Source organism: Gossypium hirsutum, chromosome A08 (assembly GCF_007990345.1).
Source record: "Gossypium hirsutum isolate 1008001.06 chromosome A08, Gossypium_hirsutum_v2.1, whole genome shotgun sequence".
Classification (NCBI taxonomy): Eukaryota; Viridiplantae; Streptophyta; class Magnoliopsida; order Malvales; family Malvaceae; genus Gossypium; species Gossypium hirsutum.
Window position 1 is genome coordinate 106,324,677 of NC_053431.1, and position 72,089 is coordinate 106,396,765.

Here is a 72,089-nt window from a genome sequence, read left to right on the forward strand (position 1 = left end):
TTCATTTGTTTATTTTCAAAGGGCCACTTGTGTTTTCATCTCCGTTCATTGAACACCCTTAATTGGATTAATAAAATAAAATTAGCCAATGGAAGATCTTGCAATATATATACTTAACAGCAATGAACAGATTGACCAACAGATTGCAAAGCAGCCATAGAAAGTAAACACGTGGGTTGTTTTTATAAAGGAATAGGACATCTGATCTAAAGCAAACTAACACATATGAAGAGTGCTTAACAAATCCCAAATTTTCTTTATTTATTTCTGTAATCTTTAATTAAACTCACTAATCATTATTAGAAGAAGGTATTAAGGGAGAGGGGATATGACAAAAGCAAGAACGGGGGATACGCTTTTTCATTGGTTACTGTTCATCACGATGGAACACATGAGGCCACATGCCTGTGGGGTCCTCATTCTAAGCATGCCCTCTCTCATTCCCAGATTTTCTTTTTAGCTAACTACTCTATTGAAATTTTCCCATTTTCTTTTTTAACTTTCTGTTGCGAGAGAAAAATAACGATCTAGCAGTGAAGATGAAGAAAGGGAGAAAATACAGGGAGAAAGGAGGAAGAGAGAATGAGAAATTTGTTTTCCAATTTCATAACCATATTTCAGCCTTTGCTTCTGCTTTTTAGTGTGAGTAATGGACCCCAAAAACCACCTGGCAACTAACAGTCTAGGTGTCCCCAAAACGAATAGTTTCATTAAATGACTAGTGTGAGTAATGCTTTTTAGTGTGAGTAATGCTTTTTAATGACGTGACCCTGTCTTATTACAATTAAAACAAAGATAAAACACAACATTTTTACATAACAATTAAACTAACTAAAATAATAGAAATTCAAACATTTGCAGTAACTTGCTATTGTCTCAAACACCATTACTTTCTTCTTTCCATAACAAGTAGTTCCTCCGTAGAGTTGATTCTTATCCTCAAGGATCAAAAGTATGGTACTATTGCTGGAAAGTACTCCAAGTTTCCTAGGTAGAGTCTTTTGGATATGTGTCTGCCCATTCCACAAGCACCTCACTAGTAGCTTGATTGCCCCTCTTAGTCATCCTTCTCTCAAAAGTTCTGACTGGCTCCTTCAAAATAGAACCACCTGAACCTACAAGAGGTAAGTTACGATTACTAGTTGCGAAACCAATATGTTTCTTCAATTGGGAAACATGAAAAATTGAGTGAATTTGAGCTCCCACAGGTAACATTAATTTTTAGGCTACCTTTCCAACCTTGGCCTCCACAGGGTAAGGACCAAAATACTTTGGTGAAAGTTTTTGGTTCCTTAATTTTTGTAGAGAATGTTGTCTATAAGGCTAAAGCCTCAAATACACTAGATCTCCCACATTAAATTGTCGATCCGATCTTTTCTTGTCTGCCATCTGCTTCATCCTCTATTGTGCCCTTTTTAAATAAAACTTGAGCAACCTTCTCAATGTCTAAGGCTTCTGTCAATCTTTTCTACCTGCAAAGATCCAGCCAAATAAGGCAAATGAATAGGGGGTACTTGACCATACATGACCTTATATAGCGTGGAACTGATTGCTGAATGAAATGTGGTGTTATACCACCATTCTGCTAAAGGCAACCAGTTGGCCTAGTCAAAAGGTTTCTCTCCTGTCATGCATCTAAGATATCCTTCTAAGCACTTGTTCAGAATTTCTATTTGACCATTTTTCTGTGGATTGTATGCTGTTGACAAGGGTAGTTTAGTACCAAGATGTTTGAAGAGTTGTTGCCAAAAATAACTAACAAAAACCTTGTCTCTATCTGAAACAATAGACTTAGGGGCCCCATACAACTTCTATACCTAATCCAAATAAGCCTGAGCCACGGTGGTAGCAGTGTGGGGATGTGTCAAGGCAATGAAGTGATCATATTTGGTCAATTTGTCCACTATCACCAAGATGGTGGTCTTGCCTTTGGACAAGGGTAAACCCTTCACAAAATTCATGCTGATGGTAGCCCATGCCCTATTAGTAATAGGCAATGGTTGTAGTAAGCCAAGATAAGCAACAATGTCACTTTTGCATTTTTGGCAGATGGAATACGCTTGTACCCATGTTTTCATATCTATAGAAAGAACCTTCCAATAAGCGAACCCTGTTATTCATTGTCTAGTGGCATGTATTCCTGAATGGTCACCAATCGCCTTTTCATAAAAAAAGATGAAAGATGGCCTTTCTCAATTCCAGCTGGTTTCCTACAACTGTTTTCCCCTTCCTTCTAAGAACTTTACCGTCCTAAGAGTACTTAGGGTGTGAGTGAGGTTGGTCTTGTAAGTCCTTACACAATTACTGTAATTTATAGTCTTGCCAACTGACATCTAAGACTTTTTCCAGCAAGTTAGGCCACGATAAGTTACTGTTGCTTGCACACTAAAATAACTAACCCGCATCAGTACAAGGCCTCCTAGATAGAGCATTAACAACAATGTTTTAAGATCCCCTTTGATAAAAAAATGGAGTAGTCATACCCCAACATCTTGGCAACCCACTTTTGCTGAAAATGGGTGATTGCATGATTTTCTTAGAGAAACTTCAGGCTCTGGTGATCTATCTTAATCAGGAAGTGACTTCCCACTAAGTATCAACGACATTTTTTTATAGCTAGGAGAACTGCTAGCATATCCTTTTCATAGATAGATAGGGCCTGATGTTTGATACCTAAAGCCTTACTGAAAATGGCTACTGACTTCCTTTGTTGCTGAAGCACTGCCCCAACTCCCAAGCCACTAGCATCAGTCTTCACATAGAAGGTTTTCTGGAAATCAGGTAAGGTCAGTACTTGTGCTTAACAAATAATTTCCTTAAGCTATTGGAAGGCCCTTTGCATCTTATTAGTCCACTGCCAAACAACATTATTCTTTAGTAAGTTAATGAGTGGCATAGATAAAATTCCACATCCCTTTATGAACCTTCTATAATATCCTGACAACCCTAAAAACCCTCTCAACTCCTCGATATGGTGAGCGCCAGGTAAAAACCCCTTCCATCTTTGTAAGATCCATACTAACTGTTCCAACAGAAATAACATAGCCTAAATGCTTAACTTGGTTGATACTAAATTAACATTTGCTTCTTTTAGCAAATAACTGGTTGCTTCTTAACACTTGCAGCACTTCTCTTAAATGCTTCAAGTGAACTAACCAATCCCGTGAATACACTAATATGTCATGAAAAAACACCAAGACTGATTTTCGAAATAGTGTCTTTAAAACAACATCCATAAAAGACTGAAAACTTGAGGGTGCATTTGTTAACCCAAAAGGTATTACCATAAATTCATAATGCCCTTTGATCGCGAGATTTCATGATAGGTTTTAAATATTTATAATTACTCATTCTTGAACTAACTATTATTGCGATGTAGGCAAGTGTACCTATCGAACAATAGTATAGTTTTAGTAAGACCGAATTGTCGAACCCAAAGGAACTAAAAGTACTAGTGACTGTCTTTTTCTTATCTAGGCTAAGAATAAAGAGGTTTTATTTTAATTAACTAATTATCTAAACTAAGAACTCACAGAGAAAAGAATTGAGGAATTGCTATTGGGAAAATCGATTAAATGAAGACAATACCTAAGGAAAAATCCACCTAGACTTTACTTGTTATTCTGGCTCCGAATCGGGCGATTTATTCATTCAACTTGTTCCGTAGAGATCCCTAAGTTATGTTATTATCCCTATTCAAGACTAATAACATCTAATCCCTAGATTGAATAACTGAGACTTTTCTTTAATTAACACTCTAGGGTTGCATTAACTCGATCTATGGATCCCCTTATTAGGTTTCACCCTAATCTGGCAAAATCTTGTCATCTATTTCTAGGCGCGCAATCAACTCCGTTTAATTATGACAAAAGTACTCTTAGACAGGGTCTATTCCTTCTCTGAATAAGAGCATGTCTTGAATCAGTATCCTGGGATATCAAAACAAGAATTAAGAACACATAATTAAGAACAAGTTAAATATTTATCATACGATTCAGAAAATAATAACAAGATTCGTCTTAGGTTTCATTCCCCTTAGGTATTTAGGGGTTTTAGTTCATAACTAAATAAGACAACATCTTAGAAGAATAAAGAATACAAAACATAAAGAAAATCGAAAACTCCTGAAGGGAAATTGAGGAGAGATCTTCAGTCTTGATGATGAATCCGGCTTCTGAGATAGATCAATCAGCTTCATTGGAGTAATTCCTTACCCACTCTTCTCCGTTTTTTTGTCCTCTTCTAGGGTGTATTTATAGGCTTTGGAATGCCTAGAAGCCCTCGAAAGTGGCCTTTTCCGAATTGGACTTAACTTGGGATTGGCAGGGACACGCCCATGTGCGATTACTTCAGGCCGTGTTCAAGCCTGTTAGAATGGCAGGGGCGTGTACTATACCCGTGTGAGTCGTGCTCCAATTCTACCAGATTGACATAGCCGTGTGGTCTACCCGTATAAGGAGGTCCAGGCCGTGTTCAGTTCGTACTTTGGCCTATTTTCTCTATTTTTGGCCCGTTTCTCATTCCTTTCGCTCTCATATGCTCTCCTAAGTACAAAACATGAAATTAAAGCATTAGGAGCATCGAATTCACCAATTCTAATGAGAAATCATCCATAAAATGCATTAAACATGGGGTAAAAATATGTATAATTTACGGTCTATCAAATACCCCCACACTTAAACATTTGCTTGTCCTCAAACAAAATTCTCAACTCATAATCAAAATAAATTCTTCTCAACTTATAATTTCTATCGATAATATCTCACATTAATCCATAAGTAATCATACATTGAGAATTCAACTAAAAGAACATAAAAGTTTCAAACATTCCAAGTTGAGTATTTAGTCATGCAAACTTAGGTGCTTCCCTTCGTCTAAGTACTTACCTTTGATTCAGAATATCACAGAGTTTCACATCCTCACTAAAGGTTCACTCAAATCACTCGAGGTGTTTAAGGACAATAAATAAAGCACTCAATAGTCAATAATGAAAAGTCATTACCATAGGCTTGCATGAAAATCAAATCTCCACCACTATAATTTAAGATGATACATTAATCAAAAGGTCTTTAGAGGGTTGTAGTGAGGCTTGGTTAAGGAGTGTGGTCACAAGCTGAAAGAAAGGGTTAGAATCGAGATTGAATTAAAAAATTTCCTAACTAGAAAAAGAGTTAATCTTCACTCGCGTACAACAGAGCTTCTCTTAGAATATGAAATTATAGATATGCATACATAGTTTTTTTTTAAGAGCAAGTTACATAACATAGACTAACTATTAGGAACAAGACATAGCTAAACAATTTATTCAATTCAAATCTCGACAAAAATAGGGATTAATTTAGGGGATTTCAACAATAATGGGTTAAAGGTTAATATTAAGGGTAATATAAGAAATGGCTTGTTAGGCTCAATGGGGTTTACTAGGGGTTAATGGTGGAGGTAGGCTTTTCATGGCATGAGTGGGTTAATCCTAAGTGCCTTAATCATTTTGATATATCAAATCAAATGGTGTGGTCTCGACATGCATAATCAAGCAAGTTCTAGAATAACAGTTCAATACCGACGCACTCAAAGCAATAATAAAAGTGAGCATGAAAGGATTAATAGATGCTCAAAACGCTCAAAAATCTCACAAAAATTATGGCTTTTTGATGTTTAGACTCGTGAATTCCAATTCAAAGTAATACCTAGACTTGGGGAAACAACTTATAATTTTAAATTCTTAAAAATCAACTTATCATGCTTGATTTTCTAATGTCTTAAAGTTTAAACAATCAATGCATAAATGCCTATATTTTAATTTAATAAATATCAATCAAAATCATAAGTCAATTAAAATTTATCCTAAACATGATATGAGAGTTTTTCAAGAGAACAAGGTGATTATTCAGGGATTTTTATGAATGAATGCCCCCCCACACTTAAGATGTACATTGCCCTCAATGTTCAAAGATAGATATTATAAAATAAAAATAAGAAAGGGAGAGAAGTGAAACTTCCTGTATTAAGAATGGATGTTGTTCTTGGATTTACGAGATCGAGTATTGGAGATTAACTCTGGATGGCAAGCTTAACTCTGAAGGTAAGCCGTTTTTAAAAAGAAAACAAATGAATCTTAAAAACTTAATGAAAGAAAAATAAAATAAGATAATTATTCTAATTTTTCAAGTGGCACGGCCGGGGCACACGCCCGTGTGCGCCGTGGCTCGGCCATGTTTGTCGCGAATTAAGATGTCGCCACTCGGTCTTGTCGCACGCCCATGTATATAGGTCGTGTCGCTATAAGATCGTGTCGCACGGCCGTGTCTGGCGTGGTTCACTTCTCCCACGGCTGTGTAGGTTCTCCCACTCCCGTGTCATTCTGACAGTGTTGTCCACAGGTGCTAGACACGGATGTGTCGCACGCCCGTGTTTATTTGGCAGATTCGACCACGGCCATGTTGCACGGCCGTGTCATTTTATTACAGCCCGTGTTTGGGGAAATCTTCTACCCTGTTTCTGCACGGCCATATTGCACGGCTGTGTTTCTATCCGTGTTAGTCATACAGCCTTAAGCACGACCATGTGCTAGGCCGTGTGGAGTTGGGCACCTGTGCTTTAAGTACTCTGTTAGTGACCTAAATGTTTAAAACTTGAAATGTAAATAATTTAAAATCGTTAGTATTCGGTTTACCTTCCGAAAAGCGCTTGTTTATAGTCTAAGCTCGACTGTTACCTTGTTGGTTTATTCAGGGCGGTTTGTGGAGTCGTAGCTCTTCTCCATTGACTTTAAAATTCTCACCATTATAAAGTTTGAGACGGTGTCTATTTACTTTGAAAGTACCGTATGATGGGTGACTTACCTCTATTGTGCCATATGGAAGAACAGATTGAATTACGAAGGGTCCTGACCATCGTGATTTTAGTTTCCCGGGAAACAATTTGAGTCTTGAGTTGTATAGTAAGACGAGATCTCCAACTTTAAATTGTTTTCGTTGCTTTAAACGAACGTCATGACGCCGCTTTGTTGCTTCATTGTATAGGCGTGAATTTTTGTATGCATTGGCTCGCCATTCATCAAGCTCGTTCAGCTGCATCAACCTGTTTTTTCCTGCAAGTTCGGGATCAAGGTTTAGAAATTTAATAGCCCAAAAAGCTTTATGCTCTAGTTCGAATGGTAGATGACAACTTTTTCCATAAACAAGTCTGTAAGGTGATGTCCCTATGGTAGTCTTAAAAGCAGTTCTGTAAGCCCATAAGGCATCGTCTACTTTTGTTGCCCAGTCTTTTCTATTTGATTCTACTATTTTTTCAAGGATCCGTTTGAGTTCTCGGTTTGCTACTTCAACTTGTCCATTAGTTTGAGGATGGTATGGGGTGGCTGTTCTATGATGAACTCTGTATTTCTTAAGGGTTTTTTCAAATTGGGTATTACAAAAATGAGTGCCCCTGTCACTGATAATTGCTCTAGGTGTTTCGAATCTCGAGAAGTGTTTTTTAAGGAAACGTACTACCACTCTAGCATCATTAGTAGGTAGAGCTTGGGCTTCTACCCATTTGGACATGTAGTCAACTGTTACTAAGACGTATTTATTCCCAAATGAACTGAGGAATGAGCCCATGAAATCGATGCCCCAAACGTCAAATATTTCACATGGAAGCATATAGTATTGAGGCATTTCATTATGTTTAGATATGCTACCTATCCGTTGGCATTTGTCACATGAAATAACACACCTGATAGCATCTTTGAATAACGAAGGCCAATAAAAACCTGATTCAAGTATTTTGTGTACGGTCTTAGTTCCACTATAGTGTCCTCTGGTTGGCCCTGAGTGGCAATGTTCCAATATTTTTTATATTTTTGATCCTGTAACGCATCTTCTGATGACTTGATCTGCACATCTGTGAAACAGAAATGGATCGTCCCAAAAGTAGTTTTTCATATCATTAAAGAATCGCTTCTTTTGCTAGTGTGTTAAACCTTTTGGGATAATGTTAGCAGCTAAAAAATTTGCGATGTCTGCAAACCAATGTACCTTGGAGTTAGATATAGCGAAAAATTGCTCTTCAGGGAACGAATCATTTATTTCAACTTCATCTAGTTCTCTGGTATTGGATTTCTCAAGCCTAGACAGATGATCAGCCGCGAGATTTTCAACTCCTTTCTTATCCTAAATCTCCAAGTCGAATTCCTGCAATAGAAGAATCCATCGAATGAGTCGAGGTTTTGCATCGGTTTTAGTTAAAAGGTGGCGAAGGGCAGAATGGTCAGTGTAAACAACAACTTTAGACAATCTGAGATATGATCAAAATTTATCAAATGCAAAAACCACAGCTAGCAACTCTTTTTCCATAGTAGTATAGTTTTCTTGTGCAGCCGTTAAGGTTTTGTTGGCGTAATAGATAGGTTGAAAATGCTTGTCTTTTCGCTGTCTCAATACTGCACCTACTGCAAAGTCACTCGCATCACATATTAGTTCAAATGGCAAGTTCCAATCAGGTGTAATTATGATTGGAGCATTAATTAATTTATCCTTTAAAGTATTAAGTGCTTCTAAACATTCCTAATCAAAGTTAAAAGGTATATCTTTTTCTAGCAATTTAGACAAAGGCTTAGCTATTTTAGAAAAATCCTTAATAAATCTTCTATAAAAACCAACATGTCCTAAAAAGCTTCTAATAGCCTTAACCAAACTAGGGGGTGGTAATTTTTCGATTGTTTCTATTTTAGATTTATCCACCTCAATCCCTTTACTAGAAATTTTATGCCCTAATACAATACCTTTTTAAACCATGAAGTGACGTTTCTCCCTGTTAAGCACAAGGTTTGTTTCCTCACATCTTATTAAAACTCGTTTTAAATTTTTAAGGCAGAGATGGAAAGAGTTACCGAATACCAAAAAATCATCCATGAAGACTTCCATGATATCTTCTACGAGTTCGTCGAATATGGCCATCATGTAGTGCTGAAAAGTGGCAGGAGCATTACATAATCCAAAAGGCATTCTACGATAAGCGAACATACCATATGGGCATGTGAATGTCATCTTTTCTTGATCTTCAGGAGCTATTCGGATTTGGAAGTAACTAGAGAGTCTGTCTAGAAAGTAGTAATACATGTGTCCGGATAATCTTTCCAATATTTGGTCAATGAATGGCAAGGGGAAGTGATCTTTTCTTGTGGCGTCATTCAGTTTCCTGTAGTCTATGCAAACTCTCTACCCTATGAATGTTCTTGTTGGGATTAATTCATTCTTCTCGTTGGTCACAACCGTTATGCCTCCTTTCTTGGGGACAACCTGCACTGGACTTACCCAAGAACTGTCAGAAATAGGATAAATAATTCCAGCATCTAGAAGTTTAATTACATTGGCTTTTACAACTTCCTTCATGTTGGGGTTCAGACGTTTTTGAGCTTGCACACACGGTTTGTATTCATCTTCCATCAAAATTTTGTGGGTGCAAAAAAAAGGGCTGATTCCTTTAATGTCAGAAATTTTCCAAGCTATGGCCTTTTTATGTTCTTTGAATACTTGGATTAATTCATCTTTCTCCTTGGGTTGCAAATTAGAAGCAATAATTATTGGTAATGTAGAATTATTTCCAAGGAATGTGTATTCTAAGTGGTTTGGTAATTGTTTAAGTTCCAGTTTGGGAGGCTCCTCAATAGAGGGTTTTTGCTTAAGTTCATCGTTTATCTTAATACCCTCATATTCTACTTGTCTTGATGAATGGTCATTAGGTTCCTCACCTGTCTCATCTTCTTGAGCTGGATACGGTTTCATCGTCTCCTCTTGTATAATTTCCTGAAAAGAGTCTTGAGTAAATGATCAATAGATTCAATGAAATAACATGAATCATCCTGTTCCCTAGAGAATCTCATAGCATCCTAAATTTTAAAGATAATCTTCTCATCACCTACTCTAAGTACCAATTGACCGTCACCCATGTCAATCACAGCTCTAGCAATGGCTAAGAATGGGTGCCCTAAAATTAAGGGTACTTCCACATCTTCATCCATGTCAAGCACAACAAAATCAATAGAGAATATAAATTTATCTACTTTTACGAGTACGTCTTCTATAATACCCCTAGGATATTTAATAGATCTATCGGCTAATTGAATACTCATCCTAGTAGGCTTAGGTTCCCCAAGACCAAGTTGTTTGAACATTTTATATGGCATCAAATTAATGCTAGCGCCTAAATCAGCTAGTGCTTTTTCAACATTCAGACTACCAATTAAGCAAGGGATAGTAAAACTTCCTGGATCTTTCAGTTTGGTTGGCAGCTTGTTTTGGAGTATGGCAGAGCACTCCTCGTTGAGTTCTACTATAGATAAGTCATCAAACTTCCTTTTGTTTGTTAGAAGCTCCTTAAAAAATTTTGCGTAGGTAGGCATCTGCGAGATGGCTTTAAAAAAAGGTAAGTTGATATGTAATTGCTTAAAATTTTCAAGAAACTTACCGAATTGTGCATCAATGTTTTTTTTTTTTAAATTTTACTGGATATGGAACTAGTGGTTTATATTCCACTGGCACTGGTTTGTCACTATTTTTCGGGTTTTTCTTCCCTCCTTTCACTTTCTACGGCTTCTTGTGCTAACTTCTTTTCAGATTCCGCTAACACTTTCCCACTCCTTAGTGTAACTGCTTTGACATGCTCTCTTGGTTTGTTGTTACTAAGTAAATTTCCTAGTGGTCTTTCCGAGATCAGTTTGGATAGCTGGCTTATCTGAGTTTCGAGCTCTTGGATCGATGCTTGTTGATTCTTAAGTGCTGTCTCAGTATTTTGGAAACGAGTTTCTGACACCGAGATGAATTTAGAGAGCATCTCCTCAAGGTTTGGTTTCTTCTCTTGTTGATGAGGTGGGTGTTGAAAACCTTGAGAATTTTGTGGCTTTTGATTCCCTTGACCACCTCAAGAGAAATTTGGGTGGTTCCTCCAACCTGCATTATAAGTATTACTGTATAGGTTATTTTGAGATCGAAAGTTATTGTTACCCATATAGTTGACTTGTTCCTCTTTGGTTGTAGGATTGAAGGATTGATATTCTGTATGCACACCTCCTCCACTTGAGTCACACCTCATTACTGGATGTACCTGCCTAGAACCAAGTAAACCATCAATCTTTTTATTAAAAAGTTCTACCTGATTTGACAGCATAGTAACTGAGTCGACGTTATAAACGCCGGCTGTTTTTGTTGGCTTAGTCCTCATACTTGCCACTGATAATTATTCAGTGACATTTCTTCAATGAATTCATAAGCCTCTTCAGGTGTTTTGTTGTTGATGGTTCCTCCAGCAGCTGCGTCAATCATCTGTCTTGTTGAGGGATTCACACCATTGTAAAACGTTTGAACATGCAGCCATAGAGGTAACCCATGGTGAGGGCACCTTCGCAATAGATCCCTGTATCTCTCCCATGCATCATAAAGTGTTTCTAAGTCCATCTGCACAAAAGAAGAGATATCATTACATAACTTAGCCATTTTAGCTAGCAGAAAATATTTTAGTAGAAATTTTTCGATAATTTGTTCCCAAGTAGTGATGGACCCTCGTGATAACGAGTTCAACCACTGTTTAGCTTTGTTTCTCAATGAAAAAGGGAATAACCAAAGGCGAATGGCATCATCAGAAATGCCATTAATTTTGAAAGTGTCGCAAAACTCCAGAAAATTCGCCAAGTGAGTGTTGGGATCCTCATCTTGCAAACCATCAAACTGAACAAACTGCTGTATCATCTAAATTGTGTTAGGTTTCAGTTCGAAATTATTTGCAGCAATAGCAGGTCTAACTATACTTGACTCAGTTCCTGTTAAAGAAGGTTTAGCATAGTCATACATAGTGCGTGGAGCAGGATTTTGATTAACCGCAATTGCAGGAGGTAGCTGATTGCCTTGGTTTTCAGCCATCTCTTCGATTGGGGGTTGAGTATTGTCTTCTTTCTCGTTCTCAGTGTATCTTAAGCTTTGCCTTATTTCTCATTGGTTTCTACGAATTGTGCGATCGATTTCTTCTTCAAACAGTAATGGTCCCGACGGGTTTCTTCTAGTCATAAACTATGCAAACCTGCCAAGAGAAGGAAAAAGGAAGTTAATAAATAATAATAATATTAAATTAAATTGCAAGAAAAAATAAATTGCTAAAGTAATAAAAATTGAGTGTTCCTCATATTTTAGTTCCCCGACAACGGCGCCAAAAACTTGATTGCAAGGTTTCGTGATAGGTTTTAAATATTTATAATTACTCGTTCTTGAACTAACTATTATCGCGATATAGGCCAGTGTACCTATCAAACAGTAGTATAGTTTTAGCAAGATCAGATTGTCAAACCCAAAGGAACTAAAAGTACTAGTAATGACTGTCTTTTTATTATCTAGCCTAAGAATAAAGAGGTTTTATTTTAATTAACTAATTATCTAAACTAAGAACTCACAGAGAAAAGGATTAGGGAATTACTCTTAGGAAAATCGATTAAATGAAGACAATACCTAAGGAAAAATCCACCTAGACTTTACTTGTTATTCTGGCTCCGAATCAGATGATTTATTCATTCAACTTGTTCTGTAGAGATCCCTAAGTTATGTTATTATCCCTATTCAAGACTAATAACATCTAATCCCTAGATTGAATAACTGAGAATTTTCTCTAATTAACACTCTAGGGTTGCATTAACTCAATCTATGGATCCCCTTATTAGGTTCACCCTAATCTGGCAAAATCTTGTCACCCTATTTCTAGGCGCGCAATCAACTCCACTTAATTATGACAAAAGTACTCTTAGACAGGGTCTATTCCTCCTCTGAATAAAAGCATGTCTTGAATCAGTATCCTGGGATATCAAAACAAGAATTAAGAACACATAATTAAGAACAAGTTAAATATTTATCATACGATTCAGAAAATAATAACAAGATTCGTCTTAGGTTTCATTCCCCTTAGGTATTTAGGGGTTTTAGTTCATAACTAAATAAGACAACATTTCAGAAGAATAAAGAATACAAAACATAAAGAAAACCCAAAACTCCTGAAGGGAAATTGAGGAGAGATTTTCAGTTTTGATGATGAATCCAGCTTCCGAGATGGATCAATCGGCTTTCTTAGAGTAATTCCTTACCCCCTCTTCTCCGTCCTTTTCTCCTCTTCTAGGGTGTATTTATAGGCTTTGGAATGCTTAGAAGCCCTTAAAAGTGGCCTTTTCCGAATTGGACTTAACTTGGGCTTGGTAGGGACATGCCCGTGTGTGATTACTTCAGGCCGTGTTCGAGCCTGTTAGAATGGCACGGGCGTGTGCTATACCCTTGTGAGTCGTGCTCCAATTCTGTCAGATTGACACAGCCGTGTGGTCTGCCCGTGTGAGGAGCTCCAAGCCGTGTTCAGTTCGTACTTTGGCCTATTTTCTCTATTTTTGGCCCGTTTCTCGTTCATTTCACTCTCCTATGCTCTCCTAAGTATAAAACATGAAATTAAAGCATTAGGAGCATTGAATTCACCAATTCTAATGAGAAATCATCCATAAAATGCATTAAACATAGGGTAAAAGTATGTATAATTTACGGTTTATCACCCTTCATGAGTTCTAAAAGTTGTTTTGTGTATGTCTTTGTCTCACATTCAAATTTGATAATAACCTAATCTTAAGTCCAGTTTGGAAAAAAAGGTGTCTGGCCTAGTTCATCTAGAAGCTCATCAATAACGAGTATGGGAAACTTATCTTTGATGATGAGTTGGTTGAGCTGTCTATAGTCAATGCACAACCTCCAACTCCCATATTTCTTTTTTACCATGACTACAGGTGAAGCAAAAGGACTATTGTTATCTTGAATCACCCCACCTTAATTCATTTCTTAGATGAGTTTCTCTACTTCAACCTTTTGGACCACTGGATATATGTAAGGCCCTACCTTCACAACTTTGCCCTCATCAATCAATGGAATCATGTGATCTTGAAGTCGATTATGTGGTAGTCCAGTAGGTGTTTGGAACACATCTTCAAATTCTACCAAGAGTGCCTGTATATCTGGTTGCATCTGAGAATCTGGAATGGTGAGGGATGTGTATTGGCCAGTAGTTAGTAACATTGGACAAGCTTTATATCCAACCATGTTAAAACATTTAGACAACTAACTATTTGACATCAGGTGCATACTCTCCAGAACAATGCATTAAAGAATTTGATGTTGCCTTAAGTACTTGAATTGCATAGTCAAAGAGGAAAAATTCCATATGATGGAACCAAGAGACAACAATAATTGAATTCCTAATACAAGGTCACAAACCTTGACTGGCAGCACCAAAAAATCAATAAGGAAGTAGAAACCTTATGCCTCCCATTGGACAGATCGACATACCACTTGAATGGAAAGTCTGACCCTATTTTCCACCATCACCTTCAATGAAGTGGTCTACTCAACTGATAGATTTAGCCTCTTTATTAGCTTGCATCTAGGAAGCTATGTGTACTTCCAGAGTCCACTAAAATAATCACATCTAATTGGTTAATGTAAGCTAAAATCCTCATGGTATTAAACTCTTAAGAACCATTTAAGGCATGCAAGGACAATACTGGTGGGTTGATCTCAGGTTCTTGGTCCACTGCCTCTAGTTGTTCATTTCAATTTAGGAACTCCTCAGAAGTTACTCTTAGAGTCACCCTCCTGCTTAGGATTGGATTCTATCAAGAGTTGATACAATTAAGACTTAGCCCTTTTTGCTTCTGTCTTCCATTTTAGCTTGAGACAAAGTTTTGACAGGAGTCTTTTGCTGCACACTACTATTGGAATACCCTAAGATTGTTGGTGAGCTACTAGAGGTCAGCAAAGTCTTAGGTCCAGAAAAAAATGAATTAAAGTGATTGACTCCACCTCTTGCAATGAAACTTCTCTTTAAAGGCCCCAATAAGATACCCTTTACTTGCCTAGCCAACAAGTAACCATCTACTAGAGTTTGGGATTTAAATATTCTCAAATACTGACCTTTCTCAGGTTTCAGCTGGTTTAGGAGACTTTGAAAACGATTGTGGTATTGATCAACAAACCATAATTGCTTGAGTGAGACCAATTCTGACATGGGGTCCAGGTATGTGTCAGACTCAAAACGTTCCTTCAATCCCTTGGCATACACCTCCCAAGATAATTGAGGTAACCTTCCCTACCTCTACACAAAGAAGTGATGCCAATGCAATGCCTTGCCATCCAAATACAACATGACCACTCTGACTTTGGCTTGCTAACTCACTCATCCAGCTTCAAAAAATTGGTCCAACTTCGCCCACCAACCCCTGAAGTCTGTTCCATCAACTAGGCATTCTAGTCTGTAAATTTTGTAATTAGGTCCATGAAGGTAACATGAGTTGGCATTTCCATATTCGGTAGATCTCCCTTGAAGGAATCCCAGATAGAAGGCTTCTCAAGATACCCTTTCCCTTGTCTAGACTTGTCCCAACAACTATTAAAGAAGAGTTTTGAGCAAAATATTGCTCGAAAAGAGAATGGAGTTCAGTATGGATCTCACATTTGACAGTCTCATGGAAATTCTTAAGATGTGAGTCAATCTTAAAGTCAATCTTTACATGTAACTGAGACAGTTCTTGCTGCAACATGCTCATTTCCTTTTGTAACTTGGTAGTGACCCCATCGTTGGCCATGAGGATCGAGAGGTTCTGATAACTTTGTTACAAGAGAAAAAGAAACATCTAGTAGAGAAGAGGAAGAAAGGTAGAAAATACAGAGAAAGGAGAAAGAGAAAGAGAAATTTGTTTTCCAATTTAATAACCATCATTTCAACCTTTGGTTTTGCTTTTTAGTGTAACGGCCTTAAAAAACCACCTGACAATTAACAGTCCACGTGTCCCCAAAATGAACCGTTTCATTAAAAGACTAATAACATTAAAGCGTTGTGTTTTAATGTTTCAACCGGCCTTCCCAAATGACCCCATATTATTACAATTAAAACAAAGATAAAGCACAATGTTTTTACATAACAATTAAACTAACTAAAATAACAAAAATTCAAACATTTGCAACAGCTTGCTATTGCCTCGAACACCATTACTTTCTTCTTCCATAACACTTTCCTTCAAATTACAACCAGCTGTATTGAAATAGAAATATAGAGACCAGATGCTTCGAATTCTGCTCGTATTTTTCCCTCTAGTAATAGGCCCTTTTAACTATTTGGCGCTACGTTGCTCTCACACGCAATGGCTGAATTTCTAAAGGAAAAAAATGAATACACTCATGTGGGATGCATACTCATCCGAGTAACATAAGTACAAAAACAGGATGAATCAAGGGATTTAATATTTAAGGCTGTTGCTTTCATCCCTCTCTATTATCTCAAGGCTGTAATTCTTGAAATATTTGAAAAATGATGCAGATAAATTTTGTAGGGGAGCATTCAAGGCTGTTGCTTTCATCCCGTATCAATTATATGCAAGAGCTACCCCTAATTAAAAGGCACACATATGTACAACCTATGAAACGACATTACAAGGACTTGGACGTCATTCAATAATTGCTTGAAGGAGTCCAGAGGCTTACCCCATCAATCTAATTTCATCACTCCTTCAGTCGTGGATATGCCAATTACTGTTTCAGGTTTCATGTTTCCCTTCCCATATATCCCTAATGTATCCATTTCTTGTCTCATTGCACCATCAATAATGAAACAAAATTATACCATTATTTAAAGGAAATTATTCTTTAAAAAATTTTGTAAGCAGATTAAAAGTATCACATGTGTTCTATAAGATATAGTAGAATATATATAAACAAATAAAGCACTTATCATATTTTCAACTATACTTATAGAGTCGAATAAATTTTACTAGTTATGTATCAAATAATTATCCTATATTTGATGTATATGGCATGACATGTTTATATGATTTTGTATGATTTAAACCTTTCACATATTTTGAGTACTATGAAACACCTAACAATTGGGCCAACCTCAAATGTAACCATCCACTGAACTTTCGGCAAAACTTAATTCCTAATTCTGCAAATTAAAGAAGTGGTATTTCTGGAACAAGAGGAGAGATTTGCATGATGTTGCATTAGATTTAAGTAAAAGGACAAATGATGCTTCTATAATTGGAGATTGTGGGTATTATCATATAAGTACCTGCCCATCTTTGTCTAATAAAAAACAACCCTAATTCATTTATTTTTCATATATCATGTATATTAATAAACATGTCAGGTTACTCTTGCTAACATGATCTTACAGTTGATTCTTCTTAGTTTATAATAAACAAATTTCCCCTTTTGTTGCTTTTTCTTCTTTCGGTTACTTGGTAGAAAAGAAATTCACAACTTCTGCAATTAGTTCTTAAAATATTTGATTTAATATAACCTTTTCTTTTTCTTGTTGGTCTTTAAAAAGATATAGTCTCACTCATATTACCAATACAATTATAACTACTCCATTATTCAAAGATAAAATTCTATATAAATCCCTATACTATGAATATTTCGCAGATTTAATCCCTTATTTTTCGAAATGTGAACTTTTAATTTTGAAGGTAACTATTTTCCTTTAATTCTATTAAATAATATGACATGACATAATTTTATTAAATATGTGATTAAAAATAAAAATAAAAATTTATAATAGACTAGGAATGTGAAATTTATGATACTGCAGATGTACCATGAAAAATGAATAGGGGCGGCCCGGGATTATTCAACCTTTCATAATTAAAGAGGGATGCGGAAAGTAAAGCCAAAGTCCAGTGTTGGGATGCATATATAGAATTTTTATAGACACAAAAATGAGGCACCTGACAACAGAAGGAATATATTTCTTTTTTTATCTTTATTTATTTATGTATTTTTCAAATGAAAAGCATGGGAAGTATCAATATAATAAAATTAAAATCTGAATAATGGCTCATTATTAGCAAAATCTTTATAGATAGTTTTGCCTTTACAGATTCCACTCAATATACAATCAATCACGTGTTTCAGAATATGTACATGCATCCGTATATACATGGATACCTTTCGTTGAACTTGGAACAGTAAAAGCTAAAACCCTAAAATGATAGAGTATATAGCTAAGAGATGGACTACAAAAACAGATCTCTGAGTTTGACCAACTTTTTTATTGGAAATATTGTTCATGATAAAAAAAGATTTTGTTCGATGATGTAATTAAACATCTTTAAATGTTAATTCTTAATGATGTAATTAGATATCCATTAACAGCATGTCATAGCTATCCTTTCAATTTTATTTCATCAGTTGACAAAATAAACATCAGACATTTTTAAAATTATTTTACTATTGTTGGAGTGAATTTAGATATGTAAAATCTTAAAATCGTTATATTTTAAAAGTAAAAATAAATCGAAATAATATATAATTGATTTTTCGATAAAATAAAATAAAAAATAAAAGCAATAAAAGAGAAGATTAAGGAGTATCAAATAAACTTAAATTGAGAAGTATGTTGTAGACTTGTAGTATACTAAATTAAAATAAGGATTAAATCGTAAAGATGTAAAAAATTTTGAGGTTTAAGTAAAATTATTCAAAATTTGAGTGGTAAAAGTATAGATATGAGAAAAATTGAAGGATCAAAAAATGGAAATAACCCAATTCTTAAGAAATGAAATTGGGGTGCAAGGACCAAATTGCTAAGTGGAGAAATACGAGGAACTAAATCGTAATTTTACCTAAAGAAAGTAGTAATTCAAGGATTGAAATTTGAAGAAACATGGTAAACTGATCATTTCTTAAATGAGATAATTATGAGAAAATATCATGATTGTTGGCAAAATATAAGCCATTGGATGAGATTGAAAAATAAAATGAAATCCTAGCATTTGATTAAAATGATTAAAGTTAGATTTTTACATATTAAATAATAATATTTTATTATTAAATTGGTTGAGATATTTTGATGGAAAAATGAAAAAACTTCTTCATCTTTTATATAAGTGGCTCATGCCACTTTCACGAGAGGAGGAAAAAATTTTATATTTTATGCAATTTAGTCCTTTGTCATGAAATCTCATTATTTCACCCAAAATTTTTGGAAATTCCTATAGGCACCAAATAAAAAAGATGAAGTAGAGATCCTAGAAAGTATATTCATCAACTTAGAAGCAAGAAATTGGTAGGTTGAAGTGAAGAAAAATAAAAGAAAAGAGATGGATGGTGATGAATTTGAGAAAGAAATAGAAGAAAAGCAAAAGAGGCGAAATTCTTGTAAAAAGAGGTAAGTGTTAATTGTAATTTCATTAATATTCAAAGTATTAAGTTAAAGTATGTAATAACTTGATTGTTAAGTAGTAGTTATGGAAAGTATATTACAAATTGTAATTCAAAGATAGTGGTATAATTTGTGCTATGAGATGTTATTATTAAACTATATGTTAATGATATGTGAACTTTGAGGATTAAATTGAATAATAATCTAAGTATGATGATATACATAATCAAGTGACCTTGTATAGCAATTTAATAGTTGATAAGTAAAATAAAGTTAAATGTTGGTATAAATTATATAAATCTTAATAAGTAAATATATTTGTTAAAACAATTTTGGACAACAGAAATAGTTCAACATTGAAAATTCACTAAAATTGTAAAAATTGATTTAGAGGTTGAATTAGATATGGATTTAAATATTATTGAGTCTAGTTTTACATAAAATAAATGGTGTAACCAATGGAATCATAGTTTATGATATATATGAACGTTTGTGAAACAATGTCAAATTGATTTTGGGCTCCCCGTGTTATGATTTTGAAAAAATATTAAAAATTGTAAAACAAAATATTTAAGAGCTGAAATTTATATTCTTAAAATATTGATGAGTCTAGTTTCAAGGTAAACAAATGGAAACATAATATGAATTTTGTATTGAAAGAAAATTATTTTTTTTGTGGAGAATGGTCAAAGTTTCCTAGCAGCAGAATAGGGGAAATTTTAAATAAAATACTGAATTAATTGGCTTAAGTGAAAATTATGAAATTTTTATGGTAAAAATTTCATTGAGTTTAGTTTTAAAAAAACGGATCTTAATTTGGAACATTGTAGACCAAGATATAAATAATTTAGTAACTACTACTCAAGTGAACAACCTTGCTAAAAATATGTAATTAGTAAAATCATAATTAATGTTACATATAAGCATACTATACTCAAAATCAAAGTGCAACACCCCTATACCCGACCTGATCACCAGATTTGAGTTATGAGATGTCACATACATTATCAAAACTTCTATGATTAAATCACAGACAATTCATAGCAGTCAATAATTAAAATTCAGTGAAAACATTCATTTGACATGAAATAAAGTCAATTTCGAGTCCTACACAAGCTCACGTAAGCTCTAAAGCTAACCTGAGATTGAAATCAGACATAATTGTAAACAATTTAAAATGCAGGATCGGCGTTGTGATGATGACAAATAGTTTGTCACGTCACAACATTAGACCACTCGACGTTGCAACGTCACTTACTGTAATGGCCTCGTCGAGACGACGAGTCTCTCGTTGCACCATGGTTCTATAGGTCATTCCGTGTCACGACGACATTCACATACTATTTTGGCCAAAATGTACCAATTGGAACCTATTTCTAACTCATTTACAGCCTGCTATTCTTTGCACCTAAATGATCTTTCTTTACTTGCATTAAACATACCAAAACATAAACAAATAACCACATTCATCATAACACCAACTTCAACATTTAACCATTCATGTCACACCCGGAAATGTTAAAGGTTAAGTGTCACAACAATTATGGGTACTAAATTAGAAAAACTTTTTGTTTAAGCATAGTTCTAGTATGATTATAAGAATCTTGAAAACTGAATGGTAAATAGTTAGAATTCAAGTTTAGTCTCGTTACATTAGAACCAAGAGTTTTTTTTAGTGGGAAACATTATGATTAAGGGTATTAATAGTACTGACTGACTTGGGATTAAGGGAAATGGTAGTGGAAAGATTATATATGGGAGGATTCTTTCATTTTGGTATTCATTTTCTTCCATCTTCTTCTCTGGTTTGTTATGTAAGAGAGAAAAGTTAAGAAGCAAGTTGCATGAAGGGAGAAAATAATGTATCAACTTAAGTGATTGAGGATTTAGTAAACTGGTATTCTTTCTAAGCTTTTCTGTCTGTTTTGATTGAAGAAAAGGGAAGGAAAATTCAATATTCCAGTTTAATTCATCGAACTTGTATTGAGATGTTTGATGTTGCAACTAACCTTTAAAACCTCTCTGCATGCAAATGAATTATGGTTTTCTTACATATGAATGTCATCATTTTGATCTTGATATGTTTATTATGTTTAGTTAACCGAGAAGGATGAGGTTCAGGTGATAAAGAAAAGCTAAACAGGTGTAATTAGTATCAGCTTTCAGGTATTTTGCTAGTGAGTTTCTAAACTCAAACCCTCTGTGGTTGTTATATATATATCAGTACTATGTTATTGTGTTGTGTTTGACTTCATGTTCTACTGATGATGAGATGAATTATTGTGGATTGTTTATTGTACGATTTTTGTATACAAAGTGATAATTTATAGATGCATCTTTGATTGTATGTTTTAGTTCATTGTTTTCATAAACTTTCATTGGTAAAATAATTACTGAAGAAATTATCACTAAAATGGCCTGATAAGTGATGTGTTTGGTAAGATCTATGTTGTATTATTAATAGTATGATCAATTGAATACTTGTTATATGTCAGTCATAAATATGAACAATATGTGGAGTATTGTGGGATGTTTTGGTGGATGAAAGATGAAGAATGACATGTGTGCATTTTGTGCTACATGATATTGGTTTTACGAAGGTTCGGATGAATTGTATGGGGAATGTATATGCATGATATTTGGCTTTGCGAAGGTTCGGGTGAATTGTATGAAGAATATATGCACATGATATTTGGTTTTGTGGAGGTTTGGTTGGATTGTGTAGAGATATTTTTGCACATGTAAATGATAACCTTAAATGGGTTCTTTCAAGTATGAGACTCTACAGAGTCTAAAGCTTAAAGCCTCATATGTGTAAGCAGGTCCACGACCATGACATATGTTAGTTATGAAAGTTCGTCAGGCTTGTTCTTTAAGTTTTATGTCAAAGTTATATGTGAGATTTTTGTGGGAAAAACAGGTTTGGAAAATACAGCAGAAAATAAGTTTAAGAGAAAAACTAGAGTTCTAATTTTTTTTCCAAAAACAAGAATTTGATTGTGATATCTAAAGTAATAAACACTTAACCAAAATTGTACATTCTCGATTCGTTTAGGATGAATGCTTCGACCGAGTAGTCTTCTCTGCTATCCTCAAGCTCACGTCTGTCAAGTGCAGGCTCGGTTTTAATCAAAAAGTTTTCCACAAAATTACCAGTAGGGTAATTTCACAATTTCTCTAAATTTTTTGGTCAAGTTGTAACTAAGAAAAATATTTCTAGAAACCTTTTGAAATAATTTCTTGAGAGAATTTTCTCTTTATAACTTTCTCTTGAATTCAAGTGTATGAAAAATAATAACCCATAACTCTTTTTATATAGAGAGAGTTTAGAAAGTTCAACTATGATTAAATTTAATCAATTTAATATTAAATTAATATAATACTTATCAAGAAAAATATTAGATTAAATTTAATATTAAATCTATTAAATTAATAAAATATTAAATTAAAATTAAAATAATCATATTAATATTAAATTAATAAAATACTATCAAGATAAGTATCAAATTAAATTTAATATTAAATCTATTAAAATAATATTATATTTGGAATACTTAATTTGAAAACAAATTATTTGGTAAAGCCTCAGTAGGAGTGTGATTCCTCCACTGCTCAACCGTCGAGTAACCATTCATCAGCCACTGGAATGATGTCATTGCTGCCTTCGGCACCGTCGTGTCTAATGATGTCATCTCATGTGCGACACCTTCGCAGCACCTCAAACCGGTCTAATTGTTTCCAATTCAGACCAAGCCAATGACAGCCTGACTTGTTCAGTCTAGTCCAGCCACCTTTTGGACTATTACACCCTATACCCACACTGATCCACGGGTTCATGTACCGAATTTCACAAACCACGTATAACTCAACAAACTCTTTGACAGTCCTATTTACAAATTTTGGTTTCTACAGTTTACAAAATGTAACTTCATTCGTAAACTACTTCAAACAAACATTAAAATTCTTACAAATTTACTATGTTGGTAATTTCTAACATTCGCCATTCTAATTTAAGTGTACTATAGTAATACGTCCAATTTAATTCTCAAGGCGTAGCCTCTAAGGAATACCTCTCAATACACATTGACAACAATCACGCCCCTCCCCCAACTGGCGATGTCTGGCTTGGTCCCACCATTCGATTTTCGAGACAAACTTTATCCTACGAATAAGCAATAAGTTTATAAGTCCCAAGTGAACTTAGTGAGAATCTGCAGGACAACATTATAGTAATAATTCAAAAGCTTTAAGGAATAAATTTTTAAGAGGGGATTTCAACTCCCTGATCATCCTGGGCCTACCACAGAATTCACCGATGAGGTCGATGCCTCCCCCATTTTTCCACAGATAACCGTTGGCGACCTTATTGTCTATTCGAGACACACGCGTGTTATTTTGTGGTAACAATCCTTTGGTGGAACAAGCCCGATTATGTCGTATCCCAAATTCCTTTGCACCTTAACTAGCTTGCCGCGCATAATTGGTTGCAAGTTCATCTGCTTGCCTTTGACTGTCTTCTATCAATAATGTCCTAGGTCTCAAGTTCTTACCTTTATAGTTGGACCTTAAGCTTTTAGTTCATCTCTGCCCATCTTATAGATAACAAAAATTAAGTTCTAGTTTCTTAACGAACTATAACCCGCCACTTTCCGACAAATGATCCGTCTCAAGTAGCCCTTGGTGGACTCTTTCTTCTATTAGCCCAAGTGGTTGAATCTCCAATTAGATCTCGGCGGACTTGACTTCCTATGGCTATCTTTTACCCCCGAACCATTTTAATATTAGGCTCATCTCAGTCATCTATTATAACTTCTTTTTCAGGGTTATTCACTAAAGACATGCAACCTCGTCTATTTTTACTTGCCTTTATTATCTTCTTACTTTAGCGGATCTTGGTCATCCCATTTACTTGTGCTCTCAGACAAATCGTACTTGCCCTGTTACTTTTCATATAGATAATACTTCAATCTCTTTATTCCCTAGCATTATCTTCTTCTTAACCCAATATTTTTGGCAAACTTTGCTTGACGCCATAGCCGAGCTATGATATTACCTAGTCTGAACCCATGTTTAATGTCTTGGTGAACTTCCCCATGTTTACTGTCCTGGTAGACTACCCCATGTTTATTGTCCCAATGGACTAACTCATCTTATTATCGCGACGGACTCTCTATTTGCTATAGTCGAGCTATGGTCTTACTGTAACACCCCTAACCCCTCTTCATCGTCAGATTAGGGTCACAAGCATTAATAACGAATCAAATAATTAATTCAATCATAATCAACATATAAAACTAACTAATAACATTATAATATGCAGAGTAGGTCACAACAATCTAATACTTCCATGCTAGATTCTTATACATTCTAATAATAAATCATGCTATGCATTTTAAAACTTGGTCTTCCACTATCTACACTTTTATCACTATTTATCCCTTCTAGAATGTCTGGATTCGGATACATATTATTAGCATCAGATTATTAGTCTATACTCCATCTACGATTATCTTTTTAATTTATCTTCGATGATGTTAGTGGAATGCACTTAATTTAGGTTTACTAATCCACCCTAATTCAGAGTAAAAGTTACTCTTACAGCCCCTATTACGAGTCTACAGGACCCTAAAAATAGTTTAAAAAAGGCAGGGACTAATTTGAAATAATTTTTGAAGTTTAGGAAATAATTAAAAAAAAATTAACTGCAGGGATCACATGGCCTTGTAGGCATTCGAAGTAGGGACACACGGCCGCGTCCCAGCTTGTGTTCGTGCCCGTGTAACTCACTGACTTAGTTCACACGGCCAAGCCACACGCCCATGTGCCAAGACGTGTACCCTTCAAAATGGCCTCGCATGCCCATGTGCTAGCCGTGTGTCTCACACAGCCAAGTCACACGCCCGTGTGCCTGTCTGTGTGGACCTAAATTGTGCCTTAAACCAATGTACCCTCATTGGTACCACATTTATATCATCAAAACATATTGCTAATGCATCATTCAAATCCAAATTATAAGCATACCAAAATCACTCCATTTAGCCTAATTCATAACCACCTAAGCATCAACTAAAATTCACAAACACCTAATCTGTCTTGGTTCAATTCAACATACCATATTATGGCATCAAACACCAACACATGATTATATATACACCAACCAACATTACACCTATAGCTTTATTTACAATCCATCCACAAAGAAACTATCAACAAAACATCCTAGGTATATGCTGACACAAAAGATCAACATCACCATATTTGAGATCGAGATCGTTGCTAGATGTTGAATCGGCTATCAAAGGTGAAGTACCTAACCTGTGTACAGAAAATAAAATAGTACACTGAGTAAAACTCAGTATGTTTCTATAATCTGAACAATTAAGAATATAATGATACAAAAATGCATAATTTGAATTATATGAACATAATATTATCCAAGCTTATATTTGCCATATACTATTATTTCAATTTCACATGCTATCATATTTGTTTTGTTTAACAAATATCTCAATACACATTTCTAGCTATATAAATAGTTTTTCATATATCAATCCACATTTCATTTAAGCAATAGCATTATTCATTCCATATTCAATTCATGAGTATATAACTCATATATTCCATGTATTTACAACATATTTCACATTCTATTTTCAATTCACTATATCACTTCCATTTCTCCCTACCATGTCATTTCAATATCAATTATAGAACTTTATTATTTATTTACCCTTATTAACACAACTTGGACTTGAATGGATACACGGATCCAACTAACACACTAGTTTGGCACCCAGTGCCTCATTGGATAAATCTAAACCACTAACTGTGCCCAGTGCTATATAAATTGACACACACTGTCTTATCGGTTAAACTAAAGTAAATTGGCAACCGGTGCCTCATCGACTTGAAGTCGAAGAAATCCTTGAACTCTTCATATCCTATGGCATGCCATCTATATCCGACTCAGCCCGATATAGTTAATAGGGTTTAATTTCACATTTCAAATACAACCAATATCCAATTCTCATATTTGTACATATATTCATTTCAATTCAAATAATCAATACATTCATAATGGATGTACCAATTCAATCCATTTCAATCAACTATCAAAATGCAAAATACTCACCTCACACACTTACCAAATACATTAAATCGAATTACAATAATTGACAACTAGGTTCGGATTTATAGAAATACAAACCGTGGATTTCGAGCTATTCGACGTCGATTTTATCCTTCTCTTTTTTAGTCGAGGATTCCAGTACAACGTTAGCTATGAAATTAAAACAATTAAAATACATCAATATAACACAATTCAATATCACATTGACTATTTCAATTTTTACTCAATATTTGCTTAAATTTCAATTTAGTCCCTAAACCAAGACTAATTTTTATTCTTCATATTTAATCTTATATTTTTATACTAATTTCACTTTAAGCTAAATTTAGATCCTTATTTTCAATTGAACCCTTAAATTTCAAAATTTTCACAATTTAGTCCCTATTACTCAAAATTTACAATTTGTTCTACAATTTAATCCTTTTCCATTTCTAGCTTAAAAATCTATCAATTTAATCCCTAATACTAAAACTATTTAATAATAACAACATTTAAAATCTTAATCAATGCCAAAATTACAACATGGGTTAGGTAGTAGCCTTAGGTATCGGGATTCAAAAAACATAGAGATTATAAGAAAATGGACTAAATTGACTAACCAATTGAAGTTTGAACCTTAGAAGCCCCTAGGCCTTACGTGACTTTCTCTTGTTTTCTTTCTTTTTCTTTCTTTCTTTTACATGTCTTTCTCTTCCTTTTTCTACTTACTATGCTATAATTTCATTTATTTTATAATATATATTATATAATATATATACATACTTTTAACTTTTAGTTTATTAATTATAATATAACTTATATATTAACTATTATAATATATATCTTATCATTAATTGTTTTAACCCATTTACTGTCCACTTAAAGAAACAAAGGTAAAATTGCTTCTTTAGCCCCTTTAATAATTTTTAAATCATAATTCAACTTCTACCCTTTTAGTCCTTATACTATATTAACTTTTAATTCATGCAAATTTACTTAACTGAAACCTAATTAACTACACAACTAACTTCATAAATATTTTTAATAAATATTTACGAGTCCGATTTAAAGGAATAGAGTCCCGGGAATGCACTTTCCAACACCCCTGACTATAGGGTCGTTACACTTACACCTTGTAACGCCATATTTAATGTCCTGACAGACTCTATTAGTCACTATAACCGAGTTATGGTCTTACACCTTAAACTTCTTTAGAGGTGTCGCCCCGAAAGACCTTACCACCATCGTGGTAGCGTCCAATAAAGCATGCTAACTGCCGTCGTGGTGTTGCTCTATGAAACCTAATTAACGTCGTCACGGTGTCACCCCAAATGACCAGTCGATATCATTATGTTTCTTATTTAACCTTGATGCTCGAACACTGAAGAGTCCCCTCCACAAGGCCCATAACTTTGCACGTCACGGTTTGCACTCAACAATTCCGTATGGAGGTATCTAACAGGAATTCCATTTTCCTTATTCCTCCGCCTAGTCATCTATTTTGCCATTCCTAACCTTGATGTTTGAACATCGCAATGTCTCATCCATAAGGCCCGGAGCTTCGCACATCACGGTTTGTACTTAATAACTTCGTATGGCGATATCTAATAAAAATTTCTATTCCCCAAATCCTAACTTCATCTAACCCGTCAATAATTTCCCCCGCATTATGCATACATTACTCAAACATATCACACAATTTATCATTAGACATACATCACGCCAGATTATCTATCATCAACTATTTACCATAAAACAACTAGCAGACAACTAGTAAAAGCTCACACAGTATTGTGCATACACATAACTTATGCTTTTTTCAAGCACATACACAATAACTTAGGCACCTCCATACATCAACAACGTGATACATGCAAGTCACATAAAATCATCTATCATCTAGAAGGCAAGACATAGAAATTCACCTAGATTCCTTTATCATTATCTGATTAGCTTGTCCAAACGTCAAAGCCTTCTTTGTCCTAACAGTTAAGCATGACAATCATTTATTGACTAAACTAAAGGTGTTAAACCCTTTAAAAACCCAGAATCCATAATTATGTAATAGCTTTTAAGAGTTACTACTTTACTCATTTCTTCAATCCACAAGTAAAGAGAGGTAATGAAGCTTACCAATTCTTAAATTTCTCTATTATTAAACTTCAATTCTCATGACTACTGCGACATACGGAGCTTCCCTCAACTATATCTTATCCTTTTTCAGTATGATATAAAAAAAAAGAAACTATGGAGAGAATAAGATTTGTAAACAGAATTGAGAAAATTCTGTCTCCACACAAACCTATATATATACTCCGTAGGTACAGTCTTCACCTACCATCCCAACCTTCCATCCTTAATCCTTTTGTCTCCCATTATTGAACCAGCCAGTTCCATCCTAACTGAACCAGAATTGATATCCAACTAAGCAAAATTTGACCACTAAAATTTCTAAATTTATCAGTGGAGACTGAGAATTTGCTAATTCTTTCAATTTAATCCTAACTATCCTTAAAAGTTGGGTAAATAAAGATAAATTGGTGTTACATGGACCATCGACCCAGTTTCACATACTAGGCCTGATTTGACCAATTTTTGGGTCTTGATCTTGGTTTTGGGTTCACAGGACTAGTTTTCGATCTCCAGTCCAATTTTCAAATTCAATTACCTATTGGGCCTATTGTCTGACTTGAAAATTAATTTACAAAAATATCATATTTATTTTAATTAATTTGATAAATTCAATTTTACTTGATCAAAATTAATTTTCTTAAAAATCTCTAAGATTTTCCAAATTCATTTTTCAAAAAAAATTTATTTATTCAAATTTTCTAGTTGACCAATTCTCATGACTACATATCGAATAAATTGACTCAATTAAGTTATTTCCAAATTAGTAGAATTTTCTTTTGATTCAAATGCAATCCAATCGAGCTTTTGTTGAGCTAGCAGAGAGATTAATCAGACATATACAATTAGGCTCGAGTAATTGCAATTATGTTCAGAAGCATCGTTCCTATAATTTGCAATTTACTTAATCATGGAGTTAGTTCACAAGAAGTACCATGATTAAAAACTCATTATTGCGTACTCTTTACGAAATCAATTCATCCAACTGCTTTGTCCAATGACGTCGTCATGTACGTGTTTCCCTCATATGATATCATTGATTCCTTTAAGTCAAATCCGCTCACTCAATGCAATCATGTTTTATCTCAATGTCACCATCATGTCTTCTTAATGATTAATATGATCACTATCAATAAGTTACTTTGATAAATTGCTTGTTAGAGAACAAGCAACCCATGGCCACATTTCATTTTTATTAATCCACACAATGTCAATGAGAAGATATCGTTAACTCTTTAATTAAGTTATGAATTCCATTGTTGCTAGTAAAGCCATGCCATGCACAAGTCATGTACCCAACATACTGGCTATGGGCTCGATTATCTTTAGAGCATAAGCCTCCACTTATATCAAAGCACATGAGTTACATACACATGGTCAGTGACTAACTCAGGATTTAGGTAAATCACACCATGAACGTCACAAGTAAATTATTTCACAAACAGATTCAAAATTAATTCATCTTGGGTCTAGTCCAATATATCATTCTTTCAATGAATATATCTATGTCTGTAACCATGGAGTCAACTGTTCCGGTAGTCAGAACTAGTAATCTCCTCAATTAGAATTCTAGACGATAAAGTAATCCTTCTAAGTATTTAAATAAAATGCTTACGTTGACTCTTTTATGGGATTATGGATGCATTTAGATTATCTACGGAAGTAAGTTGTCTTTCTCAAAATGTAGATGTTCTTACAATGCCACTTATCATCATTTTGAACTTAGATAATCAATGAGCTAATATTTTCTTATCATAATTTTATTATGTATACAAAACATGAAAGACAGAAACATAAAAGATATAACAGTGAAATGTGAAATTAACTTTATTTATTTATTCATCGTTTAAATACATAGAAAATAATTACATGTTTACTACAATATGGACACATGTATATGATAACCTTATATGGTTTCTTTCAATTATAAGACTCTACGGAGTTTAAGGCTTAAAGTCTCTTATGTATAAGCAAGTCTATGCCCATAACATATGTAAGTTATGAAAGTCTGTCGAGCTTTCTTTAAGTTTTACATCAATCTGTGGAAAAAAAATTTGTCTGTATGAATATGCATTTATATGTAAGTATTCGCCTATGGATCCGTACGCATGAGTGCTCCATATATGAGTTTACATCCACGAATCTTCTATATGAATTTATATGTATAACATTCCACTAGATTTATCTTTATAATTCAAGCTACTGCAGTTTGCCGATCTTATATTCATGTTTCAAGTTTAAAATATCAAGGAGACAATCCTTCATAAGAGTTAGCATGGACTATTACCCAAGAAAGAGACCACATGAACTTATTCTTATGTCCAAGGTACAATAGTTGATGAGTGCCAAAACTAACATGTTTTAACCTCAATCTTAATGCATTTTTGGGTGATTATTCGATGTTAATTATGGATTTTATGCTCCTAATCCTTTAAATTCATGTTTTTATGTTTAATAGATCATTTGGGAGCAAAAGGAGTGAAAAATAAGTGAAAACTAGAAAATTAGAGTGAGCTACAGGAGCCACACGGGCTAACCCATTCCAAACGATCATGTGACCCACACAAGCTACCATACGGGCGTGTGGTAAGCTATGTCGATTTCATGGATTTGCACTCTGAACTACAAAAAGTCACGATTTTTAGGTTTTCTAAGCATTCTAAGACATATATATGAAAAAAATAAGAAGATATAAGAGAGCCTTCATAGAATATTCAAGAAAACAACTCAAAAAACACCATTGAAGTCGATTCTAAATCAGATTTCCATCAAGATTGAAGATTCGCATTTGATTTCTTAGAAAGCCATCTTAAGTTTCTTTTTTTTATTTTGGTTATACTGTATTTTAGTTGTTTTTATTTGCAAGGATTAACTAATTTTCTAAATACCTAGGGAGATGAAACCTATGATGAATTTTGTCATTTACTTTTATTTTATGCAATAATTTCTTAGTTTATTATTCTCAATTATGTGTGCTTAATTCTTGGTTTGATGTATCTAAATTATTAATCCATGTTTGAAGTGCTTAAATTAGAGGAGGAATAGACCCTATTTAAGAGTAGATCTTACGTAATTGAGTGGAGTTTCATACAATTTAGAAATTGGAGGACATAAATCTACCGGATAAAAGTAAAATCTAGTAGGGAAATCCATAGCACGAGTTAATACAATAATAGTGGTTTTAATTAGAAAGAAATTTCAATTAATCAACCTAGAGCCAGTTGTTCTTGCCAGTTGCTCTTACTCTCAAAAAAGATATTAGCATAATTTAGGGATTTCTACAGATCAAGGATTTCTATGGATCAAAATACTAAGTAAAGAAGTTGTGTAATTTAGATTGATAATGACAAATGAAATCTAGGTGAATTCTTTTCTGGGTATTGTTTCACTTCTTGGTTATTAATTGGTTATTTTCCTATTTTGTTCTTTGTCGTGTTCGTTAGTTAATTAATTTAAATAATTTTAGTTTTTAATCAATCGCTCAAATTTATTCAGTTAAATAATAGAAAAATAGTAATTACTCATACTTTCAGTCTTCATGGGCATGGCATCTTTACTCACTATAACTATACTATTAATTGATAGGTGTACCTTCCTTAGTCAAATTTTTAGTTGGTTCACGACGCATCAAGTTTTTGGCACCGTTGTTGGGGACTAGAATATTAGGAAAACTTTATTTCTATTAATTTAGTCATTTTTTTAATTTTTATTTTAATATTTTAGTTTTTAGTTTTTAGTTTTATTTTTACATTCTAATTTTTCTTTTGTTTAATTCTTACAAGTTCTTATGGTTTATGACTAGAGGCAACATGTTAGAACCAATAGTTTTTTACAATGAAATTGAAAAGATGGCTAGCAGAAATCGAAGAGAAGTTAGACAAGTAAGGCAAGGTCAATAGTTTCAATAAACGATCAAGAGCAAAAGGACATTACTGCTGAAATGGATGATAATCCTAGTAATCAGCAACCTCCTGCAGCTCTTGCTCCTTGGACTATGTATGACTATGCTAAGCAAACTCTGATTGCGGTTGAATCGAGTATCTTCAGACTGTCTATTGCTACAAACAATTTTAAGACTAAGTCAAACACAATTCAAATAGTGCAGCAATATGTTCATTTTGATGGGTTGCAAGATGAGGATCTGAATGCTCATTTAGCTAACTTTCTGGTGATCTGTGACACATTCAAGATTAATGGCATTACTGATGATGTCGTAGAATGACTTAGTCAATCCTAATCAAATGATAACTAATGGACATGATAATTAGAAGGTGCATGCTTAATTTATATCCTAATCAGAATAAACTAGGGGTTCGTAATAGACTAAGAGAACTTATTACCTTGCATAACTTTAGGTTTATATGATTAAATTGTTTCAAACCTAACTCGTCCTTATTACTCCACATAAATTCTAAGGAATCTTTATTTAAATTATGATTTTGGTTTATGCATATTTTTCTAAGTATAAGATTCGGTTGAACTTAGATTAGATGCCAGTTAATGAACACTCAAGTTGTAACAGCCAAATTTTTTAGTGGTGTCGGAAACAGTGATTCGAGATCACTAAATCCAACGAGTAAGTTTAGAAATTTTAACAAATAATAATTATAGGCCAAGCGCGAACTTAAAAGAATTATTTTTAATTAGTGAATTTTGCGATTTTAAAAGAATTAATCAGGTAAATTTGGTTGAAAATGAGGTATCGAGACCTTGGATTTATAAACCGAGCCATAAATATTTTTACAAATATTTATGGAGTGTTATTAAGTTAGTATTAAAGTTTCGTTAGAAAATTTTAACGTTTGGTTAGTCAATTAATTAAAAAGGACTAAATTGAAAATAGTGCGAAATTTGTTAAATTGAGATTAAATAGTTTAAGTGATTAAAAAGGAGGGATTTAAAAGGAAATTGGACCCAAATTGTATGGGCTGGACGGTTGGGCAAGAAAATCAGCAAAAAAGACAAGGAGAAACAAGGGCAAAATGGGAAATTTTGTAAATTAAACATATAAAACAAGACAAATTTGAAAAATCTAGAGACATCATCATTTTTCTTCAGCAAAAACGCCATGGGAGGTCTGAAAGCTGCTGGTTTTTCATACTTTGACATATGTGAGTTCAATTCTTACCCTTTTCTTTGAGATTTTATGTTTTTGTGACTTTTACAATTAGGTCCAAGTGTTTAATTCATTAGTTTTTGATTTTATGAACAAAATTAAAAGCTATCATTGATAAGTGTTAGCTGTTTATGATGAAATAAAATGAATTTGAAGTTTTGATTTTGTTGTTTGATGATTTTATCAAGTAATTTCAATAGATATTTGATTTTAGGACCTAATTGTGAAAAAGTTGTGAATTAAGGTTTAGTGTTAAAATTCTGAATAGTTTAGAATGATGGAATAAAATGTTACTTGAGAAAAATTAGCTTAATAGATGGGCTAATTGAGCAAGGACTGAATTGTATGACCTTTGAAATTTAGAGGAAAAATGGTAGTAAACATCTTGAACTAAAACAATATTGGACAGCAGAAGTAGACTAACTTTGAAAAATCACCATAAATTGTATAAATCGAATTAGAAGATGAATAAAATATGAAATTAAAGCTTATTGAGTCTAGTTTTTCATAGAAGAAGCATTGTAAGCAATGGATTTTTAAATTATGAGATATAATGAATTTTGTGAGACAATGTTAGAATGAATTCGGGTTCCCCTGTTTTGACTTTGGAAAATCACTAAAAATTGGATAAAATTAATTAGAGTCTCAAATTTATATAATTAGAATCCTTAATGAGTCTATTTTTAATATAAATCAATGAGAGCATTATCCGAGTTTTGTACTGTGATATAATTAATTTTTAGTGAAGAGAGGTCAGAACTATTGGATAGTGAAATAGGGGAAACTTAAATGAATAAACTGTAATAATTGGATAAACAAAAAATTCTTAAAATTTTCTGGTGGAATGATATGTGAGTCTAGTTTTAGGAAAAATTTATGGATCTTAATTTTGAGCTCTGTAGCTTGAATTGCTAATAATTGAGTGACTATGACTCGTATGAACAGATTGATGTGAGCATTAATAAGTAAATTGTGAAATCGTACTTACAAGAATGTTATATACATTAAGGATGTGGAATGGAGAGGAGGAGAAAAAAATATATATGAATATTCAGTTAGCATGGCTAATTTGCATGTTTTAAGCTCATGGACTGAATTGAATAAAAGTAAAACTTTAGGGGGCAATTTTGTAAAAATGTCAAAAATGACTAAATTGAAGGGAATAAATTGTTTTATTATCTAAATTAATAAATTGAATGAAATTATCAATTTAAGATTGGGTGAAATTTCGGAAAATGGTAAATTACCAATATGCCCCTAAATTTTGGTATTTCTGCAATTTAGTCAGGCAGGTTCAGATACCCTGAATGAGCATGTAAATATGAAAATTTAAGTATTGTATCGTATTTTAAATGATATTTTGAATTGAATATATGAAAAGGATGTTACATGAAAATGAATACTAAATAATATATGTTAATTGAAATTATTCTGAAAATTTCGGTAATCCCTCGTATCCTATCCCGGTCTCAGGTACGGGTATGGGGTATTACACAAGTTGCCATGGAATATTTTCCGAACATTGTTAAACATGATGAAAATGAATTGAGTCAAGTGTTGTAATTGTTCTAGCTTATTCATGTTATTGTTGTTAAACTTGTGAAATTGTTGTTAAACCATCACCCTACATTTTATTTCTTCTCATTTGCATTTAGGTTAATTTGCATCTGGTTATTTAATTTAATTTTAATATTTATCACTTCAAAATTATTTTGTTTTCTTTACCAACTAGTAAATTTATAATTTTGCAATTATTTGATTAACATATACAGTCTCAGTGGAGACGATAACTCTTTTACTTACTTATTACTTGATAACGACTGTGTACTCTTGCACAAACCTACACGTTACAATGATGCATGGAAGAGATTTAAGGATCTTTTGAGAAGGAGTCCTCATCATGGACTATCTTTGTGGCTCCAAGTTTAAACTTTTTACAATGGTTTGAACCCTTTGACCATACAAATAATTGATGCAACAGTTAGTGGAACACTGAATAATAAGACACTTGAAGTAGCCCAATAATTTATTGAGGAGATGGCACTGAATAACTATCAGTGACAAGTTATGAGAATAAAGTCTACTAAGGCAGTCGATGATTTTAATATAGATGAAGTTGCTATGTTAACAAGTTAACTGGAAGCATTGAGTAAGAAAATTAATGGTTTGATTATTACTAAGTAGATGAATCCGGTAATGTAGTGTGATGCGACTGGAGCGGGGATGAACAATTTAAAAAATTTACGATTCACTTCTAACATGGAGCATAAGCAAGTCAAATTTTTGGGTAACAATTCTAGATCTTAGAATAACCCCTATAGAAATAACTATAATCCAGGGTGGAGGAATCATTCGAATTTCTCTTGGGATGGTCAAGGAAATCAAATGTCACAACCCCTTTAGGGTTTTTTGCAACCTTATCAGCAAGAAAAAAAGTCGAATATGGAAGAGATGTTAATAAAATGTATTTCAATATCAAAAACTAGATTCCAGAACACTAAGATAGCTTTGAGGAATTAGTAGGCATCTATTCAGGGACTCGAGAATCAGATTAGTCATCTTGCTAAATTGGTTTCGGAAAGAGCCCGTATGAACGAACAATATGGTAAACTTCTTGAAATTTTTTTAAACAATGCATATTAACTTACCTTTTGTTGAAGTTCTTACAAAGATGCCAAAGTATACAAAATTTTTTACAGAGTTGTTAACAAATAAAAAGGAAGTTAGACAACCTGTCCATTGTGGAGCTCAATGAGGAGTGCTCGGCCATTTCCAAAATTCCAGGGAGTTTTACTATCCCTTGTTTTATTGGTAACTTAAATGTTGAAAAAGCTTTGGCTGATTTGGGTGCTAGTATAAATTTGACGCCTTATAAAATGTTTGAACTACTTGGTCTCGGGGAACCAAAACCCACTAGGAAGAGTATTCAATTAGCTGACATATAATTAAGTATCCTTGGGGCAGTATTGAAGATGTACTTGGTAAAGTCGATAAATTTTTATTCCTTGTTGATTTCATTATATTAGACATGGATGAGGATATTGAGGTACTCATAATCTTAGGTCGACCCTTTCTAGCCACTACTAGAACTGTTATTAATATGGGTAATGGTGAACTTGTGTTGAGGGTAGGCGTTGAAGAGGTTACTCTTCAAGCACATGAATTAGTGAGAGTTCCTAACGAGTGAAATGATACTCATTATTCAGATAATGTTAGTAATCACGTGGCACAATTCTTTACAGGAAATCACTCATGAATTAGATGAATAGCAAGCGATATGTGAACCCTACTTGTGTAAGCGATGTCAAACAATAGATCAAACCCATGAATTTTTTACTTATAATTCATAAACGGTATATTATATTGGAAACTTACTAAGTTCATTTGAACTTACTTAGTTTTTCTAATGTTTTCCGGGTATAATGGTTTATATAAGGAGCTAAAGAGGGATCAAGTTAGATTTCATTCAAGTTTAGGCAATGTAACACCCTTAACATGTATCCGTCACCAGAACAGGGTTACAGAGCATTACAAGAGTATACAAAGTGATTTCAAATAATTCACGTCATTTTCTTTTCATATCCAAAATTTATCATATTGTCCCTTGAATGGACCCTCGAGGCCTAATTTAAACATTAGAATCAAGTCGGGACTAATTCGGAAACTCAGAGAATTTTATCGTAAAATTTCAAAAATTTTCTCATATACAGAGGTCACACGCCTTTGGGAGTAGGTCGTGTGGCTCACACGGCCAGATGACATGCCCATGTCTGAGGCTGTATGGGAATTTGATATGAGGCATACGACCGTGTCCCAGCCCGTGTCCTTACCCATGTAACTCCCTAACTTGTGCCACATGGTCAGCCACATGCCTGTGTGCTAGGCCGTGTAGTAAATTTAATTTTAACAAATTAGGTGCAGGTTTCACAGGGCCAAAACACACGCCCGTGTTCTAGGCCTTGTAACACACACGATTGAGACACACGCCCATGTCTCTGCCCGTATGCCAATTCTGAGCATTCTGCTTCTAAATTTTAAGATGCAGGGGACACACGACCAAACCACAAGCCCATATGCCAGGCCGCGTGTCACACATAGTCAAGACACACACCCGTGTGTCTACCCGTGTGGACAAAATAAGGTCATTTCCTAGCCTTATTTCTCACCTAAATTTAACCTTCAGCCTACAACAACATTTGCATATATTTACCAACCAATTCAAGTCATATAAATCAAGCAAACATCAATAACAAGAATGAAATAATATCACATATATTAATATGATCAAACCTACCTTTTAATAACGACTTATATTTTACCCTAATTCATTATAACCAACTGCATACATATATGTTAAACATAACATATATAATCTCATAATATACCAAATCAAACATCACTAGCCATACCAATGGCTAGATTACAAACATCCATTTACAAGCCATCATTTGGCCAAATTAACCTATACATGCCATTATACCAAAATAAGTTTACTGTTTATACCAAAACGAGCTAATGGATAGTGTGATGATGCTCCGACTGATCTCTAACCTTTGCGAGCCTTCGAGCACTATAAAATAAAGAAAATAAAACCTATTAAGCATTTAATGCTTAGTAAGATTGTATAACAGGAATTAACTTACCATATATTTACATTTAAGATACGCATACAATAATGCATCTAAGCAATTTAGCTTATAGCCTAAAACACATCTTTACCAATTATGTTAGTCAAGTAATTCACATAATTAAAAAAACATGGATGATGATCGCGTGATTACGTGATAGGTTTTAAATATTTATAATTAATCGTTCTTGAAGCTAACTATTATCGCGATGTAGGCAAGTGTACCTATCGAATAGTAGTATAGTTTTAGCAAGATCGGATTGTTGAACCCAAAGGAATAAAAGTACTAGTAATGACTGTCTTTTTATTATCTAGCCTAAGAATAAAGAGGTTTTTGTTTTAACTAACTAATTATCTAAACTAAGAATTCATAGAGGATGGAATTGGGGAATTGTTTTTGGGAAAATCGATTGAATGAAGACAATACCTAAGGAAAAATCCACCTAGACTGTACTTGTTATTCTGGCTCTGAATCGGATGATTTATTCATTTAACTTGTTCCGTAGAGATCCCTAAGTTATGTTATTATCCCTATTCAAGACTAATAATGTCTAATCCCTAGATTGAATAATTGAGACTTTTCTCTAATTAACACCCTAAAGTTGCATTAACTCGATCTATGGATCCCCTTATTAAGTTTCACCCTAATTCGGTAAAATCTTGTCACCCTATGTCTAGGCGCGTAATCAACTCCACTTAATTATGAAAAATGTACTCTTAGACAGGGTCTATTCCTCCACTGAATAAAAGCTTATCTTGATTCAGTATCCTGGGATATCAAAACAAGAATTAAGAACACATAATTAAGAACAAGTTAAATATTTATCATACAATTTAGAAAATAATAAAAAGATTCGTCTTAGGTTTCATTCCCCTTAGGTATTTAGGAGATTTAGTTCATAACTAAAACGGAAAACATCTCAGAAGAATAACGAATACAAAACATAAAGAAAACCCAAAACTCCTGAAGGGAAATTGAGGAGAGATCTTCAGTCTTGATGGTGAATCTGGCTTCTGAGATGGATCAATCGGCTTCCTTCGAGTAATTCCTTACTCCCTATTCTGTGCCCCCTTTTCTTCCTCCTCTAGGGTGTATTTATAGGCTTTGGAATGCCTAAGAACCCTCAAGATTAGCCTTTTTCGAATTGGACTCAACTTGGGCTCGGCAGGGACACGCCCGTGTGTGATTACTTCAGGCCGTGCTCGAGCCTGCCAAATTGACACGGCCGTGTGGTCTGCCTGTGTGAGGAGGTTCAGGCTGTGTTGATTTCGTACTTTGGCCCATTTTCTCCGATTTTGGCCCATTTCTCATTCATTTCGTTCTCCTATGCTCTCCTAAGTATAAAACATGAAATTAAAGCATTAGGAGCATCGAATTCACCAATTCTAATAGGAAATCATCCATAAAATGCATTAAACATGGGGTAAAATATGTATAAATTACGGCTTATCAGATGAGCTCATCATTTAATATCTTTCATATACATATGCTTTCCATAACATTATTCCATATTACATATACAATTTGATGACAAATCATTTCAAGTTCAGTTCAGCCATGTCAGAACTTTATCCATTGAATTTATTTGAAATATCGATGGATACACTCATGAAGTACACTTTAATGTACACTACTATAACTTCTCAATTCATATCCGGGAGTACCCAATTAGGGCACATAATCGGGACGCACACTCTCGAGCCTTGTAACAGGAAGCTCACATAGAGCCATTTCGGGAAGCCCATAAAGAGCCTATCGAGAAGCTTATCTGGGCTATATAACAGGAAGCTCATAAGAGCCATAATCGGGAAGTTCACAAAGAACCATAATAGGAAGCTCTGGTTAGCCAATATCGGGAAGCTGAAATGAGCATTATCGGGAAACTCAAAAAGAGCCAATTTAATAGGAAGCTCACGATGAGCCTTTTATCGGGATGCTCTTAAGAGCTAATGTGTGTCCACAACAAATGTAGGATCACAACCTATTGGGAAGCTCTGAAGAGCTATATCAGGAAGCTTGCTGAACCATATAACAGGAAACTCGAGAGGGCTAATAACGGGATGCTCTTTTGAGCTACGGTGTGTTTGCAACATATGCTGGACTATAACCAATACGGGAAATCCTGCATCCATCAACTTTCATTTATTCAAACCGGATTCGACATTTATCAGGCATTATTGAATATTCAATCAATTTCACATACATGAAAATTATAAAATTCACATATAAAAAATTTAATTCAAACATATAAATGTACACAATTTAGTTACACAAACTTACCTCGACACTTGTTTGTGTATGAAAATCTACTACTCCGAAACTTTTTCTTTTCCTCGTTCTAACTTTGAATTTGAGTTGTCCGGATCTATGTGAAAGAATTTAATCATAAATTTATCACATTTCATATTCAATTGTATTCCATTAAATCCTAGGAAAAATTACTATTTTGCCCCTATACTTTTCATAAATTTCAATTTCATCCCTAGGTTCGGAAAATGAAATTCATACAATTTAATACTTATTCCAAGCCTAACCAAAATTTTAATATAACTTTTAGAGCACTATTATTTCAAAAAATTCAAAATTTTTCCATGAGTTTTTACCACTTTTCGATTTAGTCCCTAAATCATGATTTCATCAAATTTTCTTTGTAAAAGTTGTTTATCTATCAACAACCTTCCATTTTCTACCATAAATTTCAAATTTTCAGCATATTCATACCTGGAAAAATTTCTATACTTTGATATCTTTACAAATTAGTCCCGAAAATAGATAGATTAAACTATCCCGATCTCAAAAATATAAAAATTACTAAAAGCGAGACAATAACCCTTACCCAATTGAACCAAATAAGCTTGCTTGAAAACTTTCCTCTTTCCTAGGGTTTCCATGTCTTAATTTTGGGGAAGGTGATCTAAAATAAGATGAAATTTCTATTATCATCTTTTAATTATTTTAGTTTCCAATTTAGTCCTTGCCCTTTTCTAAATTTTTCATGGATGATTCATCAAAAATATCTACTAACTTTTCTTTAATGGTCTAATTACCTTATAAGGACCTCAAGTTTTGAATTCCATAGCTATTTGATCCTATTAGCTACTAGAACTCAATTTTTGTCATTTTTTGTAATTTGGTCCTTTCCCTAATTAAACACATAATCGGTAAAATTTTCTTATCAAATTTTCATATGACATTCCTATCATAATGCAGACCATGCAATAATATTAAAATAAATTTTCTTTTCGGCTCAAATTTGTGGTCCCGAAACCATTTTCCGATTTCACTAAAAATGGGCTGTTACAACTCTCCCCCCTTAAGAATTTTTGTCCTCAAAATTCTTGCGAGTAAAAAGATTTGGGTATAGCTTTCTCATGGTATTCTCTGGTTCCCAGGTAGCTTCTTCAATCGCATGTCATTGTCAAAGAACTTTTACTAATGCTACATTTTTATTTCTTAACTCTTTTGTTTCACGTACCAAAATTTTAATCGGTTCTTCACTGTAAGTCATATCAGGCTGAATCTTAACTTCTATCATAGAAATTACATGTGAAGGATCTGATCTATACTATCGTAACATGGACACATGGAAAACATTATGAATTCTGTCAAGTTCTGGTGGTAATGCCAACCAATAAGTAACAGATCCAATTCTTTCAATTATCTCATATGGTCCAATAAACCGTGGACTTAGTTTTCTTTTACGACCAAATCGGAGAACTTTCTTCCAAGGTGATACTTTTAAGAATACCTTGTGTAACAGCCCGGTTTTAGTTAAATCGAAACAGTAGCTTCAGAATCACAAATCCGAAGTCGTAAAATTATTTTAATATTATTTTTGGTGCTTATAGTATGTGAATTAATATGTGTGAAAGTTTTATGTGAAAATTTTATTGTTTGTGTGCTTAATTTAATAAAAGGACTTAATAGTGTAAAATGCAAAAGTGACTTGCTATTTGTTAAAGTGCTATATTGCTATGGCTTTTATAATGTGGGGTCCTTATTTTGATATTTGACCATGGAATATTAGCATGGACTGTTATGGACATGAGTTATAATGTTTTCATATTATTTTGTAAAGGTTAAAATAGTAATTTATGTGTTATAATGTAATTAAATAAAATAAAATATAAAAACCATGCATGTTGTTCATCTTTTAGCCAAAACTTGAGAAAGAAAAAGAGTTCTTGAGCTTTTGTGTATTCGGCACTCATTTTGCTTGATTAAGGTATGTAATTTGCTTAGTTTTTGATAATTTTTACATTTTTGAGATCGTTGCTTTGAATAATAGCTAGCTCATGCTTGAATTTTTGAATTGGTTGTGGATTTTGTGATTTGTCATTGTTGGTAGCTTGAGATTTTTGTGGTTTGATGATGAAAAATAAATCTTCGTTGATAGATTATTATGTTTAATTAAGTGATTTTTGATAAAAATGTGTATTAAGGATTAAATTGTGAAATTTGTAAATTTAGGGGTCAAAATGTGAAATAAATGAAAGATATAGGCTTGTAACACCCCCTAACCCTTGTCCCTCATCGGAATAGGATTACGGGGCATCACCAGTCAATTTAGTTCAATCACTTTAAATCACATTCAAACCTACTCAAAACATGTCAAATTAGACATTTTATGTGCTTATATGATGAATCTTTTTAAGTATTTCACATGCATTATCAAATAGTTCAAATTCTTACCAAATAAACCAGTTCCTACCATATAAAATGACACACATAGACATTTTAGGTACAAGTCATTACCAATAATTAATATACCTCATCACGTTGAGTTCGGGATCGGCCTAGGATGCTGATTCAACGGTCTGACTTTAACCTATCCTGCGCACGGAAACAAACCATAGGCTGAATATGAACTTAGTGGTATTTCTATAATCCGAACACTTAATAATATGAAAATATAACATTTACTTAAAAATCATATAACAATCAAAATTATATAATTTTTCAATTCATAGATAAATCCTTTATAACTCAATCAATTCTTTCATATACTAACTCGTATAGTTTTCCACAATATGTTCACAATTCACTTGAACAATAATATTATTCACTTATATCCCTTTTAGAGTTACATAATTCATGTGTTTCAATCATGTTTCAGTTCACTGTTTAATATCAATAAATAATATTTAACAAATCACATTTCAATCAGTAATTCCGTTTTATTCCAAGATCAATATCAGTTAATATTTTTCAATATCAATCAGTTTATCAATATCATTCAATAAAATCAATTTTTCAGTAGCAATAAGTTATTCAGTAACAATCAATTATTCAGTAATAGTTAGTCGTTCAGTACCTTTATTCACCCCTATTAACATGACTCGGACATTGACGGATACACGGATCCAACCAACACACCAGTACGGCACTCAGTGCCTCATCGGCTTTGCCAAAGTAAACAGTAACAGTACGGTACTTAGTACCTCATCGGATTAAACTGATGTAATAGTAGCAATACGACACACAAGGTGCCTTATCGACTCGAAGTCGAAGTAATAGTACGACACTTATAGTGCCTCATCAACTCAAGGTCGAAGTATCCCTGAACACTTCCAATCCTATGGCATGCCAATTATATCCGACTAGCTCGATACTGTTAATAGGGTATTCAATTCACTTTCAATTTTTCCAATCAATTTACATTTTAATTAATCACATAAATTCATAAGTCAATACAATTCAATTCACTTTTCAGTAACAAATATTCCAAATTCCACATTAATCACTTATTCATATTTATTTCATCACATTCCCAATCAATTTAATTTTCAATATAACGTACATTTTCCACATCAATCATATATATATCCATATAAATTCAATAAATTTATCACATACCAAATCAATTCATTTCAATTGTAAAACACAATACAAATAATTCTCACCTAAATTACTAACCATAATATTTAATCAAAATACAACAATTAATAATTAAATTCACTTTTCAATTTCAACCAATATTCACTCCAATTCAAATAATCATCTCGATGCACTTACCATAAATATTAAATAATAATTTTAACAATTAAATATTAAGTTCGGATTATAGAAATACAAACCGTAATTTTCGAGCTAACCCTCGTTGACTTTATCTTTTCCTTTCTTAGCCGAGGTTTTCTAGCACAACGTTAACTACGAAAATTAAAACAATTTTCATAATCATTAATAAAATAATAATTTACATTTAATATTTAAATTTCTTATTCAATTTCTATTCAATTTCTACTTTAATTTCAATTTTGATCTTAACTAATTTCACTTATTTTTCTATCTCAATTCATACTTTGTTTCTACTTAATTTTCAGCCAAACTTAGACATAACTATCTAATTTCATCATAAAAGCATAATCTCAAGTTTCTTTCAATTTAGTCCCTCTAACATAAAACTTATAGCTTCTTTTACAATTTAATCCCTTAATCAATTCTAACTTAAAATTCATCCAATTAAACCCTTAATTCATCATTTTGTTCAACATGAACCATACTTATAAACCTATGAACTTCCAAAACCTCAACTTAATTTCAATAAAACTTTATTCTAAAGCTTCTAAAACATCAAAATTAAAAGAAAATGACTTAATTAACTTACCTATTTAAATTCCAAGCTTTAAAATCTCTATTTCTCCCTTTTCTTTCTTTCCCTTTTTCCTTTCTTTCTTTCTCCCTTGGTTTTCGTTTATATTCACTGTTTCTTTTTTTTTTGTTTTGTTTTGCTTCATTTCTTTTATATATATATATAATAATAATAATATTTATAATAAATATCTTTTTATTAACAAATATTTATATTAGATTTGTTACCTTAATTAGTTTGTCATATAAAAAATTTATATAATAATTATTAATATCTTTTACTTAATAACAATAAATAAATAATAAATATCTATTTTAATAAACAATACATATATCACAATTAACACATGTATTTTATCTCCACCCTAGATTTTTCATAATTCAATTTATTTGATAAGAATAATAATAATGATAATAATTTAATAAATATCTATTTAATATACAAATACATATATTACAAATATACACTTACAAATATTTTTACATTTGTGTGTTATCATGACCATCCCCATCCATTTGTCTTTCTTTTATTTATTTATCATAAAAAAATCTTATAATATAATTAATATAAATTATAATTTATTTTAATAACAAGTATAAATGCTACAATTGTACACATATATTTTTGTACATTTGTACAATATCAATACCATACAATTGCCATACTTTCAATTTATTTACTAATAAAAATCTCCTAATAAAATATTATTTAATTAGTAATTATCTTTTACTGAATTTTTAAGTAAATAAATAAATAAAATACAAATGTATATATTCACATTGTTACAAATGTCACTATCTAATTTGTTCATTACACAAAAAATCTAACAATTTAATTATTTTATCTAATAAATATCTTTTACTAATTAAATAAAATATCACAAATATATATATTTCTATTAATACACTTGTATTAAATCACTACCATACATTTGTCTTTATTTAACTTATTTCATAATAATAATAACAATAATAATAATCTAAATTAAATCATAAAAAAACTTTAGATTTTTACATTGCTTTGCCACCTCATTTATGCTAAATGGCCTAATTGCCATTTTAGTCCTTTTTACTTTCTTTTAATCTATAATTAGACTTTTACCATTTATTCAATTTAATCTTTATACCTAATTAACATTTATTCACTTATCCACAATCTAATTAACCTCACAATTAACTTCGTAAATATTTCTAATAAATATTTACGAATCCATTTTTCAGAAATGGAGACCCAAAAATACACTTTTCTGATAACCGTGAAATTCGGGTCATTACAAGGCTTATATGAACTAAGGGAATATTTGGCCAAGCATGTGTATAAGGAAATTATGTATATTTTATGTTTTTGTGAAATAAGGACTAAAATGTTAAAGTGTGATAATAGAAGGGCCAAAGTATAAAAAGGCCTAATTATGTATTTGTGGATTGAATTGATTAAATGTGTGAATAAATTAGTGAAATCTGAATTTATTTAGATCAAGAAAAAAAGAAACAGAATTAGATTTGGGGAAATCGAAAGTGGTCGGATAGTCGTTTTTGTCCGTTCGTGTCCGTACGAGGTAATTTCATAAGTAAATAAATGTTATTAAATTCGAATGTATATGTATTATATGTGCCGAATTGAATTGTAATTAAATATATGTATGTGCCAAATTGAATTAAGCATTGGAGAACTTGTTACGAGCTTGAATTGATTGAATTACGACGTCTGAAAGCCCCATACGAACCATAGGAATAGTATAGGATATGTATGTCATGAAATTAGGACTTCTGATGTGTGAAATATGTAAGACCATGTCTAGGACATTGGCATCGTATATGATTCGTGTAAGACCCTGTCTGGGACAATGGCATCTATATGTGATAGCATGTAAGACCATATCTGGGATATGACATTGTATGAGCTTATATGATTTTTGTGTATCCTTGTCAATTCCGAATGGTTCAACGGGTAATGTCAAGTCAAGATCGAATGTGAAATGGAGCTGAATGGTTCTGGTACGTGTGAAGCTAAATGTTTATGAAAGTAAGGTAAGTGTAGTACTTGAGGTGATAATATGAATTATGTATGATAAAAGGGTGATTATATATATATGAGATTGATCATATTCAGCCAAGTTGAGTTTATAATGCAAATGTTCTTTTGATGATTTATTTGCTTATGGCTTATTAAGCTTTCCAAGCTTATTTTGTGTGTTCATTCGATGTTTTATAGATTTTGAAGGCTAATTACAAGCTCGGGGATCATCAAGGATCATCGTCACACTATCGACTATCATTCGATACTTTTGAAGTTTGAAACTTTGAGAATATGGCATGTATAGGCTAGTTTAAATATGTTTGGTTTTGAATTTGTATATTTATGTAGCCATACGAAAATGGCTTGATTACAATATTATGGCTTCTGTGTATGTGGTTATGACTTATACTTATTTTGGAGGTATGTTTCATGGTTTATATGCTTAAAGTGTTTGGTTTTATGATTCGGCAATAAGTAATAAAAAGTATGATGAACAATCGACTATGAAATTAGCTCATTTAGAAATGTGTTTTATGGTATAATTTGTGTGGTAGATGGATGTGTCTTTGAATTGTGGTGCATGTATCTATAAGCTATGTTATGATTTTGCTATAAATTTTGAAATTGATATTTGGTGTGGCATATTATTGACTTATTTTGGATGTACAAATTGTTTATTGAATTGGTCTGAAGGTGGTAAATGATGTGTATGCATTTTCAGTCTTATAGGTAGTATATTTTTGGAAGTATGATATCTGGTTATTTTGTGTGTTATATGATGACATGATTCAGCATGAATAAATAAGTAAAAAGATTGAAAGATGAGTATATCATTGATGGTGTATTGGTTATTTGGGTACAATTTGAAATGATAATTAATATACATGTTTTAAAATGGTTTGGTTTGATCTTTTGAGACTAAATTTAATGACCGAATATAGGGATAATTGATTTGTTGTGTTTATGTGTTTTGGGGCATGATATTTAGCATGCAAATTGGTGTACTTAAAATTGTTGTTTATGTTCAAAAATTGTTTAACGTGACTATGGTGTAATGCACATAGGTTGGTAATGTTTACAAATTTATTTGGTCATATAACGAAGCTTGATTATGTTTTATATTTGTATGCTTAATAAGGTGTGTGAAAAGCTTAACCTAAGTAAATGTGCTCATATGCATAACATACGAATTGTTATTTTTATAAATTAGTTAATGAATTGGGTTAACCATGATTTGGTATTTGTATTTAGAAATGGCTTTTGTTTTACAGTGTTATGCGCATGTATATATCTTATAAAATGATATGTTTGATATTTAGTTAAAGATATGGATTGATATGACTTACTATGCATATGTGCATAGTTTATAAAATAGTATGGCTAGAAGTTTGCTAGTGAAATAAATATATGCAATGGATGATTTGACATAAGCTTAGTAAATATGATGTATTGTTATAAGCTTGAATATATTATAAATATTCCAATGGTATGAATATGATAGTAAATAGGTTCAAACAATGGGTTTGTAAAGCATTCAATATTTTATTGATGTATGATAGTTTGGTTCTAACTTTTAAATAGGTTAAGAGTATTGATTGATTGAATTTCAAAGTATGATTTGTAACGTGAATCTTGATACATGAAAAGTGATAAATGACTGTGCTAAACTGTGTTTTGTTCGGTAATGCTTCGTAACCCTAATCCAGCGACGGATACGGGTTAGGGGTGTTACACCTTGTCGCCAACTTGAAACTCTAATTCTTTTTGTTTAAGATTAGCATAAGACTTTTGATGATCAGAGGCTGCTTTCAGAATATCTTGAATTACTTTTACTTTTTCTTCAGTTTCAGTCACTAAATCAACTCCGTTTATCTTTTTCTCACTGAGCTCTATCCAATATAATGGAGTTTTACATTTACGATCATACAAAGCCTCATACGGTGTCATTTTAATGTTGGACTGATAGCTATTATTATAAGTAAATTCAACTAAAGGTAGATATTTTTCCCAGTTACTTTCAAATTCAAGTACATAACACAGAAGCATATCTTTTAAAATTTGTATTACACGTTCAGATTGGTCATCAGTCTGAGGATGGAATGCGGTACTGAAATGTAACTTTGTACCCAAAGCTTCTTGTAGCTTATTCCAGAATCGGGATGTAAACCGAGGATCTCTATCAAAAATAATGGAAATCGGAACTCCATGCAATCTGACAATCTCAGAAACACATAATTCAGCCAATCTATCAAAAGAAAAATCCATACGTACCGGAATAAAGTGTGCAGACTTTGTCAATCAATTGCCAAATAACATTTTTCTTCTTCTGAGACATCGGTAATCCCTATACAAATTCCATAGCAATTCTTTCCCATTTCCATTCCGGTATCGTAACTGGCTGTAATAATCCTGAAAGTAATTGATGTTCAGCTTTTACTTGCTGACATATTAAACATTTAGATACGAATTCAAAAATATCTCGTTTCATTCCTAGCTACCAGTACATCTTTTTCAAATCATTGTACATTTTTTTACTTCCCGGATGAACAGACATAGTACCATTACGAGCTTCATTCAAAATCTTTTGTACAAGTTCTGAATTCCTCAGTACACATATTCTACCTCTGAATATTAGACAATCATTGGACCCAATCTAAAATTCTGAATCAGAATTCAACTTACACTGTACCCATTTAGCTCGTAGTTCATCATCATTTTTTTGATCTTCAGAAATCTATTGCAAAAATGTCAATCTAGCTTTTAACTCAGTTAGGATTGAACCATTATCAGATAATGATAATCAGGAATTCATTGCTCATAACGCAAACAGGGATTTTTTGCTCAGAGCATCTGCAACCACATTGGCTTTTCCTGGATGATAATCAATAACCAACTCATAATCTTTTAACAGTTCAAGCCATCTATGCTATCTCAGATTAAAATCCTTTTGCGACATCAAATACTTTAAACATTAATGATCAGGAAATATAAGACATTTTTCATCAAATAGATAGTGTCACCAGATTTTTAGTGCAAACACAATGGTTGCCAATTCAAGATAATGTATCGGGTAATTCTTCTCATGTGGTTTTAATTGTCTTGAAGCATAGGCTATTACTTTACCTTCTTGCATCAACACACTACCTAAACCATTTAACGATGCATCACTGTAAATTACAAATTCTTTACCCAATTCAGGTTGAACCAACACAAGTACTTATGTTAATAAAGCTTTCAATCTGTCAAAACTCTGTTGACATTTATCAGAGAACTCAAATTTCATGTCTTTTTACAATAATCGAGTCATTAGAGAAGCTATCATTGAAAATCCTTTTATAAACCTCCGATAATATCCAACCAATCCTAGAAAACTTCTGACTTTAGACACATCCTTTGGTGGCTTCCAATTAACAATGGCTAAAATTTTATTTGGATCCAATCGAGTACCTTCAGCAGATACAACATATCCAAGAAAACCAACTTCTCATAGCCAAAATTCACATTTACTAAATTTGGCATACAATTGTTTCTCATAAAAAGTTTGCAACACTATTCTCAAATGTTCGGCATGCTCATTTAATCTAGAGAATACCAAAATATCATCAATAAATACTACCACAAACCTGTCTAAATACTGTCTGAAGATTATGTTCATCAGATCCATAAATACCTCAGGTGCATTTGTAAAAACCAAACGGCATCGCAAGAAACTCATAATGAAGATTCCTGGTTCTGAAAGTTGTCTTTGGCACATCAAAATCTTTTATCCGTAGCTGATAGTATCCAGAACGGAAATCAATCTTTGAAAATACAGTGGCTCCTTTCAACTGGTCAAACAGGTTATCAATACGAGACAATGAATACTTATTCTTTATTGTGACTTTATTGAGCTGCCTGTAATCAATACACAACCTCAATGATCCATATTTCTTCTTTACAAATAGAACCGGTGCACCCCAAGGTGAAAAACTGGGTAGAGCAAAGCCTCTGTCAATCAATTCTTGCAACTGTGTTTTCAACTATTTCAATTCAGTAGAAGCCATTCTGTAGGGTGCTATGGATATCGGTGTTGTTCTCGAAACAAGGTCTATAGAGAACTCCACTTCTCTAACTGGTAGTAAACTAGGTAATTCCTCCGGAAATACATCAAGAAATTCACAAACAACCGGCATTGACTGAATTTTTGATTCAGATACTTTAGTATCTAACACATATGCAAGATATGCATCATATCTCTTTCTGATTTATTTTTGTGCCGGTATAGCTGAAATCACATTAGATAACCCATCCAATTTATCAGATTCAACATGGAGTAATTCGCCATTCTGACATTTCAACACAATGTATTTTTGTTTACAATTCACCACTGCATCATGTTGAGTTAACTAGTCCATTCCTAAAATCACATCAAATTAATTAAAAGGCAGTAGCATCAAATCAGCCGAGAAACAATAACCCTTTACCATCAACGAACAGTTTTTACAAACTTTATCAACCATAACATACTGGCCCAAGGGGTTCATAACCTTAACCACAAATTTAGTGAATTCAACAGGTAAATTTTTAATAGACACTAAATTCATGCATACATATGAATGTTTGGAACCAGGATCAATCAAAGAAGTAATATCACTATCAAGTAGAGAAAATGTACCAGTAATAACATAAGGTGTAGAAGCATCCTCTCTTGCACGTATAGCATATGTCCTTATCGGTGCTATGGCTTCAGATTTTTCTATTGAGTCCTTTTTCACACCTTGGCTACCACTAACATTACCGGGGTGTCAAGGTGATCTGAAGGTTACTCGGCCTAAAGGTCTGAACAGTATCTTTTACAGGCTTTTCTAGGTAGTCTCAAGATAGTGGTAAAAAAAACCACATCTAAAACAAACTCCACTTCTTATGCAACATTCATCGAAATGGAATTTATTGCAATGTTTGCATCTTGGTTTAGGACTTCCAACACTCCTTACACTTGTAACGGATGGAGAAAGAGATCTTGGATTAGAGCGTCGGGAGCCTCAATCTTTTCCAGAATACCCCAAAGATGTAGTAAAACGATCATGGTACTTCTTTGATTTCTTTGAAGTAGATGATTGTGACTTGCCCATAAATCTCTTACCAGAAATTCGAGCTTCTTTCTCTGCTTTCTTCTTTTCCTTACTTAATTCATTGAATTTGTGTGTTTGATCAGCCAATACAACAAATTCCATTAATTCTAAAATTCCAATCAGCAGCTTTATATCTTCACTTAAGCCCTCTTCAAAACATTTACACATATCAGCCTCAGTCGGAACCCATATTCTAGCATATTTGCTCAATCTCATGAATTCTCGTTCATAGTTAGATACTGTCATACTTCTCTGTTTAAGCTCTAGAAATTCTTTAATTTTCTAATCTAAAAATCGCTAACTAATGTACTTTTTTTTTAATTTTGTCTGAAAGAATTCCCAAGTAACACTTTCTCTCGGCATAACAGAAGTTATGGTCTTCCACCAATAGTAAGCTGTGTCTTTTAGTAAAGATACTGCACATTTCAAACATTCAGCCGATGTACATGATAATTCATCTAGAACCCTGATGGTATTTACCAACCAAAACTCAGTTCTTTCTGGATCATCATCAACAGTAGCCCTAAATTCTTTTACCCCATATTTAAGGATTTTATCTACTGGAGGCTCACATGTTCTAACAGGTTCAACACCTTGTGGCATCTCAGGAACTGGTTGAAGAGCAAGTGGGGGAGGTTGTTGTACAGCAGGATCTGTTCTTTTAAATTCTGTAAACCACTCATTCATCATTTGGAAGAAGACTTCTTTTGCCTCATCACCTCGGCCCTCAGATTCGGGCCTTTTACTACAAGATGCAGCTCTTTGAACTGAAGCTGGAGCATTACTCTCAAGTTCCTTGGATACAGCTTTAGCTTGGTTGGATGACATTACTATATGAAAAACACATTTAAAATGGTCAAGAGATATCACACTATCATAAATTATATAATGACATGTATAGCTAAACTCATACTTGCTACGTAAGCCTAAGAATTGGCTAAACCGTAGCTCTGATACCAATAAATATAACACCCCTAACTCGTATCTGTAGCTGGAACAGGGTTATAGAGCATTATCGAAGCATACAGAGTAATTTCAAATAATTCATGTCATTTTCTTTTCATATCCAAAATTTATCATATTGTCCCTTAAATGGACCCTCGAGGCCCAATTTAAATATTAGAATCAAGTCGGGACTAATTGGGAAACTTAGAAAATTTTTTCACAAAATTTCAAAATTTTTCTCATATACAAAATTCACACGCCCGTGTAAGTAGGCCGTGTGGCTCACACAGCCAGATAACATGCCCATGTCTCAGGCCGTGTGGGCATTTGATATAAGGTGCACGGTCGTGTCCCAGCCCGCGTCCTTACCCATGTAACTCCCTAGCTTGTGCCACAGGGCCAACCACACGCCCCTGTGCTAGGCCGTGTGGTAAATTTAATTTTCACAAATTAGGTGCAGGTTTCACACGACCAAAACACACGCCCGTGTTCTAGGCCGTGTAGCACACACGATTGAGACAAACGCCCGTGTCTCTGCCCGTGTGCCCAATTTTGAGCATTCTGTTTCTAAATTTTAAGATGAAGGGGATACACGGCCAAACCACATGCCCATATGCCAGGTCATGTGTCACACACAGTCAAGACATATGCCTGTGTCTCTACTTGTATGAACAAAATAAGGTCATTTCCTAGCCTTATTTCTCACCCAAATTTAACATTCAACCTACAACAACATTTGCATATATTTACCAACCAATTCAAGTCAAATAAATCAGGCAAACATCAATAACATGTATGAAATAACATCACATATATTCATATGATCAAACTTACCTTTTAATAAAGACTTATATTTTACCCTAATTCATTCTAACCAACTATATACATATATGTTAAACATGATATAAATAATCTCATAATATATCAAATCAAACATCACTAGCCATACCAATGGCTAGATTACAAACGTCCATTTACAAGCCATCATTTGGCCAAATTAACCTATACATGCCATTATACCAAAATAAATTTATTGTTTATACTAAAACGAGCTAATGGATAGTGTGATGATGCTTCGACTAATCTCCAACCTTTGAAAGCTTTCGAGCACTATAAAATAGAGAAAATAAAACCTAGTAAGCATTTAATGCTTAGTAAGTTTGTATAACAGGAATTTAACTTACCATATATTTACATTTAAGATAAGCATACAATAATGCATCCAAGCAATTTGGCTTATAGTCTAAAACACATCTTCACCGATTATGTTAGTCAAGTAATTCACATAATACCAAAAACATGGATGAACTCATCGTTTAATATCTTTCATATACATATGTTTTCCATAACATTATTCCATATTACATATACAATTTGATGACAAATCATTTCAAGTTCAGTTTTGCCGTGTCAGAACTTTACCCGTTCAATTTATTTGAAATATCGATGGATACACTCATGAAGTACACTTTAATGTACACTACTATAACTCATCAATTCATATACGAGAGTAACCAATTAGGGTACATAATCAGGAAGCACACTCTCGAGCCTTGTAACGAGAAGCTCACACAGAGCCATTTCAGGAAGCTCATAAAGAGCCTATCGGAAAGCTTATCTAGGTTATATAACGGGAAGCCCATAAGAGCCATAGTCGGGAAGTTCAAAAAGAACCATAACAGGAAGCCCCAGATAGCCAATATCGAGAAGCTCAAGAGAGCATTATTGGAAAGCTCAAAAAGAGCTAATTTAACAGGAAAGTTACGACGAGCCTTTTATCGGGATGCTCATAAGAGCTAAGGTGTGTCCACAACAAATGTAGGATCACAACCTATCAGGACACTACGAAGAGCTATATCGGGAAGCTTGTTGAACCATATAACAGGAAACTCGAGAGGGCTAATAACGAGATACTCTTTTGAGCTATAGTGTGTCCACAACATATGCTGGACTACAACCAATACGGGAAATCTTGTATCCATCGACTTTCATTTATTCAAACGGGATTTGACATTTATCAGGCATTATCGAATATTCAGTCAATTTCACATTCATGACAATTATACAATTCACATATACAACATTTAATTCAAACATATAAATGTACACAATTTAGTTACATGAACTGACCTCGACACTTGTTTATGTATGGAAATCTACTAATCCAAAACTTTTTCTTTTCCTCGTTCTAACTTCAAATTTGGGTTGTCCGGATCTATATAAATGAATTTAATCATCAATTTATCACATTTCATATTCAATTGGATTCAATTTACATCCGAGGAAAAATTACCATTTTACCCCAATACTTTTCATAAATTCCAATTTCGTCCCTAGGCTCAGAAAATGAAATTCATACAATTTAGTCCTTATTCCAAGCCTAACTAAAATTTTAATATAACTTTTATAGCACTTTTATTTCACAAAATTAAGAATTTTTCCATGAGTTTTTACCACTTTTGAATTTAGTCCTTAAATCCTGATATCATCAAAATTCTCTTTGTAAAAGTTGTTTATCTATCAACAACCTTTCATTTTCTACCATAAATTTCAAATTTTCAGCATATTCATCCATGGAAAAATTTCTATACTTTGATATCTATACAAATTAGTCCCCCAAATAGATAGATTAGACTATCCCGATTTCAAAAATATAAAAATTACTAAAAATGGGACAAGAATGCTTACCCAATTGAACCAATTAAGCTTGCTTGAAAACGTTTTTCTTTCCTAAGGTTTCCATGTCTTAATTTTGGGGAAGATGATATAAAATAAGATGATATTTCTATTATCATCTTTTAATTATTTTAGTTTCCAATTTAGTCCTTACCCTTTTCTAATTTTTCCATATATGATTCATCAAAAATATCTACTAAATTTTCTTTAATGGTCTAATTACCATATAAGGACCTCAAGTTTTGAATTCCATAGTTATTTGATCCTATTAGCTACTAGAACTCAATTGTTGGTATTTTATGCAATTTGGTCCTTTTCTTAATTAAACACTTAATCCGTAAAATTTTCTTATCAGAATTTTCATATGAAATTCCTATCATAATATAGACCATGCAATATTAAAATAAATTTTCTTTTCGGCTTGGATTTGTGGTCCCGAAACCACTGTTTCGATTTCACTAAAAATGTGCTGTTACAAAACTTGTGTACTAATATGTAACATACATATAGTGGGGCATCCTAGAGGTTGAGCCTCAAGGTCAGAATTCTCTTTTTGTAACTAAGTCTGAACCATAGTATTATAATTACAACGTACAGAAATTGATTCAAAGTATTAAAATTATTATTGTAAGTTTTACATAAGTCTGCCTGTCAAAATTTTTAAACTAGGAATTCGTAATTATAAGTTCATTTAGAAAACCAATTAATTAGACATGTTATGTTGTTACTGATGATATGCGAACTAAGTTATGTATGATTATGAAAGTATATTTGTCTGATTTAATTGTGTTAGTTTTACAATTCAGTTGAAATTTGTTCATAGTTTTGTTTCGAAGCTGAAATGACACTTTGTATCTGGACCCGCCGATTGAGTTTAATTATAAGGTGTTACAATTCATTTAACCAAGTCATTATTTATCAAAACACACATTAAACCTTATTTAGTTATAGATGGTTCTATACCAATTCATAAACCTCATATACATTCTAATAAAAATTAAACATGCCATCTTTAACTATGTATCAACATATCATACCACACTTCTATATCAATTTTGCATTCACACATCATTATATACATTAACATGTAAATTCAATCTAAACCAAAATTCAACTACCAACTACATATATATATACACACAAGGACATGAACATAATTTATACCAAAATGACTCAACCTAGGTATATGTCTTTCTTAACACAAAATAGACTGCTACAAACTTCGTTGAGTCTGGGATTATCGATTGGATGTTGAGCCGATATTCAAGATCACGAACAAAAACTAACCTGCATGTAAAAAACAAAATCGTACACTGAGTAATAGACTCAATGGTATTTCTATAATCAAACATTATAACCAAACTTAAATAAATTAAAATTACATAACCAAAATGCCATTTAATGAAAATGTGAAATAACATGTTATAATGTACCATTTTATCATATAAATCATTTCATTGACATTCATTTAACTAATATAAGAGCATCATATTGTAATTTCAACACGTCCAGAATCGAATCGGTCGATTGTCTTAATTTCATACAATCTTTCGGACTTATAATATGATGTACATAATCATCCATCATCTCAATTCATTTCATGTACTATTATACATTTTACATTTTAACTCCCTATTAACCTAATTCAGACTTGAACAGATACACAAATCCAACTAATCACACCAATTTGGCACCCATTGCCTAATCAAACAATTCCGAATTAAATAATTTTCACCATGTGCTCATTGGTATAACCGAAGTAAAAATGTGCCCAACATTCATTGACTCGTAGTCGAAGTAACCCGTACTCGATCTATCCTATGACATGCCAACTATATCTTACTCTACCCGAACAGTAATAGGATAAGAATTTATCCAATTCTGAATACAACTCAATTTATAATTCATCACTTTCACTTCATCAACCAATTCATCAATACATATATAACATAACATGAATAAATTCAAATCCAATTTTGCATTTTCACCAAATTACAATATTTTCAACTCTATTCAATTTAGTTCTATATATCAATAATCAATCAAAATTGTATCAATTCAACTCGATTTATCAATTTCAAATCACCTCAAAATACTACCATGCAAGACAAAATAAAAATCCAATAGCTGAAGCGGTTTGAATTATAAAAATACAAATCGGGAATTCTAAGCTATTCGTCGACGACTTTAGCTTTTCCTTTCCCTCTCGAGGAACCAGGATCGACGTTAGCTATAGATTAACATAAACATACAATATCATCAATGTTCAACCAAATTCAGAACAATTGTCAATTTATATGAATTTTTCATTTTATTCAATTTAGTCCCTAAAATCGGGACTAACATAACTTTTAATTTAAAACACCTAATTAAACACTATAATTCATTAGGGACCTTCTATTTCTTATTTCTACAATCAATTTTACAATTTATTCAGTTTGGTTCCTAATGTACAAAACTATTAATTAACTTCACAATTTAGTCCTTTTTTCACCTCTTAGCTTAAAATCTATCAATTTAATACCTAGAACTTCAAGAAATCAACAATGGTAACTTTCTAAAACGTTAGCAGTTTTACAAATTAATACATGGGCTAACTGGATTAAGCTCTCATGGTCCCAAAAACATAAAAATTATAAAAAAAAAGACTAAATTGAACTAATTGATTAAAAGCTTAAAATTTAGAACCTTAGGCCGAAAGCACTCAATTTTGGCAATTGTGGTTTCGGTTGTAGGAAGAAGATGAGAAAAATGTTTTCTCTCCCTTTTCATTTGTTTGTTTTAATATACTTTATATTATTATATAATTTTAAATATTATAAAAACATGATACATAAAAAATTTCTCCCACTATCGCCCACTATGATTTCTAAAGTGGCATAATTATCATTTAATCCTTGGATTAATTTCTACTTAAGTCCTCAATTTATTTTCCAATTAAAAACCCGTAACAATTAAACTTTACGATTTAGTCTTTAAACCTTAATTAATAATGAATTCAATAAAAATTACCTATCCAAAAATTTAATTCAATAACATAATAGCTCGATTTACGAAAATGGGGTCTCAAAACTATATTTTGACACCACTGACTTTTAGTTCATTACACAGAGGTTCATATATACATATATACTCACGTACATAAAGGATGTGGAATGGAGAGGAGGAGGAGGAAAATTAATAGTAAAAACGTGTGATGCTAAAAGAGTGTTATAAGTGATAGATTTGTGAATACATAAGAATAATTCAAATGAGTTGTTGAGACATTAAGTGAATAATTGTTATATGATGTATTAATGGACTTATTTGTAAAACTTTAATAGTTGTGTTAATCTTATAAATTTGATTGAGAATCATATGGTGTTGAAATTGGGAATAGATACAAATGAATTATATGAATTATGGTATATAAACTTGATTGTAGGGGATGAGAAATGATAGAATGGAAATCAAGTGGACACAAAATTGTCGTCGCGACGATCTCAAGTTAGTGGGTGATGTCTTAACGAGGAACCTCTAACATCGCGATGTCAAATTGAGGTTTTGAATTTTTTTTAATTTTGTCCCTATTTAATTATAAATTGTTACAAGAGCTATCGAAAGCTCGTATTGAATTTAGATAAGTTTTTAATTTGTATTGTAATTGCAAATTGATCTTAGTAGTTCGATTAAAATGATAAAATGAATTGAGTTTAACAGTAGTTGCTCTAGCAACAAATATAACAACTTGGTATAGTAACCCAGCGACCTGGTCGGGTATGAGGGTGTTATAAGAAAAAAGCACACTTTAATACTTTATTTCGCTCTTAGTATTTAAAGTTTTTTTTGCTCACTTCAGTACTTAATGTTATCAAATATTTAAGTTCAATCCTTATGAACTCTAAAAATTAACTTGGGGCATCCAACCAATCATATGTTACTAAGTGCCATATGATGATATCACAAAACATCATCTTTTGAAAATACCTTTCAAATATTTTAAAAAATATTAAATTTATAAAAAAATAAAAAAAAAACTAAAAAAAATATGAAAAAAATTTACTAAAGATTTTAAAATATATATTAGAAATTTTGATATTCTAAAATATTATAAATCACATTTACTAGAGTTTAAACATGAGATCCTTGTATCTTGGAAGGATATCACCTACAATAATTGTTTTATAATTCAATCAATTGGAATTTATAATTTTTTTTAGATAAATCACATTGGGCTTAAATATAAGAAAGAAAACAAAAAGAAACATGACAAACAACAAGTCCAGCAAAAAAACAAACTCAAACATCTATGGCCTTATAACACCCTTCACCTGTATTCAACGCCGGAATAGGGTTACGGAGCATTACCGGACTTATAACACAATTAACATACATTTCACATACATTTTCAACTTCATGTAATCATCATTCAATATCTATCACATTGTCCCTAGTACGAGCCTATGAGGCCCTAAACATGCATTCTGGGAGGTTTGGGACTAAACCGATAACTCAAGAAATTTTTACTAAACTTAGAAAATTTTTCAAACTACAGGGGACACAAGCCCGTGTGGCCCGGTTGTGTGTCTCACACGGCCAAAGACATGCCCATGTCATAGGCCGTGTGGACATTCGAAATGGGATCACATGGCCGTGTCCCAGCCCGTGTACGACCCCATGTAACTCTCTGGCTTGGGTGACACGGCCAACACACAAGCCCGTGTGGATAGCCCGTGTGCCCTAAGAAATGGCCACATATTCCCGTGTTCTAGGTCGTGTGCTAGGCGATGCCAAACCTGTAATGCTACATGGCCAAGTCACACGCCCGTGTACTGGGCCGTGTGGAGCATACTGACTTGATTTTTAATTCAACACCAGGGGATACACGGCCGTGTAACCTGACCGTGTATCACACACGTTCGTGTCTCTGTCCATGTGGACAAAAATAGGCTATTTACCAAGCCATTTTGTCACCCAATTTGCATACACCTATACCAAACCAAATGGCACCAAAAGATGGCATAAATAGGCATTCAAACCAGCTAGATCAAGCATAATTCGTGCTATTTCTATACCATCATCCACAATACACACAAGTAACAAAATAAGCCCTTCCATTTACACTAAATCCACATTCACAATTCAACTAAATGGACACTTTTAAACATGCATCATTTTTCCCAAACTCACAAGCATATAACTTCTCAATATCAACCATTCACCACAAGCATTAATATAGAAACTATCAATACAAGAAAAAGGCCATTTGCATTTATATTTACACAACCAAATCAACCAAAATAAGCCAACTCTTATGGCTATACACATGACCAAATACTTAACATTTACATGCCATTTCAAATGACTCATTACCAAACTATATATTAAAATGACCGTAATCCTATACATGTCATATATCCATAAACTTAAATTCAAAAGTACCAAAGTGATAGTTGGATAGTATAATGAAGTCTCCCACGATTCCCAAATCTGAGCTAGCTTTGATTTCGCTATAAAACACGAGAAAATAAAAAAAGTAAGCTATAAAGCTTGGTAACCTCGTATGAAATAAACTCAATTAATCATAAATACACAATTCAATCAATTGAATATATCAACACATAATTCATATTAGCTAACAAACCTTCCAGATATTCAAACATAAGATTAGATGTGAAATTCACAAGTTTCTTTGATTCAAAACTTATATAGTTCATGTACATACCTGTACCACCTCTTATTACTCTCATACTCATCCCTGTCTTTGATATACCCACTGAACCATTCGAAATACTATCGGATACACGAGAATCTCACACCCTAAGTGCCATATATATAGTTGAAGCTATCTTAATCTCATATCACATATAATGCTCACACTCGAGCTATCAACGGGTCTACTCACACAAGCTGACAGTCACGACGAAGCTACATGGTGTTGCTTACACAAGCTAACGAGTATCCGCAACACATGCCAGATAACTCAGCCACCGGTAGGACGTACGGACCAACACCCAAATCATAACCCCAATGACATGTCATTTGTATCCTAATCATTCCTAAGGTTCAACCGGGATTTCTCATTTGCCTAATCATTATCGAATATGTCCGTAAGGTCGTATTCACATTTTATACAATATCAAAGCATTTAAAATACAAATATAATAACTCTTATTACATACGAACTTACCTCGATTGCAAAAACGACGAAACGAGTCGATTAATCCAAAACCTTGTTCTTTCCCCGATCTAAATCTGTATTTCACTTTTCTTGATCTAAATATAATCAAAATTAACTTATTTAATTATCACTCTATTCAATTTAGTCTAAAATACACTTTATGGAAACTTTACACTATTGCCCCTAATATTTCACATTTTTACAATTTAGTCCTTATTTCTTAAAAATACAAATTCATGCAATTCAACCTAAACCCAAGCTAGTAAAATTTCAATTAGGTCCCTAGCAGCCTACATTTTTCATTTATTTCACAATTTAACCATCAATTTTACACATTTCATAATTTAATCCCTATTTGGACATTTTACTAAAAATCACTTAACAAATGTTGTTCATCTAACAACAACCATACGTTTTCTATCATAAAACATCAAAATACACTTATATTCATCAATGGAAAAACCCTAATCCTTTAACAATTTTATAAAATAATCCTTGGGCTAGCTAGATTAAGCTGCAACGATCTCAAAACATAGAAATCATTAAAAATGGGACGAAATCACACTTACATGCATAGGTGATAGCTAGTTGAACCTTGAAGCTATTTTAATGGCCTTTTTCCTCTTCAATAATCGGTTAGGAAGATGATGAATAGATTAAATGGCCTTTTGTTTTATTAATTATCATTTAAATTATCTAATTACTAGATTAACCTTATACATTAACCTTTAAAACCATTAAAAAGATGTCTTTATTTGTCCAATCATATTAATAATGGTCTAATTATCACATAAGGACCTCCACTTTAATATTCCATAGCTATTAAACATCTTTACCTATTAGAACATCACTTTTACACTTTACACGTTTTAGTCCTTTTTATCAAATTAAACATTCAAACGATAAAATTTCTTAACAGAACTTTTACACAATCATACTATTATGCTGTAGACATTAAAATAATAATAAAATAATTATTTCAACCTCATATTTGTGGTTCCAAAACCACTGTTTTGATTTGCCTATAAACGGGCTATTACAAGCCTAGAACCTAGGCCCAAACCTACTCAAAAAAATCAACAGAAAATAAATAAATAAGGTACAAAAGGGTGTGCACCACCGTTCTTTTGTCCAATCAGAAACATTCTAGAAATCTATCCAACAACAATTAATCATACCCCATTCTGGACTGTTCGATTCCTCAGAGAAAGCCTTTATCTTCCCCGAAACAAACAAAGTACAGCTTCCTCCCAAAACCTGCTAAACATTTCACCATTCTTCAATCTAGTTCTCTCACCCTCTCCACAGCAAAACGGCGCATCACAAATGAAGAAACATTCTCCACCAGGTAAAACTCCCCACCATATTTCAAAGTTTCTATTGCAAAAACATGGGCTAAACCATTAGCCAATCTTGGAACATGCTTGAAAGTGATTGCCTAAAATCTTCCCTTTAACTTTTGAATATTTTGAATATAAGTGTAATAGCCCATTTCTAGTAGTGTTGGAAACAGTAGTTTCAAGACCACGACTTCGACGAGTGAATTATCATTTTAATATTTATTTAATATTTATAGGGTTAATTTAAGGTAGTATTAAATTTTTGTTAAGAAATTTTAAAAATTTTAAATGGTTAATTAGGAAAAAAGAATTAAATTCAAAAGGAGAAAAAGTTGATTTCTATTAGTTAAAGGGTTCAAATGGCTATGGAATACCAAGCTAATGTACTTAGATGGTAATTATACCATATGTGTTGATAGTGGACAACTATGGACATGTTTATGTTAATTATTAAAGTTATAACATAAGGGCGGAAAGGTAAATAATTAAATATGCATAAAATAAATAAAATAAGGGCTATCATCTTCTTTCTTTTTCTATTGTTCGACTGAAAAACCATTAAAAAGGAAGCTTAAAGTTTTAGCTAGGTTCATACAATTGCATAGTATGCGATTGAACTCTATTTTTATTGATTTTTACGTTTTTAGCATGTTTTAACTTAATTTACTTAGCCGAAGGGTTAATTTGAAAATTTTTTAAAAGTTTAAGGACATTCCATGATTGATTTTGAATGTGTTTTGATGGTAATTGGTAGATTATTAAACTTGGTTGTTAAACAAGCTTGTTTTTTTAAGTGATTTTTGATGAATTTAGGGTTAGGGATTAATTTGTTAAAATTGTAAAATTCCTTGATGTTAATGTGAAGTTTTAGTAAAAATGGGCTGCTTAAGACCCATAGTAAAATCAGCTACATGTTTTATTCGCAAAATGGTGAATTTTACAAGTTGAGAGTTTAGTGGCTAAATTGTAAAAAAGTTAAAGTATTGGGGGTAAATTTGTAAATTGGTGATGGAAGGGTTTAATTGCATAAAATTACTTGTTAGAATTCTAGAATTATAATAATTGAGTTAAATTATTATCTAGATCAAGAAAAGAATCAACTGGACTTGACTTAAGGAAAGGTGAAAGTCTCGAAATAACTTTCGACTTGGCTATAACAACCATGGTGATTGAGGTAAGTTCGTATGAATTATAATCTTATTAATTATAGTTCGATTTGATTATTTTAATTACATGTTGAATATAAATTGGACTCGAAAATATCACGATGTTTTGAACGTTAGTGGTTAAGTAATCCTGTTTGAACCTTAAAAATTCTTAGGATACAAATGACATGTCATTAGGGTTATACAGTTTCGAGTGTTGGTCTTGAATGTCCTACTAATGACTGAGGCCTTGCATTTGTTGTGAATACTCCACAGCTCATGTGAACAGCATTGAATAGTTAACATTCCGACCCACAGCACATGTAAGCATGTAACACCCTAAACTTGGCCTAGAAGTTTAGACCGAGTTTTGGAAGTCACATTGATCACTGAAGTGATCATGGGAAAAATTTTAGTTTAACAACCTGGAAAACATTACAGTATTAATAACATAACTTACAGTCCAAAATCATCTACATAAAATCAAATTTACAGAAAACACTTTATTAACCAGTTTTTAAACAAAAAATGTGATGCATTCGAGACCTCCGCCGTGCCGAGTCTGACAACAGCATACGGAATAACTGAAAAAGGGAAACTGAGGGGGTGAACTACACGAGCTCAGTGTAAGTTTAACACGAGACTTAAAACAGAATTATAGAACTCAATTCTAGAGTGCAACAGACTTACAAACACTTACAGAGTCAGAAAGCATACTTGGAACCAACGTCCCAACAATACGTAACAACTCAAGCACATCAAGTCACACACAGTCAGACAGAATGCAGTCAGATAATCTTTCAAATAGATGCGTATGAAATGCAATCAAGTAATAAAACCCACCCATCCAGCCAACACACCTCTACCTCCCCTGATCACACCCCATAGGAGCTGATTAAGCTTATCCAACCAAAACACACCACATAGGACCTCGAAAGGCCCATCCAACCCTACACACCATGTATGTGGACTAAGCCACTCAGATATTAATACGCAACAGGGATGACGTATATGCAGTACAATGCAATACAGTAGTCTGCTGTACAGTTACGTTGCAGTTTAAACTGCTAGATCAAATAATGGTACGCAGCAAAGCTGATGTACGTGTGGTACAATGTGATAAACCGCTGTACAAATAAGCTTGTAATTAAACTGCCAGATCAGATCAAAACAGAAATAGTCAACAGTCAATAGTCTTCCTTCTCTTCACAACCAAACCCAAAATACTTAATTATAGTGCATGTATGCATTCAAACCCACAAAATTAATGAACACATCAATAGACAACCAAAAATAAGCAAATATGCACACACACCCAACACACCAGACTCAGAATCAAACATCTCACACCTCAGTCACAAATAACACATAAGCCGAAGCCCAGACCGAAATTCTTATCCACCTTCACTAAAGTTCAACCATGGCCAAAACACACAAACAAATTCCCAATTCAAAAACATATACAAAACCAAATGAATAACTTAGAATCACATGGCTGTTTGCCCCTGCCGTGTGGAAGGAGGCACACGACCGTGTGACAAAGGCACACGCTCATGTGAAACAGGGACACGACCGTGTGAGCAGATCGTGTAATGTGCTAAAATAGTGTACAGGGAAGACACGACTGTGTGAGGGTCTCACACGCCCATGTGCCCACCAGACACGGTCGTGTGTCCAAAACACATGCCCGTGTAGGATCCCTAAATCCCCAAATTAGCTACACAGTCGTGTGACACCAAATCACTAAATCCCTAATTTCCAATCACACATGCCAGTGTACCTAGGGGACACACCCGTGCAAAAATAAAAAAAAATCCCAAAATTAACCACACGATCATGTGGCCAGGCTGTGTGGCACCCAAATCAGCCCAAAAACCCTAAGTCCAAAAAGCACATGGCTGTGTGTGAGGGCACACGCCTGTGTGGCCACTCTTATGGTCATGAAACCACTCCGAAAATTGACTAGAAGTCTCATTTTTCGATCAGTAAAATAACCCCTAATCAAGTATTTCTGAATCACACCATAACAAGCCAATTCTATGCCATATAAAGCTAATACAAAACTCAATTGCTAACTACCAAATCACACAAAAAGAGTTTCCAAATTTCAAAGAGATTCGGTACCGAATTATATGGCACAAATCACACTCATTATGTCGAATTACCCATAATCAATTCAGTATTCAAAACTAAAAAGAAAAGTTCAAAACCCACACTTGATTCAACGACAGAGAAGCAAAATTCTTCGAAACCAACCAACAAAACCATTTTCAAAAAAAAGAAAAAAAGAAACAAAAATCCCCAAAAAGAAAAAACATGTCCAGCAAGTTCAGAAAATAATAAAATAAAATTAAAAATAATATAATTAAATGGTTATATATATAACTTAAACAAAACTACTATTTAACAAAACAAAATTATATAAAAATATTTCCCGAAATGTGCACACAAAGACTCGAACCCAGAACCTTAAGGTATATTAACATTCACTCAACCACCAAACTAGCAGACCAATCTGACACTTAAATGCGCAACTAAACATAATAGCTCAACCTTCTCACTGACCTTAACCACAAAACTCAAAACTTCTAAGCCCAAAATCTGGGGTGTTACAGAGCAGGCCCAAATTCTCATCTCGTGTGAGCATTATTGAAAAGGAAAGGTTATGGTTACATGAAAAGGCACGCTAAGTGTGAGCATCTCGAGTATCCGATGAAATTATAGATGGTTCAACGGGTAAGTAAAATAAAATGAAAAGGTTTGTATATGAAATTATTAATGTTAATGACCAAATTAAATGGAAAAGTGAGATGTGCCAATGGATGGAAAAGGGCACTAATGAAACATGTAATGAAAGGTAAGGAATGTAATTCATTATATGTTATATACAATGTTTCATACATGTTATGATTTTTAGTTATCTATTAACTATGTGAGTTGTTATGAATAGGAAAGAAAGATACCTACATAATTATTTTCCTCTTTTGTAGATCACTAGAAGCTTGACTAGTTCGAATCTTGTCAGAGTTCTATCACACTATCCAATAATCACTTGGTAGTTTTTGGTTATCTTGGTTATGGTTATAAATGGCATGTATAGGGTTTATTGTCATGTATACTTTTGTTATGTTTTGTTTACTTTTATAAATGATTATATGTACATATGGCATAATTGGCTTGTATATGTTAAAAGCCATATGAATATGGTCATTTTAGTGTGTTTAATTTGAATAGTGAATGGTTTAACTATTGTTGTCATTAGATAGCTATTATATCTTTGTTTTGATTAATATTGTTTTGGTATAAATGAGGTGCCTTAAAATGGCATATTGGTTAGGGAAATTAGGTTAACTGAATTGGTATGTTTATGAGTGTTTGAAATGTGTTTAGGTCTATTTAATATATGCACAAATGAATTAGTTGGTCGGACAAGTTTTGATCTTAAATGGGCTAATTATGGAGCACACGACCTGGGACATGAGCTGTCACACAACTGTGTGACACACACGGCCTAATTATACGGCTATATGTCACTTTCAACTTATATACAGGTTTCACACGGTCTGGTACACGGCCTCAGACATGGTCATGTGTACCAAGTCAATGAGTTACACGGCCTGCGACACGGCCATGTAACCAAAGTCAATGAGTTAGAGGGTTTGAGACACGGGTTGGGACATAGCCGCGTGTCATATTATTTGAGTGCTCACATGGTTGAGGCTATGCCACACGGCCTGATCATACGACCTTGTGACCCTTGTTTTTAAAATTTTTAGTTTTTCTTAAACTTTCTGATTTGTTTTAAATTAGTCCCAAATTGATCTCGAATTGTTTTTAGGGCCTCAAAGGCTCAATTTAAGGCCCAAATGTGTATGTTTGTTAGGTTTGTAATGGATTTTAGGTAATTAATATTCTATTTTGAAGTTAATTATTTTGATTTGTATGGTAATGCTCCGTAAACCTAATCCGACGATAGAGATGGGTTAGGGGGTGTTACAATAAGCTCTCATTCGTGATTTATCCAGATATTGTGATTGACTCTTCTTTATAACAGATAATACATCTCCCTCAACTATTACCTCTAGCCATCCTTCTTCTAACCCCATTTGCACTGCTCGATCACAAGCGAGGGCTTCAGCAGCGAAAGCTGAAAGGACCCCCTCGTAAGTCTCTAATTTTGAAATCAACACTTCCCCTTCAACATTTCTCGCAACAATACCAGAGGCCAACCTAAATCTCTGTCCGTCATAAGCTCCATCGAAATTAGTCTTGATGACCGTTCTCGAAGGTTTTTTCCACTCCACCACTTTTTTCATATTAGTAAGTGCTCTTTTCTTAGCTTCATTAACTTCAGAAATGTAACTTACAAAAAAAAGCTATAGCTTTACCAGTAACAGTCCTTCTTTCATGAACTCTAATGTTTCTGTCTCTCCAGATTACCCAAAGCACACAGCAAAAAAGGCGTTGTTGAGGAATTGAGCGCTCACCAAAAACCCAAGTAAGCCACTAACCAAACCCCAAATCTAAATTATTAAGAATATACGTACGCTTAAATTCTGACCCGACTTCTACTAATACAACACACCCATGAAACAAATGATCAATAGTTTCTTCCTACTTTCCGCATCGAGTACAACAAACTATATTTACTAGATTCTTATGTTTCATATTTACAAGAGTATGTAGATAGTTCTATGAGAACCTGAAAATTGTAACTTTAATTTTCACAATAAGGTTTAGGCCCCATAGCTTTTTGTAGAAATCACCAGAATCAGTTTGTAAAGCATAAGCATTAGGCCCCATAGAACTCTTCTATAATAGTTTGTAAGTGTTACGGATAGAGCACTCCCCCGAGACTTCCCCACCCCACGCTAGCATATCCTCATAGGCATTTGTTGCTAGTGGGTTACAAAGGATTCTTTTGGCGTCCATTGGCGATAAGGTACTAAGAATCATCTCATGTTTCCATGTTCTTATATTTGCATCGATTAATTCTAACACCTTTAAATTTTGCAAACTATGAACATTGCTAAATAATCTATAGTTATCACCCCCTAGTATCCATGTATCAGTGGTAATAAATATCATATCCCCTAAACCCACCCTCCAACAACTTCCCTAATTTAAAACACCTTTCCTAACCCAGATACTTTTTCAAGTGTAAGAAGCGTTATTACCTAGTTGAGCATTAATAAAGTCAGACCTAGGATTGTTTTTAGAATATAAACAAGTAACAAATCTGGATTTGTTAAAAGCCTCCATCATTATTTAGCCAACAAAGCAATATTAAATTTGGCCATATCTTGAAATCCCATACCCCCATCTTCTTTCAATTGAAACATTTTACTCTATGCCCACTAATGGATCCCCTTTCTCCCCTGTCCTTTCTGCCACCAATATCTTGCCAATATACTCTCAATCTCTCCACAAAAAGATTTCGGTAACAAAAAACATGACATTGCATACGTAGGGATAGCCTGTAGCACCGACTTGATAAAGATCTCATTTCCCCCTTGTGACAACATCCTCGTACTCCATCTCTCAATACGCACTTTAATCCTATCCTTGATATTTTGGAAAGCTGCCTCCTTCCCTCTCTCTACCATATTAGGAAATCCTAAATACTTCTCGGGATTATGCGAGAATTGCATCCCTAAGATTTCTGAAACAATTTCCTTCTCCCCTTCACTTGTAATTGAGCTAAAAAATACTATAGATTTACTAAAATTCACACACACTAACTAGAGCACCGTTTGTATTCCTTAAGTATTCCTTTCAACACTGTGGTTCCTCTGAAGGTTGCCTTGCAAAAAAGAATATTGTCATCCGTAAATAGTAAAAGTGAAATTTTCTGACCTTGTCTACTAGCCTTCGCACCCCACAGCAGACCCTCATTCATTTCCTGTAACATCTCGAATTAGGGCCTAGTCGAAATAGTGGTTTCGGGACAACAAATTCGACGTAATAAAATTTATTTTTATTATATTTTTATGGTCTACGATTTCACGGAATGATTTTATGAAAATTTCGTTCGAAAATTTCGACGTTTGGGCACTCAATTTGGTCAAAAGGACTAATTGTAAAAAGTGCAAAAGTTGAGTTCTACATGTTGGAGGTGTCTAATTGTTATAAAATTTTAAGTGGGAGGTCCCTAAATGGTAATTAGTCCTTTGTATAAATTTATGGACAAAAATGGCCTTGGTTGGGTAAAATTTGAAAGAATAGTAAAAACGGCATTTTGGTCATTTAGGGGTAAAATGAATTAAAAGACAAATTTTAAAACCCAAATGTGTCCCTTTCTTCTTGCTCAGCCGAATGGTACCATGTTTAGGGTTTGGCCAAGCTTCCAAGTTCAATAGTAAGTGATTTCGAGCTTCGTTTTTAATGTTTTATGCATTTTTGAAGTCCCAGTAACATGTTCTAGCTATTTCTACCATTTATTTGAGCTAGGGTTTGTGTTTAAAAATTTAACCATGAATGATATGCATGTATTTTGATGTTTAATGGTAGAATATGAAGGCTCGGTGTGTAATAAACGACTTTTACTAAGCAGTTTTTTTATGAAAAGGTCCGAAAGGACCGTTTTGTAAAAATTGTAAAATCGGTCATAAAAGGGTGATTTAGTCGAAATTAGGGGCTTCTATAGTTATTAAAATGATTAGGGTAGGCTTGAAATTCAAGGAAATTGAATAATAATCATTTTACGAGCATTGGGGCAAAAGTGCAAATATGTGAAAGTTTAGGAGTCAAAATGAAAATTTGTAAAAATATGATTTTTGGACCCATATGAATAATATGGCTAACTAGTAGGCTAAATATGATATTATAGATCAAGGAAAACAAGATTTGGGCTTAGAATAAGGTTGAACAAGGTTAAGCACAAACTCGAAATAAATAGTCGTACTTGAAACCGAGGTAAGTTCATATGTCAATGATAATGCAATGATATTATTGTTCATACTTGAACTTAAATTGTTGTGTTAGCATTGTGTGATGGATATTTATTTAGTTGATATAAAGATTAAATATTGTAATAAATGCCTAAATAAAATTGTATGCAATACTATGTTTATTTCATGGACTAATGTCTAAATAAACATGGAAATGTGCTGAATTGGATGTACATTGCAGGATTAGCTATGCATAACGAGATACTTGATGAAAAGAGAAAAATCCCGATTGAATAAAAAGGGAAATCCAATCGACTTGAGATCCTGCATGTGTTGTAGAAAAGGATTTATCCTGGACGGGTAATCCGTTGATCTCAAATATAAAAAAGGATCTAGCCCGAACAGGTGTTCCTTGAGTGATCGAGCCTCCCGAAGAATATGTGTGCATTAAGGATTTAGCCCGGACGGGTAATCCGATTAGGATCTGAATTTAGCCTAGATTGGTAATTCAGATCCGATCTCATTTGAGTATATGTCGTCGTAGGGGATTTAGCCTGGACTGGTAATCCCGACAATACTCTATGAGTTTATATTACGGGGGATTTAGCCTGGACTGGTAATCTCGCCGTAAGATACGAGGTTCGCGGGAGTGCGTACTTGAGATGATCACTTGTATGACTTGATGGTAAATGGATTATCCATCGAGATTTCTGAGAAATTCAACAAATATTATAATGAATAACGCGATGAAAGTCCCGAGATGGGAGTGGTGACAAAGGTAAATTTAATCGATATGCTATGGATATGTACAGGTACGTACATTATACTTATAAGTAATGCCTTATTGGAATGTGATAAATTATGAGTAAGCGAATTCATGCATACGTAGGTGTATACATGATGAATAAATGAAAAGATTTGAAAGACGAACCATCCTTATGCTTATGATTATGAATTGTGTTGCAATATCATGTTAACTTAAATTGTGTAATTGAATATGGGATTTATGCAATAATGAGTCAA

At 33.3% G+C, this 72,089-nt stretch overlaps 1 non-coding gene across 1 annotated transcript; it reads left to right on the forward strand.

Moving 5' to 3' along the window:
• Nucleotides 1–11,361: 11,361 nt before the first annotated feature.
• Nucleotides 11,362–11,468, forward strand: LOC121205254 (small nucleolar RNA R71). Its single transcript, XR_005900339.1, has one exon. It is a non-coding gene; the product is annotated as a small nucleolar RNA R71 (small nucleolar RNA).
• Nucleotides 11,469–72,089: the final 60,621 nt, after the last annotated feature.